Genomic DNA, 60,948 nt, shown 5'->3' with positions numbered 1-60,948 from the left:
ATTCAATAAAATTGTCGACGATTCGTCAATTTAACATTTGCTTTATCCGAAATGACTGAAAACTCAACCATTCACTTAAACTTTAAGACGTCATACTAAACTAGCAAGAATCGAAAACTTGTATTTCAACGCGAACTAAATCCTTGCATAGTTTCTCTGAATACCCATTGATCAGTTACCATTCAATCTATATCTTGGTTACTGTAAATATCTTGTTCCACGAAGTATGAAAGCTAACCCCAAATTCTTAAAATTTTGATGAAGCTGGCTAAGCAGAAGTTCTCAAACAGTTCTTCCACAATGTGCTTAAACTACATCTTGTTAATTCATGAAAAGATAACTGGAAAATGTTGAACAGCTGAGAAAAGATAGAATATTACAGATTCCAGCAGCTTAAGTGCATGTTACATAGCTAATGTGGGTAAAAAGTAAAATTTTCAGATGCAAACATTATATAATATTATATTTTTTAAACAGATGAAAGAAAAAATATTCAGGTAGACAGCTAAGAAGAAGAATATGAATATGTAGGCTTCAAGGCAGTTTACTTTAATTGGAAGTGGAACAGCTGAAATGGACAAAATATCTGTTTGCCAGATCAGCTCCTGTTTGGAGGAACTACAATATATACAACTTAGTCTTTCAGGCTTAAAATTTGCGCATAACATAAGGTGCTAAGTCGGCTTCTGCTTTAACCAGCAAGTCCATAAACATTGTAGTGTGTAGCCAAGCGCCAATTAAGGCCATACGTAGCGCCAACACTAAGTCTCATTGCGTAAGGTTATGCAAACTCGGTTAATATCATCTGATTACATGGTCATATGGGAAAAAGCGGATCTGAGCTGACCCCCACGGCGGCAGCTGGAGATACAATTCCTCTAAGCAGCCCCAGGACGGGTGTATTCAGGAACATTATCTATGCGATTGTTCAGCCTCCAGCTGGATAAGAAGGGGCATATTCCAAGGCTCCCAATACTCCAACTTATGATGAATTGGGCAGATGGAGTTGAAAATAATCAGATTTTTTACCAAATCCACGGAGTTGCTAGATGAAGCCTAAATTGGTTACCACCCGGGAGCACAATGAGCCTAATGATGGCCTAAGTGCGGCTGCCTACGGTCCGGTGGAAAAAGTGTTGAGTGCCGAGCATAATATCTCAACTATTACAGCTTTAAGAAAGAGTAGTTTGACGTACAAGCCTACTTCCTGAAAATATTTGATCTGTCTGCTTATGGTTTATAATAAATGGAGGTAAAGAAAATTGCTGTTGTTTTGCTCACTGGGCAAACTAGAGCCATATCCATTGTCTTTAGTAAACAGCAGCCAATAGTTGTACCCGTTGACACTCAATGATAGCCGAGGGCAAAGACTTGACCACAGGTCAATTTTCCAAAATTCATTGCAAAATATTTTTCTAACCAGCACAGCACCGTAAACACACAAAAAGCACAACAGAAGAGTTGAAAAACAAAAAGGACGAGAGAGCGGCACAGCAGGCGTGAAACTATACGAAATGAGCAGGCACAGTCGGGTACAAGTAAATACGAGTATGTGTGTTGGTTCGGCGTGGCTTTGTCTTCTGTTGACATTGTCTTTTGGCATTAAATGTTGCCAATGGTCACTTTTTGTTGTTGCAAGCAGTTCATAAGTATGTTTTTGAGTTGCCGGATTTCCTGTCGCGCAGCAGGAGTTAATTGTAAACAAAAATAAATCATTTATTACCATGCAAAAGCGCCAAACATACTTGGCAACTACACGTTGCCTTTATACAAATAGTAAATATTTGCTAGAAACTAGTGCTTCTTGCGATAGCTTTTAGTTTTCGAACGCACAAAGTGTTTGACCACTCCCGCTGATGTAAATTGACCCAGGGTCAATTGTTTGGTACGAGTGGGATGCATTTTTGTATGCTTTTTGTTGGTATTTCGGATTGCGTTTTGCGTTTGGCAGTTGCTAAGTGGACAATTAAAAATTCCATCTGATGAAGATATATTGAAATTAGTTTTGAGTTGATGGACTTTTGCCACGCCTCCTCTGAAGTTTAGGGGTAGTTTACATTTTAAGGTTTTTCTTCAATAGATGAAAAAAGTTTTGTTGTTAAGTTTACAAAAAGTATAAAGAAAAAGTTGTCTACTGATTAGAATTTTTCACTAAAGTCGGTAGGAAGTAACCAGAAAAGACTCATATTTATATACAGCTTCGATCTGCCACCCCGACGTAATGCTGTCAATAATATAATTTCGGAAACGTTTTACATTAGGTTAGAATATGTTAGGCAAATAGGCCGATTTCTCGTGAATTCACTTATAATTACACTTAGACTGCTAGACACGCTAATTAGTTGTGATGCCTAGAACTCATAGGTATGGATCTAAAAGACCCTCGTGTAATGAAAAAACGCCTAGAGATTGCCAAACTTTGATTGAGGCGACTAATAGCGAAGGCTAGCGAAGGCTCGACAGTGGTTGGGAAAGTGTCACAATGTTTCCACCTCGTCTTCTTCTGGACAATATCCAGTTAGGATTCGTATCATTCCGGCGATGTGAGCTTTGCTAAGAGATAGCAAAAGGCTTTCGCAACTACAGAAGTGCTAGTTGCGGACCAACGCTTGCTAAACTCGCGCGTAGCTCATAGGTCCAGCGCCCGAGTACACGAAGACGAGCTAGTTCCCATCCTGAGGGAATTTGGCTCTTCCGCTTTACAATTTCCGACGATTCTGCTGTGGCCAGGCGTTTAGATAGGTTTTATTTGGAGGTACCATGAGGCTACTGCTAGTTAGGTCAATCATTTCTTAACTAGCTTAGAGCTCACTGTCCAGGACAAGTATATATGGACTTTCAGCTATCATAACAAGACATTGGCCATTTGGAGAATAAGCGTTAAAAATGGGAATGTCCTGTAACAAAATTTGCCGCATTTTCAAGCTCAAAGGGAGTTAGGAAACGGTTCTGTACTTTTTCTGCGAGCGCCCAGCTCTATCACAATCCCGACGTTGAACTCCTCAAAATTAAGCCCAAAGAGGCTACTCTCTTACTAACCTACCTCTTACAATATGTCACATCCACAACGATTTTGTTAAAATTTTGTGGACTCCACCTCCATGCAGTACCTGAGTGCGTTTGGAATATCCATCATTAGTCAAACCAACTTAAGACTTATACTGCAAATCAGAGCAGTAGCTCTTTGAAATAAAATCATAAATCATTTTCCGTTCCTTTTGTGGTTATAGTTAGAGTTCTGAATTGCGTTGTGTTCGCAACCTTTTTTAATTTTAGGCCTACGTTTCAAGTCCTATCGAAACTAGAACTGCCTATTCTAATACAAGGCCTTACTATGTCTTATCATACAGAAAGACAACTCAGAGGGCTGCCGGAATTTGGGCGAATCTAAGTCGATTTCAACTGAGGTCTATCAGATACTACTGGAGACTTTAATTCACTTGCCTTCAGTTTTTTTACTTCTAAACCTTAAACAAATGGAGTTCCTTGGTGTAACTTAAGCCTACCAGGTACTACTGTAAACTTACATTCTTGCCTTCAGCTTCTTTATTAATGTACTTAAACTCAAGTATTTCGTGTACGAGTATCATAATATTAATTTTCTGTTAATTCTGTTGTCCGTTAGTCAGGCTTTCTCTAACTTGTTCCTAGTTATTGTTTGCTTGTAGAAAGTGCTCAATAATGTTAGTTTAGTAACTGCTACTGTTCATTTATAAGTGGATAGAAGAGCCGAACTCTATGATATCCGTAGTTCTTTCAGAGTTTTGCTATTCATTAACTCACTGTGTTATCTGTATTATATTATATTACAAGACATTTCAGTGTATTTTCATGAGATCACCGAGTTTTGATAACTAAGAAACTTTGAAGGCTTCTGAAGTTTCCACTAATGTTGCTTTTTTTCATTATATTTTCCGAGAATGAATACGATTATTAAGGCACAAAGCAACTCCCTGCGTTTTCTTGGTTCTTCAATGCTATCTAACAGTTAATGTGACCTCGATTATGTAGAATATACCTGGTTACATAAGTAATGTTAAGCCAATTTGATCTTCAATGTTATATTCAGACCAAAGATTTACGATAACATGAACAGAATCATGCTATTCCGAGACGTAAAAAACTTACAAACCTTTAGAAGCCCTCAATAGGTCTCTACTGCTTATAAACTCATCAACCGAAATCTGTGCGGTTTTGAAAATACTATGTTACGTCACTGAAATCGTCTGGGTCCTTATCTTACCGAATTGTGATGGATTTCTTATTTGTGATGGATGAAGTCAGATATGAGAGAGGCTTGCGCATTTAAAAAAAAAAATTATTGTTTTCTCATCCTATAGGAGAGGCTTTCGCCAGTGTAAAATCGTCAACTGAGATCTGAGATCTAAAAAGGTATTTCTTAAGTAAAGACGCTATCTGAATATGGTGGCACAACTCACAAAGTGAGTTTAAGTGAGTAGAGTAGTTTAATTTTTCTTTGATTTTGGAAACTTTAATGTAAATTTAGGATTACTAAAATTGTTTAGGATCGCACTTTTTAGTAGTCCAAAATGTATTAGCTGACATTGATGATATCACATGTTGCCTGTTGAAAGCATTTGCCGCACGAATCAATATTAAACTGACGATCGACTAATCAGCCAATCGTTTTGTACTGATCAGCATAAGACGATCGCAACAGCTTACACACTTTATTGCGAACATGTCTTTCGCTTCAACAAATGAATCTCACTTACTACACCATCGATTACACACATTTGGTCACACTGCCCACATTGCGCTGAACACTGAGCACTGATCGTTGATAGCTGCCTTTGCAGTCCAATGCCGAGCTTCGTCTGTCGCATGTCGTTCGCCTTTTGTGTCTTTGATGTTCAATAATTGCAAATTCCGTTTGAGTGCGCGTTCAGTCGCTTCCACACTTTCGCCCGCCGCTTATGGAAACACGACAGCGCACATTTTTGATTGCTGCACGATCGGATTTAAATCAGTGACGCATTGCAAGTAAATTGATCTTTTATCGCTAAAGTGAGCAGTGAGCAGTGGTGCAGTGTAGCAGCCGCAGCTGTTAGCTGTGAGTGGAAGCAAATTTGTAAAATCACGCGGATTCAAATCACCAGCGTCATTTGGGGCTTTCGCATGGCACTTCTTTGACTTGACTGCTGGCGGATTAGTTGGCGAGTTATGCGTTTGTCAGTTACGATTTCTGCGCTCATCTGCGTCCCACTGATATGATTTTGCTTTTGTTGTTTGCTTGTACGCCCTTTAGCAGCTCACAGCTTGCCACTGTTATTGCTACAGACGCCGTGGCTTGAATGAAAAGTTGTTCCAGCCGCTGTTCGGCTGATGTGTGTTGCACACCATTCTGATGATGTTGAATGGTGATGAAGTAAGAATGTTTAGCGTATCGAATGCGGATTAAAATCAACGCTCCGACAAATATACAAACTGAATAGGCAGGTCAGCCGACAGCCAGCAGTGCCATGAAATCAGCAGCGATCAGAAACGATCAGTGGATGCATTGGAAAAATTGAGAGGCGATAAAGCAGTCAAGTGGCAAAAGCATTAACAATGTAATCGCCCGTATGGAGAATTGTGTGAAAATAAAGAGTCGTTTAATACCAGTACAGTGGTGGTGATAAATTTGCACAGTGTGTATGTCAATTAAGGGGACACATGAAGGCGTGTACTATTTAGTTTAGATATTCTTAAGAAACTTATAGGGCTTTAACTGAAACTTGAGAAAATGTTCTTTACCATGTCCAAAATATTGTGGATATTTTCACAGAAGACGAAGGCTTTCAGCAGATCACAGGATCAGCAGTTGGTAGGCGTAATGAAATCAGGTTCATAAACTCATACTAAAAACGCGTAAAAATTTTTAGATAAAAAAGCATTGTTAAGCGTGTTTACTCAAAATAAAACTTGAAAGCGATTAAAATACTTGTGGCAACAAAGAATAACGCTCTCCATAAAAGCATCTAGGGATGTTTTCTGTCGCTACAACAACAACACAACAAAGCTTTGAGGTTGAGAAAATCTTCAATAGTATTAAGCAATACGAGTTAGCAAAGGACCAAGCTTTGAGGCTGACGAAATCGCCCTGATTACAGAGCCCAAAAAAAGTCGATCTCGTTATTGAAATTTAGCGAAGTTATTAAGCTAACTTTTTCATCTCAGACATTGACTAAAGCAGTGCCGAACTGATGGTGGCTCGATGTAACTCCGTAAGTATTTACCACCGATATCTTATCTGCATAACTGCGTTAAGTGTTATATTACACTTTGGGTCGATAAAAAGAAAAAAGATCGATTTATGCAGCATGAAAAAAGACAAACGCAACACGAAACAACATAAAGTTTTTCAAGCTCAAAGTAGTTAGGAAGTGGAATTCATTCTTGCGTCGCAGATCTTAATAGATTGCTGAGGCTAATGGATACCAGATGTTTGGAGGTGGTGTACCTCCAGTGAGAAAGGCAAGAAAAAGGTTTACGAACTAATGAGAAAACCTTCTACTTTGTGATGTCAACAGAAAGTATGGCCAAATATTATCTAATTTTTCGGTTGTGAAGTTGCCTATTTTAGGTTATGGCTGTAAACATGTACCAGGAAATCGGAACTAAATACGCCTGTATAGAGAATTTCAGTATGATGGTAGAAATTGTAGTGATTTATATATTGTTGGAGCACTACAACTTTCCAGTAGTTCTCTTGCGAAACCATCAAGTTGGTCAAACTCCGGAAGAAATCCGCCAAAATAATTCTAAAAAATTAAGGAAAAGAGAAGATGTCATAATAAATATATAGTTCAAAAATAGAGTTCCGTGGTCGCTCTCTCTTCCTCTGCGTTTCTTACTTTGTTGTAAGACTTCTGAGAATACATTGCATCGGTCCAACTGTATCCAATAAAATAGTTGTAAAAACCAAGGAAAAGAGAAGCAATTCAGTTTTTCTCTCTTCTTCTCTCTCTCTCTCCCCCCCTCTGCGTTTTTTACTTAGTTTGCAGACTTAGAATCGGAGCAGGCTCAATATGGGTCAGTTGTGACAAGCTAAGCAAATGCATTTCCTTAGAAGTCTTAAAAAATTTCACCTCTTATTTAATGCTACTTCAAAATTAAAATTAACGTATAATAGTATATGAGTTGCTGTGACAAAAGAAAACGTGCTGAAAATAATTTTGTGAAATCCGTCAGCTTACAGTCCATGACCGGATGTAAATCTGATACGTAAACCTCATGGAAACGGAACGCATATTTGACAATTCACTCATTTATGAGCCTAATTTTCCCACGATAAGTTGCTCAAAGAAAAATGTGAAGTCCTGTTTACTAAAAATATTCTAATTATGACAGCAAGAAGTTTGATTCCCACCGAAACATATGTTCCCATAACACTTTTCGACAGCAAAGCGCAAGCGCGTCGATAAATTCTTAAGGCATTACTTGGCTGCCTTTACGATTTTCACTGCTATACAAGTAATCTAAAAAAACAAACACCACCCTTTCATTCTCTCATGTGTTAGGCACCTTAACACATATTTATTGGTTTTCGCAAGCACTCACGCACGCCGACATCAAAGGCCGCCGCACATACGCAGGACTGACACCAAATCAATTGGCATTCCGCTTCGTCGCTCGCGCGCTTCATGCCATTCAATTTCAGTCACCAGTCACATTCGATCGCCACCGTTTTGTTCAATCGATCAGTTGCATTGGAATGCAATGCTGCTTACTAGCTGGGCTACTTCGGCTGTGCTCGTCGGCGGCATTGCTGCACGTTGCAGTTTTAAATTGATTGGAATTCAACAGTTAATCAGGTGGCCAACACAAATTGAGCCATGAACTTGCGCCCAAACGTTCGCTTTGTTGCTTTGCGATTGCGAAAATTTGTATTTGTCTATATGTATTTCAGTATTGGCGGGAGATTTTTGTGTGCATTTCAGTTGATTGGTTTAATTTGAAGTGATGTCAATTGGTTGCTGGGAAAATTGCAAAAATTATTTTATCGATGGAATGAGCAGAGCTCTTATTTAGAAAGCTATTGTGGCTATACATATACATATATAAAAAAAAATATTTGATGAAGGCGAAAACTTTGTTTCGTAACAAATTTTTCAGGACTTTGGCTTCTCTAACAAATATTAAAAATATAGAGTGCAAATAAAAAGGAAGATAGGCTTGCACTATGCGCCAGTGGCTAACAAAGTGTGACAAATCACATACGCACATTCAAAGGCGTCTGGAATACTGGACATGTACTTGTGATCTATTGCTGACTTTCAGCACTTATTCAGCTTAGCGGTATGATGGCTGAATAAAGCGCTGACTGCTGAAATCACAGAGTCTTGAAAAAGCTGGAAGCCTATTGGTTATGGTTTGCGTTCTTAATGCTGTATGGAATATGTGTTAGAAGAAACGACAGTTGTGAAAAGATTCTTCTGAAATCAAACCATTACACTTAAATAATTATTTAATGCCTGGAGCTAAACTGCGTCTCTATACGTCTTCTTATATGTGTCATAAATGTCAAAAATGATCACTCAGTCTCTTTCTAGTCTCAAAACATAGTAAAGCTTCTACAAGCGTATTGCATAAAGTAATCAAGACTAAGCGCAACCTTTTCTTTTGCTTAAAATGTTAATTTTGTAAAGCTAATTAGAATTATTTCGGTCTCTACGCCTTGCTTCACCGAAGTTTAGAGTTTATTAGGCTGTGTTATTGATAAACATTCACTCATTGCAAGCTTTCTCATCAAATCCTTTGTAAAATTGAATGAGTGACTAATGAGGATATCTAAGATTTATTTCTTTTTTGAAAGCGAAAAGCAAGAATATTAATAAAAATGAAAAAATTCCGCAGAAAAAAAATGTAAAAGAAACCAAAGAGGACAGTGGATTGCAAAGGTATCATTTGATTTTTAATTATGTTTATTTTTCGAACAGTTATACGAAATGAAAAAGGACACACTTAGCAGCAATCAACGCCACTCACTAAACTCATACTCTACACTTTCTTTAGCCCTGCGGCGTTATATGTTTGAAGGAAATGGGTCTTCTTCAGCGCAGTCATTACCGCTTTACTATCGCACTCACTCTCTTTAACACAGCATCTCTTCTAATACTAGTAGACTGGCTTGCCTACTTTAGCCACTTGAACGATCCCACCACTGTAGCTTTTCTTTGATTTTGTCGCATTTTTTGCACACTTGGAGTTATCCATGGCCACCACCTCCACAATTATCAACAATCTTTGGTGATTTTTAACGCGAAAAAGGGTTTCAACTTAATTAAACAAGTTTTTTTTTTTAATTTCGATGTTCCTTATTTCCTTTCTTCTACTCCATTTTGTTTACTTTCCGCAACTGATAGCCGCGCTTTATTGTTGCCAGGCGCACTGTCAACAATTTTGACCAGAAAGCGCAATAGCGAAAGGGTTGGGCTGGTGTGTGGATAAGAGTCGAAAAGAAATTGACAGCTAAAGTGGCTGGAATTCGCTTTAATTAAGTGTGACGAAATGCTGGAAAATGCGCTGCAGTTAAGGGAATATTTCTTACTCAGCTTGATCCGAAAGTGGGGGTTGTGTGGCACTCAAACGCACTCCTCTACATATTTGCGCGTGTGGATTTGGCCACTTTTTTGGCATCCAATTTGACATTTTTGATTAATTTGGGCGTAGAATCGTTAATGTTGGCAAATTAAAAGTTGCAATTGTAGCCATCAAGTGTTCAAGCTACTCAAGTGTGCAACCCTTTTAGACTTGCAAGGCAATTGAATATTTAGATGACTTAAAAGAGGCTTCTGGTAAAAAATTAACTGAAAGGTTGGGACTTTATTCAATTTCTGGCAAAATTATATTGAATTTTATTACGAAAGTTAAAATAAATTTTTATATTCAATAAGCTCTCTTTAGAACTTTAAAAGGCGCTTTCTTGAATAATATATTGACGGACAGACACGAAACATTGACTGGAAATTGAATGTAATGGGCCATCCTCTTAGCAAATAACAAGAAGAAGAAGCGTAACGGTATTTACAGTTATTCAGATCTCAAATATCATACAAGAAGATAATTCCCTCCAAGTTCCGTTACCCTTTGGTGCACATATTCTTAATGAAAATCTTAAGCACTAACCATTCAAGTTTAAACATTCATCAAAATCTCCATCCTATTTACTTACGCATTCACTATTCCAACCAGTGTAGAATTCATAGCTGCATCTGATAAACATTCGTGAGCAGGTCGTGCTTATTCCGAACTAATAAATAGTTCTAACAGTTTATTACGTTTACTACGAGCTAAGCTGAGAAGCTAGAAAGCGCTCTCCGCCACACATGGAAAGTGAATCGAACACTCGGTCTTACTAGCCACAAGCACAGTTTTGGCAACACTGTAGATCGGAAACTCGCGTATTTTCCCCTACAACCACTTTGAGATGATCTTTAGATAGACTGCACTAGAGGTCCATTAGCACTCAATCAAAGAGTTTTATGTGCGCCCTTAATCTACACGGTTATTATAGTCCGACAAGATATTATGGTACGAGATTTCTTTAGATTTCAGATGGGGTTTTGCAAAGCATATTTTTTTAAATATCAAAAACATATCTATGGAACTAAACCTTATAAGTACAGTTTTATTACTTAAAAGCGATAAAATATTATTTTCGTGAGTATAAACCTTTACAGGCTTGTGATTCATTAAGTAAATCGCCGTAGACTGATGTAGCGACTTCCGTGATCATAGACGTTGGCAAGATCCGATGAGACAGTTGTTGAAGCTTTTGTGATATGGATTTCAGAAGGACCCAAGGATTTAAGAACTTTTTGATGGACAAAGTCTTTAATACTTTACATAGTCTTTAAGCCATTCAGTTGCTAAAATTAAAAAAAAATATATAGGTATATGAGTTGATCCGAAATGGCTAGAAAGAGACCGAAGCTGATCTAGCAGAATGGAGCATTTCTCCAACTTAATCTTTATACTTAAGATTTGCTCTGAAGTCTTGTCAGCTCGAAAAATCATTTTATATTCCGTTTAAGAAAGATAAAGATTCCAGAAAAACTGAGAAGGACGGATATTTTGTTTAATAACCACCAGTTCTTGGATTAGAACTCCTGGGTTTTGAGAGTGATCATCTATAAGGGAAGGTATAGTGTTTATTCGCAGTCTGCTCAGACCTTTAAGGGTTTAAAATGACAGTAAAACACTGCTTAGATTATGTTAGGTTAGCCTTAGAAAAACAATCTTCAGCTAGAGATTCTCCCAAGCTAAGGTTCGTTCGAAATTAACGAAAATAAATATTTGTTAAATAATATCCAACAACAAAAGAGTATGTCAAAATCTCTAAACTACTACCACAAATAGTTGAGATACATTTTAAGACATTGAAATAGAACTTTAAGCTCCCGAGAAGGCTATCTATGGTATTTTAAGGTCTAACATCCACAAATTCAAATCATTTTTGATTTCTTGAATATAATTTAAGCGCCAAAATCAAATTCCATTACAACAAAACGAGCGTTTTCCAACTATATACTCAAAACTTCACCTCTTCAGCCACCAATTAACTCCAACAACAGCTCGCTCGTCGCACTTATTTCCCTCGTCAATTTTCAAAACAAACACTACACACATTATTGCAATATAAACAATCAACACGTAGACCGCAACTAACCGTACATTTGGTTTCACGCCTTTGCGTACAATGCATTTGCACACAGTCGCACGTGCGAACGCCTAAAGTTATGCTACAAAATGCACATATGCTTAAATGCTCGGCACTTATATTTGAGTATTATCGAAAAACTTTTCCAATAGCAACTATTGCGGAAATTTCATCGTTATTGTTGTTGTTGTTACACTTGATTTGAGTGCCACGAGGCAGCACGTACGCGTTTTAGTTTGTGGCCCATTCGACGGGCGTGCTGATGCCTTATATGGCAAAAATAGTAGATTTTAAATATTATTGCAGAGCTTAAAAATTATGCTCTTTAGAGCTTTTTGCTTAGTATATGCTATGCGATTGTTTATTATTTTCAACATTATAATAACCGTTGACGTTATAGCCTACAAACACTATAACTGAAACTAATAATATTAATTTCCATTGTACTATGCGCTTAGAGCTTTTAAGCTCTTCTTAAATATACATATGGACGTGAAACTTCTTAGTAGTCTTCCAATACCAGGTTAGATAACTCTTTAAGCTCACTGTTGCATATATGCTAGCCTCTCTACCACCTCTTTCAACATACGATTGAGTGATTTATTGCTTAGAATGCTGCTATTTCACGAAAGCTATAATAAAGCTTTCTACTCTACTTCTTCAGGCATGAACAGATGATAGTACTGTAAAGAAATCACTTTCTAAAGCTTTTGTCTATAAAAATTTTAGTCTAGTTATGACTTATGCAGTTTTGTGGTCGTTATATTCTTTCGCAAGCTTTGTTTGGCTTGTGAATATGTATATTTTAGATTTTTGGGAATATAATTTGTTTATTACTTGGTTTTCTATGCTCTACTTTTTCCTACTGCATCTGGGTTTTTTAAGATATGTACACAAAGCCGCCGCTAGAACTTCATATTAGAAAGCTTCTATTGAAAAAGCTTTTATTAAAGCATGTGTGCTTAATGTCGAAATTTTCTACGATCTTCACTGATACATACTTTCATGTAAGAGATTCTGCACTACAATATATTTATCAGAGATGTTGTCAAAGACCAACATCAATTGAAAGGCATACGATCTTCAATGTTTGTATGGTAAGCCAAAATATTTCGCTATAAGAGTTGTTTGATTATGTATTATGGGAGTTATATAATCATTATTTCATTGGTGACCATAAATTTTGACTCCGGAGCCACAAGACAACAATATCGATAAAAATTATAACAGCATCCGAATGACAAATAATACTTCGACTCCAAACTATATTTCTACTTTACTAACAACAAAGCAATGTTTGCCATATTTCATATTATGAACTTGCTCAATGATTTCTGGTGTGGTTGCGGTTTTTGGTCGTCCTTCGCGTGGATTGTCTTCAAGCCTGGTACGATCACGTTTAAATTCACCAGCCCAAAATTCAACGATGCGTTTTGAAGGCGAGGACTCCTGATACACTTCTAACAATTCTTCATGAATTTGCATTGCTTTTAAACTTTTCAAAACAAAAAATCTAAACACTGCGCGTTATTAAATTTTTTTCATATTAAAAAAATACTCTAAACGTCAACTTCAAGTGGCTTGTAAACAAAGAATTAATTGAAAGAATTACTTGTTTACTTTATTTCGATCGTAAAGTTAACATGGCTGCTATATGCTATAGTCATCCGATCTATACAATTTCTTCGGAGCTTACAATATTGCCTTAGGAAATAACTCATGCCAAATTTCGTAAAGATATTTCATCAGATAAAAAATTTTCCCATACAAGCGCTGACAAATGAGCAGCTTCTTAGTGAGGACAGAAAAGGAGCAAAACTTCAGATCGATAGCTTAATAACTGAGGGACCAGTTTATATATATACAGACAGACGGACGGATAGACCGACAGACAGACGGATATCGCTAAATCAACCCAACTTATCATACTGATCATATATACACTGTATATATTTTATAGGGTCTCCGACGCTTCCTTCTGGGTGTCCACTTCGTGGCAAACTTAATATACCCTGTTCAGGATATAAAAACTTGGAGCTAGTAGTGCTATTTCTTGGTGAGAGCTAGCAACTTTTCAAGCATTCTGTATTTTGGAAAGGCACTGTGGTATGGAAGGGAATGGAACAGTATTTGAGGTGCTTGATATTTAATGAACATATTCTTCTTTGTACCCTTTGAAATGATTTCTGAACATAAAGTTTTTTCACTGTAAACATATTTAGAGGATATCCAATATTTTGTGAGCTTCAAGTTAGTTTCTGAAAAGGAAAACATTTTGTATTTCCCTGATCATACGAGTTAAGTAATAGTTGAGTGAAGTCGCTTATATTGGCAAAATAGTAGGTAGTTGCGCCTAGTCTAAATTTTATTTTTAAGACGACTTTATCTTACAACTGGCATAAAATCAATCGACTACATTGAAAATTGTAACATTTGTGATTAAAATTGGAAAAAAATCAAATTGTAATTGAAAAGTTTGTCCGTTGATTTATGAAGCTGGAAAGCACTTCATCAAATATTTGTGCGCGTCAAAATGTAAAAATTATGTAAATAACAAATTTTTAACATAAAAAATGAGTAGCCGCAGGGGTTCTGTATATACCTATGTATATACCTATATTTTTATATTAATATATTTGCGTAAATTTGTAGGTTTGCTTGTTTGTGTCTGGATTTGACTAGCTGAAGGGCATATTTGCAATTAAAATGATAAGAGGGAAAGTGGACCAACTACTCTCCAGTGTACAGGTGCACGCTGACAAGCTGAGAGAGTTGTGGGGGAATGAATTTTGAATTGATTGCCAACATGGCAAGGCGTTTTATAATTAACCAAAAGTGCACTTAGCGCGAGTAATACTCGCAATTTTATCCAGCGGCGAAAAGTGGAGGAAATTAACAAGCAGCGAAAAGCAAAAACAAAAAACACAAAATGGTATACAAAAACTACAAAAAATTTAAGGGAAAATCAGTCCAAAAAAATTCATGTAAAAACGCTGAAAAATGCTCAAAATCTTCAAAATCAATAGGCAGCAAAATTTAATGGAAATTCTATTTGTATTTGCACAGCAAAAACAAAAACAAAAAAAAACTTTGTTAAGTGGTGTGAGCGTGGTTGTTAAGTAGAAAACATGCAATGGATGAGCAAGAAGTTGTAAAGCGTGAAACCACCGCGACCGCCAGCAACAACAATAAAAACAATGCCAACAAAAACAACAAAAGCTACAATAACAACAGCAGCAACAAGCGTACCGCCTCTACAATCGCGCTCACACCACTAAGAAACGCCCAACCGCCCACCAAAAAAAAATTGTAAAAAATAACAACAACAAAAATTTGAAAACTCCAACTCAAACCACACTGACAGCCGTGTGACCTAAAGCGGTTTTATAGAAATTAACAACAAAAAAGCGCAAAAGTGGCGCAAAAAAAAAATAATTTTAAAGAATTTCTCGCTGCTTAAAAATTCAAATGAAAAATTTTTGTGAAAAAAACCCCCAAAAAAATTCTCATTTAAAAAAGGTATATACTTGCGCCAGTGCTACCTTACTACCTTCGTATTGTTGCACACACAGAAACGCTGCATGAAAACGGAGCGCTTTAAGGGGGTTGGAAATCATTGTGTGCTTGTAGTGGTGCGTGTGTAGCTCAAGCAAGCTACTTTTGTCGTTAGCATACTATACTAAAGAAATATGAATAAATTTACTAAATATTTTTGAAGAAAATCTGCCAACAAAATTTTCATTTAAAAAAGTTCGAGGGGCGAGCACAAGTTTTGTAAAACAAAAAGTGGCAACTATGCTTTAAAAGCGGAGTTCGAGTTAATAAAAAATTAATATATAAATATGTATTTATCTAAAAGTATTTATATGTGTGCATAATCGATGAAAAAATTGTAAATATCAAAATTATTTTCTCGTTGACCCTCAATCGTGGCGCCGCTTTTAAGGAATTGAGACTGAAGAGGAAGTGAGGAAAGTTCTTAAAGCGAGAGAAAGCCACAAAGGTTTTATATATAAAAACTTTGACGGTTGAATGAAGTTTAAAAATTATGTTATTAACAATATTTGAGACATTTACAACAACAAAAAAAAATCGAAAAACGCGCAAACGGTAATTCAAATTGCGAATATACACAAATGATTGAGCTATAGAACATATTCTACTGACAGCGGATTAGGCGCTCGGATTCAAATTTTTTTATTGAAATGGTATCGGAATAACATATATTTTTTTAATTTTTTTTAGCCCCGAAAGAATAATCGGGACTATCTTCACTCAATCTATCACTTTATTCAAACATAAAATATTTGGAGAATGATATGATTTAATGAGAAACATCTCCCAGGTTAGGCTTAAAATTCTCGATTTTAAAATTCTTCAAACAAAATCTACAAATTCAAAGTCTCTAAATTAAAAATCCCCAAAAAATTAACCAAAAAAAAAAAAGCTCTAGCCTTTTTAACATCTTATGCTTAGAAGTCCTTTTGGAGGATGTAAGTTTGTTGATTTTAAGTTTAGGGTTTTTATATTTGAGATTTTATGTTTGGTGTGAATTTTTAATATCTATTTTATCTATATTATTATGATAAGTTTGCTCCAAAAATGCACAAAAAGCTCCACTAAATAGCTTAAAAACGATACAAAACTGCTGTTTTTTATTTTATCTACCTATTATTTCGTAGTAACGGTTGTGTGTTAGTTTTGGCGTTTTTTGAAAAATTTTACCCTACTAATGTATATATTTTTTATTATCGGCAAGTAGAGGTTTTAACAAACATAAAGTTCACAGATTTTTTAAAAAATTCTGATATTTTGACGTAAGAATTTTTTATTGAAAATTAGTGTTTGTTTTTTGATTATACTCGTAAGTCAAAGAAGGAGAAAAAATTAATATTACGAATTAAAAACAAAAAAAAAATTTAAAATTAAAAACCCCGAAAAAAATTGGCAATTAAAATTTTCCACATAAATTTTGGGGTTATGTGTAAAATTTGTTAATACAAAAGTTATAGATATTTTTATTAACTACAACTTTGCCAGATAATATTTTTCTATAGGACTCGTAGTTTTGCCGTAAATCGAGAAATTTAAGAAAAATATTTTTAATTTTTCTCTCATACCTTTTGTAATTTATATTGGCATTTTATTGAATTGTGTATTTTTTCTCATCTTTCTGCTATCGTCTTCATTCTTTACAAGTTTTTCCTTACACATATACTTCACAATTATTTACTTGTGTTTCTTCAAGCAAGCACAACTCATTTTTCACGCTTATCTTGCTGTCTTCAAAGCTTAAAATAGCTGTCTCCCCATGCACTCATCCTCACACATCCTTTGCTCCTTCCGAAGCCACAAATTCTATATACAGCACAACATTTATTCAAATCACCACCCTCTGACTACTTTATCAACTACCATTCGATTGTCTTAAGCAGCACAACCCTTGGTAGCAAATATGTCGCCGTATTATCAGAAAATACTGCCAATATGAGTATCATATAAAAACAATAAATTATGCCACACATACAGATATATTTACACAAACATATGTATATTTACAAACACATAGAAACATTACACGACGCACTCTTAAAAAATTACTTTAGCCTCACATGACTTCTGGGTGAAAGCCTGAGCTATGAAATATTCAAATGCCAAACTGTCGAAGCAATAAAGTGGAAGTCGAAGCATGCGTAAGGACAACAACAAGATTTGGCAGTTAAAATGACGTCATGCGTGGCGCAGAAGTGCTAGCAGCATACTTTAGAGTATTTGGTGGTATTTGCTTTCATTGATTGTGTATGTGAACAGCGAAAGAGTTTAGCGCCTAAAAACGCACTTATAGTATGACTATGGCTTAGAAAACTGGAAATATATATGCCATATACATGTATTTATTTGCCATATATATGTATTAGTTTGCATGAAAATATAAATATATAAAAAAGCAAATATGAATGCTTAAGCGTGTCGAATGCAGAAAACGTTTTGGCATTGACGCCTCATCAATAAAATTGCCTAGCGCAATGCACATCCATACGAACATATGTATAAAAAAGGCTGCCTGTGGCGTTGTGGCGCATCCTCACACTCACACCAACACAACATTTGCATATGTTACTAGGCGGCACACAATTTTCGACTGTCAAATTTTATGACAGTTAGAGATTTCCTCGATATTTACGCAATGCATTGTTGTTGCTATGTTTTTCTTTTCTGTTTTTTTGAAAATTTATTGCCTACTTTAGCGCAACCGGAAAGCCATAAAAATATACTTTATTGAAAGTCGAAGTTATGCTCCGTTACGAGCAGCTATCGCATACATATTTACAAATATACTGTTATGGTTTGCCTTCACTTGTTTTACGCCTAAACCCAGTCATTGACAGCTTTGTATTTTCACATCATAATTCATGCGGAAAAGGATTTACGCTGCCGCCAATGCGAGACTTCGCCAAGAAAAACTTTGAGGCGTTCTCTTTCCTCTCCTCAGACACTGTCATAACTACATATAACTGTATTTGTTGTGCAAATATTCCATATTCATATACTGTTTTCTCATGTTTTAAAATAGCTTCTTTTTTTGTAGAATATTGAAAATGTTTTGCGACGTTATGAGCCGCAAATGATAAACGACTTCCCCGCTTGAGGTTAAAGGAAGTGCTGTAGATGGGCACTTAAGTGTTTCCCACTGCATGAAAAAGAGTAAGTTTTTTGTTATTTTATTGTGTTTCATCTGATTTAGTTTGTGCAAAAAAAAACTTGTTTGAAAGACAAAAAAAAGCTTTGATTGCTTACACTCTTTGCTTTATTCAAACACTTGAGTGCTTATTTTCGCTGCCTACCTGTGGGCGTCGTAGTTTAAAGAGAAAGCAAAGTATACATTTGTGCTTATTTCTAATATTTCTCCAATATTTACGTGCTTAGTAAAATTTTTAGTATTACATAAGGTCACTACTTTTTAACTACACATTCATATGTTATTTGAGATTATATATATGAAACATAAGAGTCTCTCTGAACTACTTGCTCTTAGTAAAGTCAATCTTGCCACAATTGCAGATGTTCTGGCTGGACACTGTTCAATACTCCACATGCGGTGCGGCTAAATATTTTGTCGGACGTCTTTGCCAAAGCTGTATTGAGGAAGGCGAGGTGGCCATCTTGTCACTTTCTTCCCTGTTACCTGACTTTTTCCAGACTGAAAATAAAGTAGCAGTAAAAAGCAAACATTTTCTGATACCGAGTTTAAATCTTTAAACGTAGTTTTGGGCCAAACTAAATACCACAGCTCTCTTATAAAAGCACTCAAGGCATTTTTAATCGCTTGCTTGCTGCTTTTGAAGAATAAACAGCAAATCACAGGCCCATATGAAGGAATACTTACAGATGTATATGTCATCGCAGAGACGATGTAGATTCTTCCTTTAATCCTTAAGCTAAGTGGATACTTACATTCACTATTACTGAGGCCGAACTTATATGCAGTCTTGTGTGTCTTCTATATGCGAAAAACTGTTACTAAACCAGCTTTCTTCAAACGTTGTTGGAACATTTCCTAAAATATACAATACAACAAAAAAGTATCTGTGTATTTTCATTCATAATGAAAAACCAACAAAGTAGTATATATGTATGGTATATATTTCTAATACTATTAATGGAACACCGCGTGAGATATGTTCAATATACACCAGTTCTCTAGCATACTTTTAGGCGCTCTAACACAACTTTTACTTCAGCCATTTCTTTTACTTATCTAATTTCCCTTACGCTTTGAGTACTTTAGTAATGATTTCCGGAATTTGCATTCACACCAACAATAACAACAACTTTTCATATCTACAACATACATACATTATACCTGACCATTACGCTGCGTTGAGTGACAGGGCTTCGCGCATATATTCGCGTGCAACCAAATGAAGCCTGATGACGCATTGACAAACAGGCAGCGTTTCATTTCATTAAATTTCACTTTATTTGCGCATTTTTCACTTTTCAACTTTTACTTTTTTCGACGCCTTTTGACTTGCTATTACACCGCTGCAACACGACAGTAGGATAGTATGCGTTAATTAATTAAAAAAATAAACACTAAGTCGTGTTGAATTAAAAAAAGTGAAGAAATAAAAGTCGAGGGAGAATATAAAAACGTTAAAATGGAATTCCACACCTTAAAAAGTGTGACATTAGATAGAAAAATTGACAAAACCAGTCAAAGCTGCACACACACACACACACACAAATGCAACGGCGCGTTGTGAGACGCGTGGGAGGCGCTAAATGAATGAGCAGTATGCGCTTAGCTAATTAGCATAATTTATCAAATGTCAACACTCGTGTGCGTTGATGAAGTGAAATTAAACATTTTTTCATCCAAATTTCATTATTTTTATAAAAGTGCGTTTAAGTAAACAATGTCAATATACGCACACAGACAAATTTGTTGTTGAAGGTGTGTATTTGGTATATACTGACCACTTTGGTGTCGAAAAAAATTTTAAGCCCAAGGGATAAAGTTACAAAATTTATGCGTTGGGATTTAGTGGTTAACAATTTTACATAGATTTTTCGGAATATAAATTGCTCAAAACTATTTGAAGCAAAATAAAGTGCGCCTAAAAATAGATTTTTCAACTTTTTTGTGCATCTGCCTTAGAAATAATAGAAAATGTGTTCAAAGTCATAGCTTATTCCATACTGAATGGAACTCAGTCCACCTACTCTAACTTTTAATTTGCTCGAATAAAATGAAAAAGTATTTAAGATAACAAGTATGGAAGTGAAATTTCGAAACATGCTTTTTAGGAATTCATTTTTTTTCTTGTAAATAAAAGTAGTATACTTTTAGGTTCCAGAAATTGTTGAGTTATTTTAATTCTTCAAAATGCAATTTTCAAATACAGTAAACAGCAAATTGGAAAGTTCAAAGCAACATTTTCGATTATAATTGGTATTTTTTTAAGAAAATTGCATAATTTTTAAGTTTATAATTTCTGGAGACTTCCCCATAAACTAGCAAGCTGAGGTCTTCAAAGTTACATTGCAACAAAAATAAAATAATTTTTTTAAAAAATCGTGTTATACTTTAAGGGTTTATACTTAATTGTAATACCATTTTGTCTTCAAAACAAAACTTCCGAAAAATCTGCTATCAGCATTTTAAAGTTATATATACAAATTAAAACAATATACTTTAAAAATTTGAAAAAAATTTAATTTGGATAGTATACTTTTACGTTTCACACTTACTTATCACCTTGCCACATAAAAATTTAGTATACTTCTAGGCTCAATATTAAATTCCCTTTATTATTAATAATGAAAACTTCCGTAGAAATCAGCGATATGTACCCTTTAAATTTGTTTTTGAAAATATAAAAATTATATTTATATAAAAATTAATATATAAATTAGAAAGAAATTTTAATTAGAACAGTATGTAAAATTTACTTGAATTAGATTGTAATTTTAGGAACCAAACTTAGTTATCACCCCATTATTTGTTTAAAGTAAGAACTACAAACTGCAGAGCTACATTTGATGTGAAACTCAGTAATATTTTGAACAGATGTAGTATGATTTAATTGCATGGAAATATGGTAACTGGAGACTGCAAACTTACACTTACTCTAAAAAGCACATTTTTGAATAATGATAGCATACTTTTAGGAAAATTAAAAGTTCAATGGCAACAACTAAGCTAGAAACATCAGAGTTAAATTTGCTATTTAAATCAGACTAATTTTTAAATAAACAATGTAAATATATGGTTATGGTTGGTACTTAGGCAAGACATCACTACTCTGCCAAGATGTAAATTGACATAGGAATCCGCATGCCTGAGACTCAAAAGTTATATGTGATGTACAAATCAGTGATCTTTGAATAAAGAAATATACTTTTAGGGTTCGCACCTTATCCCTTCAAACTGAAAAATTGTAGAGAATCGTTGGCGTTTTACTACCTCCAAGAAGACTGTACTCCCAAAAAGAAACAAAATATTCGTATCTATCTACATTCTTTTCTTAAATGATATCAAATTTATAAAAATATTAATTCCCATAACTATTCCAGCAGTATTCTGTTGGACCACTCTATAAGAAGTCATATCGTAAAAATATATGAAAATTTGCGTTGAAATATTTTTTTTCGAAGAATAATATTGATTCAACCTAAAGACTATCTGAAACGCTATTTTGATCAAAAATTAACACTTCAAATACCGGTTGCATGATTTTTCGTCGAAAAGTTCAATTTGTGAACTAGGGGGACTTTTAGTTGCAGTATGGTATGGCAATATGTGCCACAACCTAATCTAGTATCGATTTTTAATAGCCCTTACTTTATGTTGATCGATTTTAAGAAGCCCTAATTCCATGTCGTTTTTTAATGTGAATGATCCGTAAGCAATTGAGGGCTCATTGCGAAACCAAGCATAAAGCGTAGAACCATTGGGAGACAAAATTATATTTAAGACAAGCAAAATTATTATGAAAGCCAAACACAATGAGTTAAGTTAGTATTGTGTAGAAAAACATCCGTTATAACGATGAGAGAATTATTTTGGGTTTTAAGTAAATATTTACAACTAGCTTTCAGGCTTAGTAAAACTGAATATTTCCGAGACTGAATGCTTAAATTCTGCAATATACTACGAAAAAATGCTTTTTCAGCCCAAATGTATGCTGCTAAAATTTATTTATTGCTACATATTTCGTACTATCTTATGAAAAAACGTAGGAAATCTTTTATATTCGCAAAGACAGCTTGCATTCATAATTAATACTTTTCATATTATTGATATTAAATCACATAATTTGATTACCTTTAATAGATATTGTGTCTTAAAAAGTCCAAATTTTCATATGCAATGACGTTAGCTACAAGCCGTAGCCTTTCAACGCATAGATATATTAAGTACTCACATGCACATGAATAAATGTGGAAATTTATGACAAAGTGTTTGTCAATTACAATATTCGGCTGATGCGCCTCAAAGTATGCCATAGCAAATGTCATGCATGCAAATTACTTCGTTGGGTTGTAAATGGCAAGGCGTAGCAACCAATGCCGCGGCAAACAGAAGCAAATGTCACTAGAAAAAATCATAAACAATGAAATTTCTTTTTTATCAGCATTGTCATTGCTTTGACTACGCGACTCGCGGCTATTGCCACGGTAGTGTGTCAGCTTGGCGCACGCAACGGCGCGCACAAATATTGATATTCGACAGCACTTTGCATGATTGAATTTTTCCGCTGCCACATTTACCCTATTTGCGCATAAGTATGACTACCATGACACATATTTAAATTTTTTACTTTCAACTTTTAGTTACTACATCGGCTCATATCAATTCGCTGGTCTATTTGTTGATGCCAGCAGCGTAGCGGTTGTAAACATTTTTGATGTTCAATTTATTCATACATTGCAATTTGTATGGATTTTCATAGAGTAACTGTTGTCACGTATGACAAATAAAAATATAGTTCGCTCTAACAGTAAGTGGGGCAGTAAGATTTAGCTAAGTATCTCCCCGACGTAGTTATAAGTTAGAAATTTATATGTTCGCTAAGTGCGATGTAATTTACGAACTTAGCGGTGGTATGAGATATAATTAAAGTAGTAATCGTCATTTACTTTTCTAAAATCCAATATAATGGTATAATTAAACTCGCAAGTTATTTAAAATATACTTTATTTACATGGTGTAGCATAGCATAGTTTTAGGCGGCAGACGACATCGTCAAAGTAACGGTGTAGCCTGAGTTCATCATAGTCACCATTATATATTTCATTTAGAGGTGTTATTAAGACTTACTTAATTTATTGATATATGATATATTTCTAAAAACATATTTTGTATGAATAATTTTTCCAATTAAATTATGTAAAAAGCACAGTTTTAGGCGACCTGCTGCATCACTGACTAAACCATTTTGTTCAAATTCACAATGGAGACAGTTTTGCATTTTTTAATTCGCAAAATATGCTCTCTTTAAAATCCATGTAAGGTTGGGTAGTTATCCTCTTGGTCTTTCCAACGCCTAATGAATCTCTTTCTTTCTCAGCAAAACCTCTTAAATGTGAGTACTTTGTCCTGTTATCTGTGTTCTTTTTATGTTTAGACAGCAAATGCTTCGAACTCAATTATATCGTAGAGATAAGTTTTTCCAGCGACCGCATAAAATAAATCGTTAGTTGTTTATATAATCACATTTTGATATAAGAAATCTTGTGAATTCGTATTAACCTGAAATTTTTTGAACCAAAACAGGTTAGCATTTTAAGTCGAGTCATCTAACATAGATGGGAATTTCCTCTTTACCAGCAATAATTTTTGAAAGTGAGTTCTACCGTCTTGTACGCTTTAATATAAAAATACTTTGGAAGCATCATTTACTTGAAGAATATATGAACAGAGTTAACATCACAAAGTTATCATTTCTAATAAAATCAATGCATATAATTAGGCGCTAACAACGCACCACATTCACGCGTCTGCATCATGATTTATGTCTGGCATTAGCAAAGTGTAAGCCAAGCACTTTTATGCGACATTCCATGGACTTCTCAGCACTTTGGCATCATATAAGAGCAATTCACTTCTGAATTGCTCAGTACTTGCCTCAAAGCGCTTTAATTACTTATTTATGCCAGAAATAAATATTATATACATATATGAGCAATTTATACAGCATATTTTTGCGCAGACAGTCTGTAATTAAGCTCACAATGCGCCAACAGCATATGCAATCGATAATCTTTTCTCAATAAATTATTACCATTTTTCTTTTTTCGTTTTACTTATTTTATCTTTGGCATACTGTTTTATACCGTGTGCCGCAGTTTCTGCTAAGCTAACTTTGATCAGCTCCCAGCTCCAAAGTCTGTCTAATGTTTTTATAGTTCTCTTAATTGCCTACTCTTTGATTGCTGTTAACTGGTGTTGTGCTACTGCTATTCGATTATTTATGGCGGCAATTAGCATTGGTGCGGAGTGTGAGTTACGTAATGCGTAAATATGACAACGTTGAAGTGGAGCTTTTAAAGAACATTAAATATGAATTAGGCAGAAGTTATGCAGTGGTGGTGGCAGGAATGTGGTCTTACTCTCCGGTATACATTCTTGTTGTATGACTGTATTCAGTACCGTCTCTTTACTTTGAAAGAAACACATGCAGGAGTTGCGGCAAGTGGAGCTTTAAGAAAAAGCTGAAAGAGACAGTGGAAATCCGTGCGAAAGTCTCTTATTGACCTTGACTCACAGAAAAATTACAGGTCTGGCTAAAAAAATATGTTTTATATAAATTAATACGAATGAGCGAGCTCGGATAACTATTTTAAGCCGAGTAATATAGTAAGATAACAGAAAGGAACTGCTTCGATGACAGTAACTCTAAAATATAAGGATCCATTTAAGAAAAATTGCTCGTACAATTCACGATGTAGGCTGATGGGAAAATCTACCAAAATGCTGCCTCGTAGTAGTCAGTGTTGGTCCACTTTCTGAGGACCAACTAATTTATAAGTAAACTAAAAGTCCTCTGGATTGATCATCTTGTATCGTCTTATCAGTAGCGTACCCAATTATATAGGAACACATTAAACAAAATCAACTGAGACTCAATTAAAGCCACTGACCCACTCCAATACCCCGTTCAAATATTCAACCAGCGAGCAAACATATAAAATAAACTGCGGTAAATTCGATCCAAATCACCAATCATAGCTTTTGCAAAAACCAACAGTACATTTGACACGAATAAGTCGGTTGTAGATTACAATTTTAATGACAGTCGTTAGTGCAAAACACAGAAATATTAGGAACCAAAATTGCGCATACGCCCCAGCGACTAGAACTAAATGCATATGTACCACAAGTATTTGAGTGGTATAAATATTGAACATAAATGCTTGGAAATACAATACAAGTGTCAATAAAACTTAAAGGTGCAATACAGTGTGCGTCAAAAAAAGGTTGCCGGCAAAAAAATTAAGAGAATAATTACACTAGTAAGCAAATAAATACCAGTTAGTTTGAAAGGCGAACGCCGCAAAGCAGATTATTTCGTATCTCTAAGCGCGTTTTTGACGTAAAAACCATCGCTGGGTCGAGGCTTCATACTTGTATAAAACGCCAATTGTCGGTTAGCATCAAGACGCACACAGTAGTTGAAGGAGGCAGGTGCAAAGTTAAACCTATGAATCAGTTTAGGTGCTGAATAAACCCTGAGAAAAGGTTCCTAGGTGGGATTTAAAATTTTCCGCTCCATTTAAAGATGAGTTCCTTATATAACTTAGAAAACAATGTTTTCACGATTCTACAAAACTCCTTTCCATTTTAATGAAGGAAGGAAAAGCAAGATGAATTCAAAAGAACTCTGGTACAGCCTAAACAGCCGAAAACTGATAACATGAGAGGGAAAGTCAATCGCAATCGGAAAATATTTTCCAAAATTTTAGGAAACTAGTGATAGTGCAGAGCTCATATTTCAGTAAGGTGAAAATTATAAATTATAGGAATTCCGGGCTAGCTGAGACTTGGTCTGGGTTTTAGTGCTTGGCCGAAAGCTTTCTTTAACCTTACCCTTCCTTAAATTTGGAATTAAGCTCAATCAATAAATACCAAATATTTTGGATAGTTGGTCAATCTCGCCGCAATTGTCGGTGTTCTGACTAGACACTGTCCAACAAGTTCACACTCGGGGCGGCTAAATATTTTGCCGAATGCACTTTAAGAGCAGAAAGAAGAGGTGCAATCATTATGTCACTTTCTCCTCTATTGCCCGGCTTTTGCCAGACTAAGATAGAAATATCCATCGTTTAAGATCAACCCTACGATCTCACCTAACCTAACCTAATCTGTAGTTGGCCGATGTCTCCCACATTGAGACCCCTACTCTGTTACATCTGCTGCGAACATAGGATTTGTAAGCCGCACTACAATCAGGTTTACAGCCATGAGATACACGACGAAGCTTTTGTTCTCCAGGTTACTTTTGATTTCAATCGAACATCATTGACGCAACAAGCACTATATGGTAATGATTAAAGATCTTTAAGCCCATAGACGCTGGCTTAATGCAGAGCCACACCTCAGGCATATGAAAGTGACTTCTTAAAATTATACAAAATCTTTACATGACAGGGGCTCCAGATTTCCCCTTGAGAATCTTGTTTATATTATGTTGCTTATACCAATTTCACCATAATAAGTCTATCTTTTTCATGGCAGACGCATTCACAAGACCATAATTACATATTTTTATGGTTCATAGTATCAACTCATTTTCATTCTACTTACTCTATTACCCGACCTTTTCGTTACAGTCTCTTCACTGAAGTAACTGTCTGATGACAGCCTTTAAATCCACTATAACAACAATAGCAACATAATTAATAGAACAGAAATCCAAACTGGTCGTTCCGGAAAGTTATCGGTATCTGATTGCTCGAGGTTAACGTGGGAGTCTGCTATCCTCTGTAATATCGAAGACAAGAAAGCGAACTGGACTCATCATTGCCACGCACAGTGTTTTATATAACATTTACTCGTACTTACCTGCGATCAAAATGCACAACTACTCGTGGTGGCACGCCACGTTGCAACCTGCTGTTGCATGCCACATTTGCGAGCACGGTTCTATTATTATTAGAATTTCCCCATTATTTGTTTGTGGATTTTTTGATTATCGAGTAATTTATGTGACAACAAATGCCATTGTGAAATATGCCTACGCCAGCAATGACATATCAAAGTGTTGTTTTTGTTAACTTGATTTCAAGGAACTTTTGTTTGATTTGCCAACAAACCCCTTTCCCTCTTGCCGCAACGATTTGTTGCTTTAGTTGTGGTTTTTGCGTGTCGATTGCTCATAATTTTCCGGCAACACATTGGCGCTACAGCAATTGTTGGCATGTTTAAAATAACGATGAAAATCATAATGCAACAACAACAACAGCAATAACAATGCCCTTTTGCACACAATCGAAAAACACGAACATTATCGATAAAATTACCATTAAAAACCGTTAGAGGCGAGCGTTGAGTGCGGCATGCAACAACAAAAATTGCCTATACAGTTACACTTATAAATACAATACTCGAATCTATGCACGTTGATTGAATGGCATTTCTGCGCTTCGCTCGCTCGCTCGTTGCTCGTTCGCTTGCGGTTTTACGGCAAATTTTTCAAAACATGCCATAATTCCATTTCGAGCTTATCGTCGCGTCTAAATCAAATGCGGCAATTGTTTATACGCGTCGCTTTCAATGTGCCACCTGCATTTTTGGGGTAGAGGGGGTGTGGTAAGGGTTAAAGCACGGCAAATGGGTTGCTGACGTCGCGTCTAAGTCGCCGGTCTTTTTCGTGTGCCGATAAAAATGGACAAACGGAACGGAAGTGTTGCCGATGATGAATGGCTTACAGTTGTGGAATTCGTGTACGCCTGTGTGTGTGTACTTGCACGATTGAATTTAGTGGTAGTTGCTTGTTAAAATTGAAGCAGTTATTGCATTTACTGCTTGCCTTCCAGCTAAAACATGTTTGTTGTACGAGTACGTGTCGTGTGTTAATGTTATGGCTCAATATTGATTCGGAAGGGTTTGTCGGTAATCGTTGGTTGTTATTATATGGAATTGACCTATAATTTTCCGTTAAAGTACACGATTTCAACAAATGAAATATTTGTTGCATGTGGGGTGGAATAATATATCGCAAGGGAACAAATATTCATATATACATTTTAGATGGTCTAATAAGAGTCTGAATATATATGAATAATATTATGTATTAGAAGGATAAGGATTAGGATTACAAAATTTGGCTGCACCGAAGCTATAACAACCTTCACATGTGCAATTTTTATAGCAAAGAAAAGTATTATATATCTTTATTTTAGTTTTAGTTTCTCAATTTGTGTGGCAGCTATATACTATAGTGGTTTGATCTGAACAATTTCTTCGCAGATTATATCGTTGCCTTGAACAATAATCCATGCTAAATTTCATGAAAATATATTCTCAAATAAATACATTTTCTATAAAAAAAAACTTAATTTCAATCGATCAGTTTGTATGGCTGCTATATGCTCTATTTTGACGGTTTCGACAAGTGAACGGCTTCTTGGAGAAAAAGAATGTGTGCAAAATTTTATATCGATATCTCAAAAAGTGAGGGACTTGTTCGCGTTTATATAGGACAGACAGACGGGCATGGCTAAATCAATTCGCATTGCTGATGAATTACAATATATAGACACTTTATGGGGTCACCGACGATTCCTACTAGGTATAATAATAGGTATTCAGAAATTCAGTAAATTCTTCTATCTGGCCAATGTTAATAACAAATAATCCACTGCACTTTCCATTGAAAGCCATGCCCTATTACCCAATATATATTATCATAGAGGTAAACTGGAGAAAAATCAGAGGAAGAAAAATCAGTATTTATCATTCATCACGGTTAGGGAAGCTATAGAGTGAAATATATCTATCCACGCCTAAGGCGGTCTGTTCTACGTAACCGGAACCAACTAAATAGATTTTTATACAACGTCCAACTCGACAGTCGTTAAAACATCATTCATTTGATAGAGTAAAGAAAAAAGTTTCTTTGCCTAATCTCTAATCCAATGTTATAGTATCGAAGCTTTTGGTTCGGTCAGCTATGCACGAAAAATTTAAAAGCTTTTTTGTTCTTTTCCTCTCTTTTTGGAAAAGTTGTAAGATCCACCTGCTTAAAAAGAAAGAATGTGAAACTCAAAACTAGGGTACTTTATATATAGACTGAGAACCCGGTTTTTTATACTCTGAACTGGGCATATTAAGTTTGCCGCGAAGTTTGTAACACCCAGAAGAATACGTCAGAGCCGCTATAAAATATATATTGTACATAAAGGATTAACATGATGATCTGAGTTGATATAGCCATGTCCGTCTCAATTTTTAAGCTATCGATCTGAAATTTTGCACCTTTCCTTTATTTACGTTCGATATCGGACCACTATAGCATAAAGCTGACATATAAACTGTGTAATCGGAATCAAGTACTTGTATGGGAAACTCTTCTGAATTAAGTTCTTGTAAGGAACCTTTGTGTTTTTGTAGGATAGTATAGCTTCGCTACAACCGAAGTTAAGTTTTTCTTTTTTTCTGTCTCATATAACACGAGCTGATTTTGAATCATCAGCGGCCACACCGGACCTCTTGGAAAAAGCGACTTCGAAGCTTGGGCCACCATTTTGTATAAAAATGTCAATATAAATCTTACAAGAAAGAAATTTGATTCATTTTTCGTTTTAAGCTCAGAACAAATTGTCGAGTTTAAGCCTTTTTTAAGTGTTATAGACTGATGGACTAATTCTTTAATTCATATTTAAAAAGAAAGTACGTGTGGCACTCGGGGACTGCCGCTGTAAGGCTATTGCATAGCATTTTTTATCCACTTATGCAATTAAAATTATTTATTTATTTTTTATGCAGTATTGTTTTTTTTTTTTTGATATTATTTCAAGTTACACTTTTTAACCATGGTGATCGATAAGAAAACAAATTGTTTCGTTTTATTGAATAAATGAAGAGTAATATTGTTTAAAATATTATTATTATCTTACAATGCATGTAGGTTATTCAGAGATTTTTATCCTTGAAACTATCAGTTTAACGTAACTGAAATAAGAAACATAAGTTTGAGACTTGATATTCTCTAAATATCTAGAAAATACCGCGTCAGTGGTGATCCCATATTTTTTTGTGGATCATTATTCATTTTCAAATTCAATTTTTCCTAAAGAAAAGTTGTCAACCGCTCTTATATTTTATCAACGAAGTTTATGTTGAAATCGACAGCCAAGATACGTGGAAATTTATTACCAGTGATACTCCGATTGAAATACCTAATTTCAATTGTATTGTTCAAGTCAAACGAGATACTGTGCCAAAAGGCTATTTACCAAAATAATAATAATGTTACTAATATTATGACTCCAAATATTGTATAATTTATTTTTATTTAATCAAATTTTATGAAATTCTATGTTTTTATTCGCCATTAAAAAAATTGTTTCTCAAATATTACTATTTTTGAATCACCCTACTCTGTCTCTTCAATTGATTGGTTCAGTTTGAGGTATGCGAAAGTACGCCTAAAAGTGTGCAAACATTTTGCGCATACTTTATGATCGTGTTAGATTTATTTCCGTTACGGAATTTGTTGATTCAGTCCCCACGCTCAATAGCTTACAAATTTAAGTAAACTTAAAATTTTCTCACTTTAAGTTAAGTTATTAAAAATTAGTAATCTTTAAAGCGGAATGGAATGAGAAAATACTTCGGATAAAAGGCAGTTCATCCGAAGGTTTTCTGTGCTATGAGTATTTGTATTAATTCTATAGCATTGTTAATTAGCTTAGTCTAATATCTAAGTTCATAATCTATCCTTTCGCTGAGATAAAAGATAATACTTATTGTAGAGGAAAATGTTTACTAATAGCGCTGCCATACAATTAGGCTCTTCAAATATCTCTCTTCCAAGCTTGCTGAATAAATAGATATTACACTATCACATCGTTACTTAAATGTTCAATGAGTTATAGGGCACAAAATCTCAAAAATTTAACTCAAAATTACAAGAACTGCATTTTGCCTAAATAAATTTCTCACTATTAAATATGTATGTCCCTAAAATTTATTTGTTCGATAATGAAAACAAAAACTTTGGCGTAAATAAGCATTTTTATAAAGGACCTCAAAGTGCCGGAGAGATTATCGAGTGAAAAATAAAATGATGAAATTTTTAATTTAAACAAAGACAGCAATCAGTAACACTGAAAAAAGCAACTCTACCATACATGGATGGTCATTCAAAGTAATGTGGGCCAATTAACAGAGACAAAGCGTTAACATGACTCATACTAACCGAAGGGTGATGACTGACTGGCATGTCCTGTAGACACCTATGAGGCTGAGGTTAAGCGCTACACATCTCTACACCTGTGAAAATGAAAAAAAATCTAAAAATAAATATGTACTCGTATATGTTGCAACAAAGAAGCGACCAGAAAAAATTGCATTAAGCGCAATCGCTTTAAATTCAATTAACCATGAAATCACTTGCAATTTGGCTGGCTACTTCCGTTGCCCTCCTTACGACCAGTTTGACGTGCGGCCGCGCGACGACACCATCAAAACGCAATTGGCATTAAAATACCATTGCAAAAAAAAAAAAATAATAATAACACCAAATTGAACGCAGCGCCCAAAACGTTGACGAAGCTGCAACTGGTTGCGCAACTGTGAACACAGCGTGTGGGCAAGCGAGAGGTTGCAATGTGTCTGATAAGCGCTAATAACCCTTTCGGTTAGTAGTATAACGGCACAAACGTTGGAGTCTGCTGTAGAGTGTAGAAAAATGCTGAAAGCCTCTCCACTCGTATGTGGCACGCAACGCATATGCATTTGACCAAGCTACACATGGCAGTTGGAGTGGGTGCCGCAGCTATAACTGAACCAAGAGCTGCACACCGCACGCGCCAACTGTTCGTCAGTCCAGCCGTTCATTGATGATTGCACACGGCATTAACCTTTGTGTTGTTATGTGGATATTAAACAACACCGCATATCCGTTGTGCTATTAAAAATGTGCTAACGGTATGGCTGGAGGCAGGCTGCAAATGCAAATGATAGCACAAAGGCGCTGCTGCGTTGGAAAAAAATGCTTTGGACATCGATTAATGGGCACAAAGCAGAATGAATAGCAAAGTGTTAATTTTTTTTAAACATGAATCGCAAGGCTGCTGGTGGAAATTTGCCTTTGGTGCCGATAGACATTAAAAAAGAAATTAGTGTACCTTGTTTTAAACACAATGCATTAACTGAAGTGGTACGCTGGGGCAAAAGGTTAAAAGTTTAAAGGTTTAATAGGTACAAAAAGTTAAAAGGATAAATATGAAAGCTTAATATTGACAACCTCAGATATTTTGACATAATTTTAACAATGCGTCCAACAAGAATTTATGTTTATACAAGGTTGCCCGGTCTTTCCATTCTATACTTGAGAAAAAAATACCCTTTCCTTTCTTTACTTCACTTCACTTTAATTTAAATAAATTTATTTTAGTTTAATCTAATTGAATATAAAACAATTTATTTGAATTTATTTTAAAATAATTTAATTTAATTTATGTTATTTTAATTAAATTAAATTTATTTTATTTTATTTTAATTTAATTTAATTTAATTTAATTTGTGTTATTTTAATTTAATTTAATTTAATTTAATTTAATTTAACTTAATTTAATTTATTTTAATTTAGTTTAATTTAATTTAATTTAACTTAATTTAATCAATTAAGTTTTATTTTTTTTCCCCTCTTTTTACTTACTCCTCTTTTCTCTTCTCTTCTATTTTTATACTCTCGCAACCTGTTGCTGCAGAGTATAATAGTTTTGTTCACCTAACGGTTGTTTGTATCACCTAAAACTAATCAAGTTAGATATAGGGTTATATATATATAAATGATCAGGATGAAGAGACGAGTTGAAATCCGGGTGACTGTCTGTCCGGCCGTCCGTCCGTCCGTGCAAGCTCTAACTTGAGTAAAAATTGAGATATCTTTATGAAACTTGGTAGACATGTTTCTTGGTACCGTGAGACGGTTGGTATTGCAGATGGGCGTAATCGGACCACTGCCACGCCCACAAAACGCCATTAATCAAAAACAAATAACTTGCCATAACTAAGCTCCGCAATAAGATACAAGACTGTTATTTGGTACACAGGATCACATTAGGGAGGGGCATCTGCAGTTAAAACTTTTTTTTAAAAAGTGGGCGTGGTCCCGCCTCTAATAGGTTTAATCTGCATATCTCCTAAACCGCTAATGCTATACACAAAATTCACTGGAAGCAAATGTTTTTAGCACTTCTATTGACGGTGTGAAAATAGTTGAAATCGGGTGGCAACTCCGCCCACTCCCCATATAACGGTACTGTTAAAAACTACTAAAAGCGCGATAAATCAAGCACTAAACACGCCAGAGACATTAAATTTTATCTCATATCGTGCGTAACGTTCTTTGCATGTTTCTATGTCATAGTGCGAAAATGGGCGAAATCGGATTACAACCACTCCTATTTTCCATATGACACCATATTAAATACCAATTGATTCTTTCACTTTCCACAAGCAACAATGATTATATCGGCGTAAAACTTTGCGTGAATAATACGTTTAAAGTATGCCACCTTGTGACCAAAAATTCTCTAAATCGAACCAAAACTGTTCAAGCCCCTAGGTACTGAATATGTGGACCCCAGTACCTATAGTTGACCTTCTACCGAAAATATCAGTCAATCCACAAAGAAATCTCAAACGAGTATACCATTTGACTTTGCGAGAGTATAAAATGTTCGGTTACATCCGAACTTAGCCCTTCCTTACTTGTTTTCTTTTCTTTTCTTCTCTTTTATTTTCTTTTCTTTTCTATTTCCATACTTACCTTTTTGTTGCCTCTCCTTTGTTTTCCTCCTCCCGATTATAAATCATTATCGGCGGTATATTTTCAATACCAGTTTAATTTGCTCTTAATCGGTGCATGTCTTTAATCGATTGATCGTCTGCTTCAAACAGTTTTGTGACCTCCTCATATAAATTAGGAGTAGTACTGGTAAATCAATACTCACTCTGAGAACTCACCGACGTGAAAACATATCATGTTTTGAGACACTAAAAGTAGTGCCTTTATAAAGGTATTAGATGTACAGAATACTGTCGTCTAAACAGAATTCCTCAATTTGGAATTAGATGGAGAGAGTGCGGTCTGCCAAACACCATACCCCATTATAATATGATGCCGGAGGTGCCTTTGAAACAGTATCCTTATTGAAGGAGGAATATAATCGTAATAATTTATCTACAGCGTTCACCAATAAAAATGCTGTAACTTTGACAGCTCGTGGCGGCCATGTTTGTTTACGGATTTGTATCAAATATGTCAGTATTTTCAGTGAGGTTTGTCATTTCATCATGTCACGTTTCACTTTGGTACAATGCTTGGAAATTATCCAAAATTATTACGACGGTGAATTTGTTCTTGAAAAAAACGTTCATCGAAAAATCATATTCTCCCATTAGACCCATTTCTGGCTTAATGGCTTCATCAACAAACTATTGCTATTAGGGTGACTCAAATCCCCATGTGGTTTAAGTACAGGTTCGCAATTGCATACTTAAAACTTGACCGTTTGGCCGCCAGGCCGTAAATGCCATCAATAGCAAGCGTTATAACACGATGTTGACCAACTTTTTTGGAATTTGATGAAATCGCGTCGTTAACGATCTCTATTTAAAACAAAACGGTGCGTCGCTTAATGTTTCACATCTAAACATTGACACGCTTGAGGAGCTCGAGGACAACATTCAGCGCACTACACCCGAAATTCCAGCCGAACCAGCTCCGGGTCATCGAATATTAGCGTAAACGGGTCGAGTATTTCCAGTAGAGTTACCTGCCATTTGCATAAAGTATACCAAAGTATCATATTTATTTCATAATTCAATGCAGAAAACAGGAAAATAAGTTTAAAAACGAATTAGTAACAGCTTTTTGAACTTGTGCAAGCTATTAATGGGAAATTCGCTGTTATTTAAGAAACAAATTTTTAAAAGTTGTATAGAGTACCATGAGTTTAAGGGCAGCAATTCGATTTTTAAAGCATAAAAACCAGAAATATCTAGTTATATGCACAGAAAACTGAATTTATATGCCTAGAACAGTTTAATTAAAGCTGGAAGAACCATAGTGTTACCTTAGTTACGTAGTTCAATATCACCACTCAAACACTAACCTCAAATATTTCGCCTTTAAACGGGAATTTTACAGATGTCCAAACATTAACGATGCCCAACTAATTACAAGGAGCACACACAAGTGTGTGCATAAATTCTCACATGCTGGTTAATACCGCTGTGTACTTGTCTCCCAAAGAAGATTCTTTGCACTACCCGACAGCGGGGCATGCCTCATATTAACGACTTCGTATATGTATGTATACATCTAACAAAACAACAATAATGCACTGTTGATGTGGCTTTTAATTTTTGTTGCTTACTTTAGTGTGTAACACATTTTTATGATCACAGCGCAGCACACATACAGACATACCGAAAGGACATTTCTTGTTATTGTATTGTATATGTGTGTGCATGTGTGAGTGTGTGATTTTCGTGCCAAAATCAACCACCTTGGTTGTAGACTTCTGCTGCGCCAACCTTCATTATGAGCTGACGCAAAACGATACGAAAATGTTTCATCATAAACTTCAATAATCGTAAATATAGATTTCGGTTTTTACTACCTCGGGGGCTAAGTGCGGTGGCTGTGAGGTTGAAAGCGCGCAAAATGACCAAATCGACTGATGGCCAGCCTGACGGTCATTCAAAGTGGCAATTAGATGTACGCATACGCATGCAATAACAACAACAGCAACAGCAGCAGCCATATTAATGAGATAAGATGTGAGTCTGCCCATGGTGTGGGATAAAGGTGGATGGGTTGTGCAAGAAATTAATAGCGTGCGTTGATGATGCTACTTAACAACAACAACAATAGTAGGCACAAGAATTGACAACTAATACCTTTATATTAAAAATATACATAATTATGCGCATACAGACGCTAGGTGGAGCAAACCCGAAATAATTTTTGAAGACCCGATATAACGGTGTGGACCAATTTATTTTCGGGAGCTCTTTAACATTGTTATGTGTGCATAATGTGTCATGGAACCTACTTGCAAATTTATGAATTCCCCAATTTCGGGACTGTCAAATAATTTCGGGATTCAATTATTTATAGTATTGCTTTTCTTTTTTTTACCACACAACACTTCCCAACAACTAAAAATGTGCTAAAACTTTATTTTTTATACTCCCGATAAAACGTTATTGCCACATTAATTTTCGGGATTACTTTAATAAGTGTAGGTGTGTATGAATTGCTTCAAAATTTATAAAACTTTTATTTGCGAAAGCGATATACACATATTGCAATATTCGGGATCCCGAAGTATAAACTTTAATATAAAATTTTCGCCAACAACAATACTTCGGACCCGCCTGTTGACATAAGATCGTAGCAGCGACGTTAGACATTCTTTGTTGGCAACGTCAGTGTTTACAATTTTCCTCATTCTTCACCAAAGTGCCGTATTGTGTTACTAACGTAGCACTGTCCGCATTTCGCTTTTGTTGCTGCTGTTGTTGCATCATATTAATGTTTGCCTGGTCAGTTGTTATTACATTCAATTTGATTTTGTTAACTGTCTCAGCCTCTCTCTATAAATGCCTTCCGCCGCTATAATGCACATTTTTGCTTTGTGTATCACTCACAAACTCCTGCATTCTTTCCGTAAATCTATTGAGTAGTAATTGCTTTGTGTGTCAATAACTTTGTGCAGACTTTTGTTGCTTTTTTGGGACCAAAGCGAATTGTTATTTTTGATATAAATTTTGTTTAACACGAAAATTGGTTGGTGAATGAAGGACGAGTTTATTTGTACTCCAAGAGGGCATTAAAGTACGTTCGCTATTGTGGAGTATTTTTGAAGTCAGAGATTCTCATTTCTAAAACAAATATTATTCGAGAGCTGTAGATTATTTCATAAGCAACACTAAGGTTTTTGCTTTTTTTTAATTTTTTGCCAAGACGTAAAAACTCTGACAGTTGTAACACCATATAGTATGTTAAGATCAAAAATGAATCTGTCAGGACTAACCTTGAGCTCTCATAAGTTCGCACCAAGTTCTCCAAAGTGTCCATATTTATATGCCTAACTTAACCGAGCGACACAATAAAGTTCCTTAACTATGTTGTCTATTTGACCGGTTTGAGGCGCTGGTGGAAATATATCAACAACAACAGATAACAAAAATGAACTTGTGGTTCTAGCAGGTATGAGAAGAAGTAAACTATTGAGAGCAGAACTAGAACTACATAAGGAAGACAAAAATAATAGACAATACTATTTTCTTCCTTTTATTAACACACTCAGTACAAATGTAGAATTTTATTTGTCTTTAAAATACCAGCTTATATTGCCAAGAGACGATTTTGCGAAGCTTTTTTATTTTCAAATTTTCTATAGTTTACTGAAAGGTAAAACTTAGGAGAAGAACTTAAAAAGAGTCCCTAGCCAAATCCAAGTGAATGGATAGATATCAAAGTATACTTGAACGGATTACTACCACATGATAACTCCCGCAAGAGCTCGTATAGTTCCTTATTTTTAGATATGTTTTCTCAATCTGCTGTGGTCAGTACCCAACGTTACGGTAATCTCAAAATATCTATATACAAGTTTATAACCTATCTAAACTCTTTGCACTTGTATCATATTGTAGAAATTACTTCGCTTGAGACACATAGCTACATTACTCGGTAATAATATATTTATGACTCGATATTTGGTTAATAAGAGAATATTTTCTCTGAAACACCCTCAATACAGTCAAGTTATTCTGCACGGGTCGCTGGCATAACCAGGCTAATACATGAACATGGTTTAGGATGTAATGAGCATACTATTATTTAATGTGATTAGGTAGTGCCTCTTAGTTCCAATACAGAAATTGACAGTTCAAAAAGTAAGAACTTATAAAAAGTTAAGATTATATATTGAAACCTCAAGAGAGTAATTTCCAACAGCTGAAGGATCCTAAAATTCATATGAAATCTTAAGAGCTAAAGGAAAACGGGTCATTCAAGCACTACTTCCCAGTTCGGAATACCCTCAGTGCTCTCAAATTGCCTTCCAAATACCGATCCTAGTTAGAAAAAATATTATTTTTTATTATGTGATACAGCTTAGTAGTCCAGAGGTCACCTTTATGTAGCATTTACTAACAAATTAGGAAAAAATTTTAAGCCTCCTCCCCCCATTATACTCAGAAATATTAGCACACGATGACCAGTAAATGGCGGCAATTATTTAACTGTCAATGGTGATTTGGCTTTCATTTGTTTACGTCAAAATTTGCTACCAAAAAAAAAAACCAACAAAAAATGTACCACTGCACATGCGAAAAGACAACAAAAAATAGGTGAGTCAGTGAGCACGCACACGGCTAATAGTAAGAGATCAATGGTTCACATATGCCATTACCTTGGAGTATTAGGTTGTTTGTCGATGATATTAAGACTACATATGTATAAGTATATATATGTGTAAAGGTATGCATGCATTTATACATACATATATATATATTTATATTGGTTGTATATTGCTTCCGAGTCCCCCTCGTATCATTATCACTGCACTCACCAAACAAAGTTCATCTTCAATTCAATTCAAGCGCAATTTTCTGTCATCTTCGTGGTTCTGCGCCTGCTGTTAGGCTGTGCGTGCAATTTTTCATCATTTACTTGATTTACGAGCGGCAATCAATAGTTCCTCTTCGTTAAACCTACTTTTATTTCGTTCTAAGTTTTTTTTTTTTTTTTTTTTTTGTTGTAGTGACTGGTATAATAGCAAAAGAACATTTAGCTGTCAATATTGATGTATTAGTGGCATAATGTGTGTAGATATATTTATTGTATTGCATTGTATATATGCTACGTGACCACACGCTGTGTTGCACAGGTCACTTAGGGTTATCTCTTGCAGGCAGTAGCAGTTAGAGTGTAATGACCTATTGTCAAATAAGTGGACATAATTTGAGTGGTGTTTGTTAAAAGTAGATACTGATAATAAAGAAGGCATGAGGTGCTGGCTGATATTTGTAGTGATAATTGTGGAATCAATTTTATCGTAATACAGTTATATAATCAAAGTCTATTTGAGACTGTAACCAATGCTTTGTCAGCCATGTGGACTCTCTGTGATTAAAATGCAAGTCGAAAAGCGCGTCTCTCCTCTAGCTGTCCTTAAAGTCATTATTGTCCAGTCGATTTTTTTTTTTTGAAGATCATAAATCTCCATGACATAACATGCCGCAACTTGCGAAAACCTCATAGCTATTCCCCAGTTTTGACTATTTGACACCTGTCTTCGTAAGCTAGATCACGTGAAACATAAACAAAAAAGACAAGATTTCTAACAACCCTCAGAAAAGATTTGACAGTATAAACTAATGTTAAAAAGGATTTTGAGTTAGTGACTATAAATTAGACTGAGCACAAATGAGTTTTCCAAAAGTACCAAGAGGGAATAAATTGCAAGAATTTAACCCAAAACTTGATGCCCGTAACTTTAAGGTAGAGGTTTAGATTCAGCACAGTTTGAGAAGTGGTCATATTCGTGGCCTATAAATAATCTCACCAAAACCAAATAGCGTGTGATAAATTCGAAAATGTATCTCCTTTGATTTATTCCTACGAATGAGGCGAAAGAAGTACTCACATTTGGAAATAGATACTTTCATCAGCTCATTTATGTTATAGATATGGCATTTTCATTAGTAAGTTGGGTTTATTAGCACTAAAAGACGAGCTGCTTAGAGTGTACGATTAATTGGTCGAAACAGCAACATGTCCCTTGAAGATAAATCAAGCCAATTAGGTGGTTTAGCAAAATAATACTTTTGATAGCCAAATCGCTTGTGACTTAATACCCTAACACTTTTCGGTATTCTCGATAACACACATGTAGATTCTATCACCTCGCTAGATCCGTTGTTGAACTATACTGCTTTTTAAAAAAAAAGACTCTCAAAATTTATATTATCTCATTACTCAGTTTGCACAGTTGGAAAAAAGAAATTTCAAGCAAAATCTGTACGCCATGGTATTAAAAGCATAAGCATATCTACCTCTTCAACGTGAACAAATAGCGGTCAAAAGTATATGAGAGCAAATTAACTTAACAAATATATTTAACTCCACGGTTTATGTGCCAACTTTAACTAACCATTCGTTAACCGACTTGCCTGTACTCGTATTTAACATTTGTTAAGAAATAATTTATTTAAATATGTCTATATAAGTAAAAAATGTTGCCTACATTCAGGAGCAATCCCGTAAAATCTTGAATAAAGCTTAAAAAATTTATTTTCACACATGATACAGCTGCGAAAGGCAGAATTTAGAAGTTTTGTACCAAACAAAAATAAAACAACTTTAAATTTTTAAAATTAAACTTTATAAATTTTTTTCGGTATAATCATGACTGTCATAATATTGAAAATGAACAGCTTGTGTCTGTTAGATAATTTTTTTTTAAGGCAAAACTAAAGCTTCATAGGGCCTAGGCAAAAAAAATAATAAATAACTTGGGATATTAAATACATAGCTTTACATATATTACGCTATAACCCTTATGTTAGTAACCGGGTACTCGGGTACCCAACGCGGTGTATTTGTGTGAATAGCTTAAAAAAATTTCAATATTTCATTTTAAGCTCTCAAATCGTCGTTTTTTTAACTTAAAAGAAAACTATTTGTGAGTTAATTTTTTTTAATTTTTTTTTTATTCTACGTTGTTATTTTTTTTTCTTTAAATTGTCACTGACTATTAATATTTGAAGAGAAAAATTTTTTCTAAAAATATTAGTACAAAACTTCTAAATCTTTTTTAATAAAATAAACAAAATAATAATAATACTCAGATCGTTACTAACATAAGGGATAATATTAACAAGCATGAAATTTCAGTCAGAATCTATTATTATTAAATGATGTCTACATTCAGGCGCAAAGTTTAAAATTATTAAACAATGCTTTAAAAGTTGATTTTCTGGCATTATAGAGCTTAGTACAGAAAAAATGTGAGAATTGCCTGCACTGAGTGAGTAATGAGGGTTTAAAAACGAATAACTCAAAATTTTTAATAGTACATATAATGAAATTTTTTCTGTAGAGTCAAGATATATTTAAGAATTTGGCTAGCACAAGCTTTTTCAATGTTGAATAAATATTTTGCAATCTCAACAAGCAAACAATTACAATTCTGAATTAAGCACACCTTAAGTCAGTAAAAATATTGCCTGTTTTTATTTTTAAAATTCAAATTTTTAAAGATATTACGTTAATGAAAGCACTGTTAAAAATGCAACTGAATTAAAAAAAAAAATTTATTTACTTGCCACAGCCAATAAATGTCAAAACATATACATATGTACATACCTACAACAAACAAATATTGAAATAACTTTTTCTGACAGGCGACATATTTGAAAAATGATTTTTTCCAGATTTGATAACCTAGCAAATGTTTGGCACACTAATAGACCCCCCACCCATCACTGCTCAACTGTCACATATGAATGCAGCAAGCATGTCGTTGTCAAATGTGAGGTGCGCTTATTGGAATTTATTGGTTGTCAACATACGAAGGCAGCGCGACTAGCTAGCTGTTCGACGGCGACAGCACGCCAAGGTGACTGTCAGACATTGTAAATGTCAAATCGGCAACAAGATGATGTTGGAAGTGGAACGGCGGGCTGACGAGAGTGAGCGTGTGTATCTGTGTGTGTAAAGGGAGGAAAGCACCATATCGTTCGGGAATTTCGCCTGTGTGTCTTTTACGCATATGTATGTGAACCACCCACCCCCGCCCGGTAATGCGTATCAATAGCTCAAACGCACCAACAACACACCAGTTGTCAGCTAATATTTGCGCTTCGCTGCTTATGTATATACACATACCTATGTGCCAGATTTTTGCTGCCTGCCACACCTCCTGTGCCACTGAGTGCCGGCACACCGTCTGTCTGTCATTAATATTTATTATTTTGTCACATCCAAACATCCCTCATACGCCTCCACACATCACTCTCCAGCACTGATGTATGCATAAAAATTCCGTAAAAGTATAAAATCTACCTCAATTGTATATATGTATGTGTGTGTGCTTCACTTCTTATGCGCTTTGATATTGTAATCAAGTGCGCGGTGCAGTCACACCGACAGGTTTTCGATATTTTAATATTCTGTATGAATATGAATGAAGCATATATTGCTGTTGTTGTTGTTTTATTCTATTATTGCCATTAGTTGGCATTCGATGCGGTGCGAAATTTATGAGCTTAAGGCACACTGGCGTCTATTTCTAGCTGCTTCCATATAAATGCTTCGTATTTTGGCCAAATTTTTGCCGATATTTCTTCTGTGGCATGCCACATGTCTTTTCCAAGTCATACGCATATGTATATCTAAGTATATTTGCACACACCCCAGTGCCAAGCACTCACGTCACATTAGCTTTTTATCTGCTTAGCTCTCATTGCTGTCTATAACAAGTATAAACATAATATATTTATATATGTATGTGTATTACACATATGTATCTTTATATTTGTGTGTATTTTCTTCATACATTGCACTTCGCTTTGGCGTCGAATGTTTGATAGATTATGTCAAAATATGAAAAATGACATCAACTGTCATTTGACAAGGTTGCATGTGATTGGGCGTGTTCGCCTACACACATATTTATATATATATGTATGTATGTGTGTGTGACAGTTACTCATCGACTTCTGTCGCATTATGGCACACATATGATATCTGCTATGGTAATAGGCTTTGCCAAAAGAAAGTAAACGTGTTTAGAATGATCAAAAAATGACATTAATCGTGCGCTGAGCTCATCGATGTCTGTATATATTAGGAAAGATATGTCAAACGGAGGTGGAAAGCAATCGAGAACTCGCTGTGATTGACGGTATTCGCGAATATATAAAAATACTAGCCGTTTTGAGTTCAAATAATTTGTAAATAGCCGTGCTCTCAGTCCTAGAGTGAGAAAGGTATGATTAGTGGTTGTTGAACATCATTAATGATATATGACTACAGTTTTAGTTAAAAATCCCAATATCTATTTATTGATAGAGTTTAGATAAAACATTCCAGTTTGAAAAAATCTTGTATACAAGAAGCTGTTATACATACCTTATAGCACTGCTAAACAGCAGTGTTCTTCCCTAGTTAAGTTTATAAAGGGATAGAGCAGAGCAGAGAATCTCTTCGATGACCATCCATATGGCCAGAGACAGACAGCATGTATATTGCCCACATGAAACTCAAATTGAAGAATACGAGCAATATGGTAAATGCCAGTAGACCAGTTAAGCAATAGGTGGTGGTCAATTCTCTTATCATATTAAAGAACATATTTTTCAACTTGAAATTTTTACTAAGAATATCGGAAAGTGTAAAGAGACAAATAGACTTTCTTAGTACTTGATATGTAGACTTGAATTTTCGCCTAAAAATGCAGATGTTGCATGAGTACGTTTATTCGAAGTACCAAGTTCTCGCCGCTTTCAACTTTTTCGAACTTTTAACTCTGTACTGATATTAGAGCCTGAAACAGGACCTCAAGTTTTAAAGTTGTCAAAACAGGTTTTGTCAACCAACAGTTCTTAACTTAGGGCAAAAAATTACTCCATACCATAGTACCGTATGTCAAAAAATGAAGCTGAAATTATGTATTTCTATCGATCTTTAGTGGGACAGAATTTTTTTGTTGACTTTGTTGTTCATCTGGTAAAAATAAGCTTTAATGGTTATTTAGATTAACGGAAATGGCATAGAAGATCTAAAAAACTGAGACAAAACAATCGCTTAGTATTTACCGCAAAGATTATATAAGCCTCAGTCGTTTTGTTCGATAACTTGCTGGCATTTTGAAGGTAATTTCATAATGCCACTCTAACAGAAACTCTTAACCCTATTGGCGAAAAATGAGTCATACGATTTGCAGCCGCTTCTTTTGAGGCAAAGTTTTTAACAGCACAATCATTCGCAATACTCGGTTGAATAAGAACCTCTCAACCAAGCTCCTGAAGTTTCTGCCGGGTCACAATCATTATGTGTGATTTGACGTTGTCCTGATGGAGCATAGTTCTTCTTCTATTGGTAAAATCTGAGTGATTGCTTGCTTGATTGTTGATAGTATGTATAGTCCGAATAAAGAGATTGGCGATAGAGGAACAACTCGAAGTTGATGATTCCTTGCTAACCTAACCAAACACAAAGCAAAATCTTTGCGACTGTCAACATAGGCTTGGCCACCCTTTGTGCCGACTATCCGCGATTCGACCACGACCGTTTTCCTTTCTCGTTGTCGTAAACCAATCACTTTTCATCAACTGTAACATTCTGCCTTAGAAATGGATCAATTTTGTTGGAATTCAACAGCGTTTCATGGATGGAAATTCGATCCATGAGGTTTTTCTGCAAAACAGTGCTTCAATGACCGTCGTTGGATTTCTTTTTATTATGACTAATATAAAATACAGAGTTTGCTAGAAATAACATCGGAAACACGAGCTTCTCTTAACTATATATTAAGGACTATAATGTTTTTTTAATAATTTCAAAGTAAAACTGATGAGATCTAAACTGTTTTCAGTGCCCTTACTTAATTGGCCTCTTTCTATTCCGCCAAGTATTGAGGGGCGGCATAAGTAGGCCTCTTTATCCGCACAAACAATCAGAATTAAATTAACGCATAAACACAAATCACAGGAAAATCCGATCTTACCGCAAATTGTTGTAGCGTCAACCTCTCCGACACCGCCCACCCACGAACAAAAAACAACGAAAACAGCAAAAATTGAGTTCATTGTAGGGATACGCCGTGGCAGGGGGACACAATATGCCCTGAATTGAAATTACATAAAAAAGAAAATCGCTATCAATACAAACAAAAACAACAACGCTACCCTCAAATAACAGCTATAACAATCGGCGCACAACAATAGCTCCTTCGTACATATGTATATACAGACAAATAATACAACAGATGAAAATGCCACAATTGCGTTCGAAGAGCGGTTGCGAAAATCCAAAACTGGGGCAAATCGAAAAAAATCGAAAGAAAACCGACGAGGAATCAAAATTACAATGGCATTTGAAAAAATCAAGATTTTAGATTTCTGATACGCGTCCACGCGCAACACTCAGCTGGCAAAACAACAACATAACAAGAAATTATACGTATACCTCCTACCCTCCCCCTGACAGACTGACGACCTGACGAAGCGTGGGCTGTGCGGCGAGCTGGCAAACGCATGCTCGGCAACAAAAGCCAGCACACAGGAAGCGGTGAGGGGTGGGTCTTGGTGGCTCTACAATGAGGTTAACAAGTCTGATTGTTCGCAAAGTGGAGCGCGGGGCGTGTTGTGGAGGGTGCGCCCTTGTGTAATTTTTTATTTACGTACATGTGTAATGAATATGTCTGTTGTTGTTATTAGCCGAGTTCAGTGATATAGCGATTTCTATCAATCTGTTTGCTCGTCGAGCGGTTGGAGAGCTCAAGGAGAGCTGCTACCAGTCAAGTGTGGGCCAAAGGACATCAAATTGTTTATTGAAATGAAGCAATTTTTGGATTTTCAAGAGATTGGGTGAGAAGACTACTGTGAAGGACAGAACTAGGAACAAGGAAACTAATGAGCAAGCAATTAAATATTATTTTCTCATCTTAAAAATTACTTGGGTTTTTTCTGAATCTCCTAAATGAGCTAACCCATATAATTGGCTACCCAACGACCGCTAATATATGAACTGATTTTCTCTCACGACAAATTTTTTTCGGAACAGCAGTAACCGGCAATGATCCAAGTTATAACTTTTAATGTACCGAACAGTTCCCTGATGTCTGAGAAATTTTAATCATTCGTTATTTCCTTAATTTCTCAAACTCTTCTTATTTATACCATCATTGGGACACATAGCAACAATACCAGATGTTTCTGAATTAATATCTACAAAAACTCACCCAAACTTATCTCTTCCAACTGCTTTATCATCCCTCTTCCTTTCTCTTTATGTAACTTTTTACTTCATAAACTAGTTGAGAATTGATATCAGTAAAAATTTGCGAATGAAATATTATATTACAGCATGTGCCGCCTAAAAGTATGCTTGGTTAAAAATTTAAAATAAGATTTCATATAAATCAAAACAACAGCTTTTGCGTTTTATAGAGCTCAAATCTTTGAATGAGATGACAAACCTTCCACAGAACGCGCTTTAGAGCTAGTACTTCATAACCTTACTTTTGAGTGTATTGCTTTTTCTCATATTTATACCCTGAATAGGGGGAATTGTAACGCCCAGAAGGAAACGTCGGAGACCCTATAAAGTATATTTATAAATAATCAGCGTGGCGAGCTGCGCCGATTTAGCTATGTCCGTTTTTCTGTCCGTATATACGCGAACTAGCACCCCGTTTTTGAGATATCGATCTGGAATTTTGCAAGCATTCTTTTTTCCACGAAGCGGCTCATTTGTGAATCACCGATATCGGATCACTATAGCATATAGCTGTAATACAAACTGATCGGTGATCGCCGATGACGGCCTTGTGTGCACAAATTTTTATTTTATGATATATATTCACAAAGTTTGGCATAGAGTATTCTTTAAAGCAGCGCTATAGCCGCCTAACATATTATTCAGAAGGAGCCAATGTAACATATAACTGTGGTAGGAAAATATCGCCGGATTGGGGAAAACTCGAATCTGTTCGGTAAATATAGACTAGGAAATCTTGTTAACAAACATTTTTAAATATGTCACAGCTAATAAATTGCAGATCCTTCACACCATTTCATTACACTCTGACATTTCAGGGAACACATATAGCTTTAGAGTGTATTTTTATGGTTGGAGTGCCCGATAGAAATTTGACTTATTCACAGAGAGTCTTAGAACTGCTCTTATAATAAATGCAATTTTGAAACATGTCTAAAATTTAATGAGAAGCTCCAAATACAACCTGGCGTGTTGACTATAGAAACCAGTAAGACATTTAGACATTTTAAGACTGCTTTTAATGCCTCATCTGCTTATATATATGTGTTTTGTAGCAAGTATATCGAAGCTTTTATATCATATGCATATGTCTGTATATGTCTAAATCACAAATGAAATCAATATTTCATGCCTCAAACTTCCTACTTCGCTCAAAAAGAGCAACTTCCATTACTCAGAGTTAAGGTTTATGTCTATAATCCAATAAAATCCATAGCTACGTTTTTATTACCAAATATCATTAATAAAAGTAAATGCTAGCAAAAAAATCATTTTACCCATACACATACAAATTATATTAGAACCATCACTGCAACGAAGTGTTGTAAGCCACAAAAGGTGGGAGCGCTCTACAAAGGATGTATATATACGAATATGCTCATATATGCTGTTGATTACTAAATTAGGCAATAGATCAAAGGCGAGTGCGGGGTTGAAGACAATAATGTATTTGTATGGATTTATGCATTATTTAGCTAAGTGAACTCGGTCATTACCGGGTGTGGAGTACTTAAAGTGATGATATCTGTCTGTCGGTGGCAAGTCGTCAAAAGAAGAGCGATGTTGAAGTCATCATTTATCTTCGAATAGTGCATTAATGGCTAATATCAATGCCATCAATACCTACATTTATATATACCGTAAGTAAGCTGATGATATATATGCATTGAATTATTGCACAATATTTGAGGTTTATATTCATATAAGTTTGCCTACATATTCAAAGACATATCGATTTCGCTATTGTGCCTTAAAAACCTTTGTTCTTGCTTTTTCGCCGGGAAGTCTACAGCAGTAGGAACTGTTACCACACTAAACTGCTTTAGATGAAAATTTTAAAGAAAATAGACCGAAATTGGAAGAGTTGTTCAATCAAACTTATAGCAAAGAGTAAGGCATAGCCTCATAGCCTCATAGAAATGGTGTTTTGTGAAGTCAAAAACAAGTTTTTGAATAAAACCCTGAATGAATTGCCTAAATTTTGATGTGCTAGTGAAAAACAAAATTTGGCATTTAGTGGTTTTGTGTTTTTGTATATCGTCTGAATTTTTCGGTTTTGTCCCCACAAAAACGAGCCGAATACTGGTTCCTAAATAATCAGTTATAGCTAAAATATCAGCAAAGACTACTTCGACTTGACGAACCCTCGCAAAATTAATCCTCACACATATATTAAACTAAATTTAGTGCAAATAAAATTAAAAATAGGTGACAACCCCAACCGAAAATATTTAATTTTTTAGTTTTTTTATTGGTTTGTCATATCTCATACATTTATTAAATTCAAGTTAATATAAATTAAAAGCAGTTGGCAACACTATTCTAAAATTTTCTAAGTATAAATGTTTTCTACGCTCTTCTCTTTGTTGCGCCATGTTTCATAAACTTTTGGCTTAAACATGTGGCAACCTCACATGACCTTGGTGATCAGTTAGCAAGCTCATTTCTTAATACGAATTTGTGACCAACTTTTTGTGGCACTAAAGTGGGTCTGACTCGTTATAAAGCTTGTTGTGCCAGGAACAATATGTCCAACACGTTCTTTTGATATTATCGGAGTGTCTTTTTCTCGATTAACTCTATTCAACTCTCAGGGTCGTGGAGAGAAAATCCGGCCGGGGGAAGAATATAGGATGCGACCTCTTTGGACCACGAATGGTTGTTTTGTTTGGCTCTGAATGCTTGGCTAGCGCTTATCAAGAAACTTTTTACACACTTTTTCCCTCAACGCGTTTTTAGGCGTTTTAGGCGTTATTTTTTTGCATCAGTAAGTAGTCCTTTATTTACCACGATTTTCCTTTTCTTGTCAATATTTATTAAATTCTAGTGCTTTCCTTTCACAAATTTGCTATGAGACTGTCAGCCTGCCTGGTAATATGTCCGACAAAATATTACATTCAACATATGTTATATGTTTGTGCCACAGTAGTACATGAAGATTGATGAAACACTTTATAAATTCGGCAGAGCACACTTCTTACCATTGTAAAAGCACAAAACAATATTCGGCCCCCTCCCAATTTCTATTGCCTGCTTTTGCTCTGCATAGTGAGGAATTTCAAATCAAAGATTCTTTAATTTTAAATGCAGCCGTTCAAGTAGTATGTATAATCTGCGAGTACGTGTAGAAGTGTTGCACAAATATCTTCACTGCTGATTGCAATTCGTTTAGTAAACTAATTCTAATTTCCAAATACCACACTAGCTACAATGTTTGCGCTTATTTATAAGCATATATTTATATATATTGTATTTGCAGGCACATTTTCGTTCCTACTGCACTCACTACATGTGGTTTGTGTAAAACCAACCAGCTATTTCATAGCACCAGAGAGACATACTAATAAATATATTTCGCATTCCAAACTAAGTAAAGCTGGTATATTTATTACTTTATAACCAATTCTTGGTATTACTATTACCCACAATTGCTGAATATTTTACAGAATATAAAATATTTGGTTGTGTATATATGTACCCATTTATATATGGCATAGCAGCGTTACTTGTGTGTGTGTCACATGTTTGTGTTTATTTGTCAAGCATAACTTTTGCGTCTTCTACTAGACACTGCTCTTGTAAAACCTTTAGCCTTGCTGGTGGCAGTATATTGTCAGCGCACTTCATAGTCAAACTATTGAGTGCAGATTCCTAGATTCCTCTACAGTATTGTTAAGATGCTGCTCTACCTAAAACATTCATATAGAATGCCCAAAAATTAATAAAATACCCAAAAATCAAACAAACTTCATATGCACATAAAATTAGGCTGTACTAAGCTGGATCAGAGATCTTCTCTAGTCCAAACAGAACATGTCACATGAAAAGGTTTTCCATGCAAGCACTTGATCCGATAATCCGATCTAAACAATTACTTCGGAGATTCCATTATTGTCTTTGATAATGATCCGTTCCAAATTTCGTAAAGATATTTCATCAAAAGAAAAAGTTTTCCATACAAGAACTTGGTTCCGATTGTTCAGTTTGTATGGCAGCTATATGCTATAGTGGTCCGATATCGGCCATTCCGACAAATGAGCAGCTTCTTAGTGAGAAACGGTCATGTGCTAAATTTAAGATCGATATCTCAAAAACTGAGGACTAGATCGTATATATACAAACAGACGGACATGGCTAAATCGACTCAGCTCACCATGCTGATCATTTATTTATATATTTTGTAGGGTCTCCAACATTTCCTGGTGGGTGTTGAACGAAAACATATTATTACTAGATTACTTATATTATCATTTTTATAAAAAGCAAATATTTTGGGGCCAAAAATGAAAAACGCCTATAGGTGAAAGCTCCGCACCAACGTTCAACGTCCAGAAAAAAAAAACTTGTTATATATACTATTATGTTTATAACTATAACTATTATGATTATTATCGGTATTCACATTTTCTAGTGTTATTAAATATCAAACATTTTAAAATATATAAAAACTCATTAACTAGCGAAAAACTTGTGTCTATGCACTTTAGGTAACCCTGTGTTGAGGTAACCCTGTGTTGAGTTACGCTGTGCAACCCAAAACAAAGTTTTTCCGTGGCACCTGTGTAGATTCGCTGCCATAGGTCTAAGTTTTGATATATTTTCAATGAAGCTGTAAGGAACTGCTTTAAAGATTTCACTCTGTCATGCATTATTTATTAAATTAGCATTAACCGCATGTTCTAAAAATAATAGTAAAAAAACTATTTTTTTTTAAATAAAATTTTAATTTAATTTTTTTTATTGAAATTTAGTTTTTACTTATTTTTTTTGTTAGAATTATTTTCAATAAAATATTATATTAAAATATTTTCGATATTTCAATGGCAAGCATTTTACAAAAAAAAAAACTTACTTTTGCTAAGTTAAAAAAATCACTCGCTGCCAAACTCGAGAAATAAAAATTGCGGCCGCCCCAGCCTTAGCCATCCATAACTTTATTTTTCTTTAAGCCAAACTGTGCACCAGGCGCACAGCCTCAACAGGTAGCTGTTGCATTTTTGCAAACACACATAGAAACGCGCACACATGACGCAAGCCCAAAACACAGCATCTGCACTTAATGCAGCTCGCCAGCGAATTTTACGCAGATAAAATAATTTTGCAAAGTGTTACTTGTTATATAATCTGCGTTCTAAGCAAATAAAATTAAAATAAAATAAAAATCATATTTTGATGTGTAAAAGAGATCGAAAAACTTTGTGAATTTTCGCGTTATTTTTTTGCTTTGAAGACTTCTTGTGTATATCAGTGGTTAGTTCTTATTGTTGTGCACCAACCGAAATCAAATATATAATTTTAGGTTTTACACAAATCATTGAAGTGTGTTAATTGCTGGATGTGAGATGATGTGCGATCATGACATCCGGCGCCAATGATCAACTAAGTCAAGTCGGGTGAATACAAACTTCGATACATTTTTTCTTCGTTTATTCCGAGTGAAATTTTTTATGAATAATTTTAATAATCAGTAATAAGTTTATTAGGTGTATTTTTTACCAGCACGAAAGCGCCTACAACAATACAACTCTCCGAGGTTTCATAAACATGAAAAAAGTGAAATAAAAATTTTGTATTTATTAAGTATTAGATAAAGTGTTGTGAAAACAAATTACACAACTCAAGGTGAATAAAAAACATGTATTTGAAAGCACCTTAATATTGCTGGGAATCGGGTGTAAAGAAATTTATAAAGTCAAAAACTCTCCACGAACAAAATTTTATTTGCCCTACCTATGTCAGTTTATTATAAAGAGAATGTTTTTGATACATAAAAAGTCTCCAAAAAAGTATTTTTGGAAAGTTTCCAAAGTCTCCAAACTTTTCGTTATTTGCATTAACACATTTTCAAAATATTTAAGTATACATTTCTCCTTGAAAGAATTATGTTTCTAAAATCTCCACATTCTCCAAAGCTTCACATTAATTTCTCCAAAGTTAAACAAGTTTGCAAACACCATAATTATATGAAGATTATGATTTTAAATTTGCCAGATAGTAATTCGAAGAGGGCCTTGGAAACCACATAATAAATCAAAGAGTCACAATATCTCGCATGACATTTCACTTAACACAAAAAAATATTTTGCATGTACATCTAAGCGAACAGAGTGGTACATTTATTATCCTGAAAATAAAATATTTATGTATAATATTTCCTTAACGAACACCCTTAATTTCATATATGTACCATACACATAGATACCAACCCTTTTTTACACACTTGTTATTTCAACCACGAAATTGCTGTTAAAATTTTAAGATACAATATCTACTTACCAAATATATTGATACACCTACACAGATGTTTAATTTGTACTTTTTTACATATACACCACCTACAAATACATCTCTACTCAATAGCCGCCGCCTACAAATCGATAGCAAAATCAATCGCCTCCTATGCGATTGGTTATTGAGCGGTCGTCAATACTTTGTGTTGCTCCCATACATACAAATATATATTACGGAGCAAGCGCAATAAAACTTTTCAATATTTCCACATCTAAGAGGGTAGACTAACGGACATTTATAGATTTATAGTATAGTATAGAATATTGTTCTATGTACCATATGTAAAATAAAAACAAAATAAAAGAAAAAACAGCAGTAATATCTCAGCAAAGATATTGATGCCGTGGCGTATACGCAATCTGCACAGAAAATGCGAAAAGAAGTATTTAGAATCACTTTCAGCTGGATGAAAAATAAAATATAGAAGGAAATCAGCGGGAGTATTTTCTTAATTCCTACACAAATACGCTATGGAAGGCCGCACTCTTCAAGTAAAATATTTTTAAAAACAAAAAAAAAAAACAGTAACACCCCTCGTAGAGAAATTTTGTACTACAGAGGTGTAAGACCAGTTTGTTTTTTTTTTTTGCGATATCGATATGAAATTTTTTCATTTGTTTTTTCTCCTCAAGAAGCTACTCACTTGTCAGAATCGCCGATATCCGAACACTATAGCATATAGTTGCCATAAAAACTGAATAATCGGAATCAATGCTTCTATGGAAAACTTTTTCATTTGACGAGATATCTTCAAGAAATTTGGCATGGCTCATTACCTAAAGCAACGGTGCAATCCCAGAAGGAATTGTTCATATCGGATTACTATAGCATATAGCTGCCATAGAAACTAAACTGTCGGGATCAAGTGCTTGTAAGCAAAACTTTTTCATTTGACGAAATATATTCACCAAACTTGGCATGGATTATTGCTCAATACCACAGTGCAAATTCCGATACAATTTTTCAGATCGAGTCTTTATAGCATAAAGCTTGTGTGATAGCTTTGACTGACCGATCAAAATTTAGTTCTTGTACGGAATCTTTTATGAAGTGTAACATAGGTTTTTTAACGTTTTTTTCTGGTCTGATTTATTTTTTTTATTGCTAAACAAAAATTTCTCGTAATTTCAACATATTATATTTTTTAACATTATGTGCATTTAAATATTTTTAAATTCTTTTACTCTTTACTTTCCCAACCTAAAATATTCGCAAAACTCTGAATGTCGCTAACGAATCAAATAAATTTGTTGGTCAATTATAAAATATGAAATTACACCATATACATACATGCATATTGTCTACACATGTTATACATGTACAACTACACGGTACGGTAAAAAAAACTGCTAAATGTGCATATTTTGCACACATGACGGCAATGTCACTACCAAAAACACAAACAACCACATCAAGAAGGACATCGTTAACTAACGACAGGATGCACAAGATAAAATGGTAGAGGAAAAGCGAAAGGTCTCATGGCGTGACAGTGAGCGAGAAATTTAGCATTGAAGCTTGAAATGAGTAACCAGAGGATACGAACACATACGCGTCAGCAAATATGCAGCGTGTGTGGGTTACCAATGGTGATAATAAGTGAGGCGTTTACTACTTTTTTACATTTTTATTTTATTTATTTTTGACTTTTTTTACACTATTTTAAATATTTTTTAATGTTTTTTTTTAAATTTTTTAAAAGTATTTTTTAATGGTTTTTTTTAATTTTTATACTTCTTATTTATCTTTATTTTACTTTTTTTATTTTTTTTCTCAAACTTACCAAGTGTGCGCATAACCACTGCTCACAAGTGTAGCGTAAATGTAGGAAATCACCCATTTGCTGCTGCCCATATGAATGTAAGTGCTTACAAGCATATTTCCTTACATACATATATGCATTTTTTATGTAAATTTTTTTCGTACGACTGTTAAAAAAACGCTAGCAGTGGCAGCGAAAAATTCATTTAAATTTGTGCTAACAATTGCACTATTCGTGCAACTTACATATGAGCAGACATATGCAAGTAAAAATATATATGCATATGTACATACATATGTAATCATGTGTGTATGTGTTTAACAATACCTAGAAGCGCACAGCATTTTTATATTTTTCCACCGCTTCCGCAGACAACTGACGCGTTTTTGGCGCGTATAAAAAATTAAGATCCACTGTAAAATAGAGCAGGTGAAAACAAATCATGAAATCGTAAAAATTTGCATCGTTAACAAAAACGCTAAAGCATAGAATGAAAAAAATACATATAAATAAAAGACAATAAGCAAAATACAATCACTGAAGTTAATGCGACGGTGTGTAGGTGTGGCCGACGTTGTAACCTTTTTGCAGCGAAAAATCGCAAACGTAGAGTCTCAAGCATGTTTTTATGCTTGTAAGCTTCAATTTTACAAAACAAAAGTAAATTTTAGAATTTAAGAATAAGTTATTGACAAGTTATTTCAAGTTTTAGTTTAAATTCGTAGCTTTAAGGATAAGAAAGCTTTGTTCTTAAGTTGTGGCAGCTTTTTTCTTTATTGTAATCATATAAAAATGCCTCTCCATTTTATTCGCCCTTCTTGATGCTTTATATATTGGATTATCACACTTATACTAGAAAAGAAACCCGTCTGAAAAAGTTTTCAAATTCGTCCTTAAACTATAATTATCTAAAGAAATTGGTCTGGTTACTGAGAAGCCGCAAATATTCTCTTCCAAGGCGTCAATCGTCTTGGACATATCTGCGTAGACAAGTGACTTCATATTACCCCACAAAAATAGTCCAGCGCTGTTAAATCTTAGAGCTTGGAAGCCACGCCACAGGCCCACGATGCAAGATAATGCGCTCAGCAAAAGTTTCCTACAATAAATTGTTTATTTCGTTGGATGTATGGCATGTAGCGCCGTCTTGTTGGAACCAAAAATCATCCACATCAACATTCTCCAATTCAGGCATAAAAAAGTCATTAATCATAGCTCCATAGCGTTTCCCATTGACTGTTACATTATGAAAGCCTTATTTTTGAAGAAATATGGACCAATAATTCCATCTGCCTATAGAGCACACCAAACAGTGACTGATTGAGGATGTGATAATGTAAAATTTTCTTGTAAAAATCGGGGTCGGTGGCCATCTTGTTTCACGTCCATTTACCAAACTTGCGACGCGGTTGATAATCGTTCAGCTTCAATTCTGGCACGAGTTGGATTTTGTAAGTCTTCGGTAAAATGGATAGGCACAGCTTTAAATGTTGTGGGCGATATTTTGTTTGACAGGAGCAAAAGCGTCTTCGGTGCGCATTATTCACTAAAGTAAATGTCTTGCCGATTATGAGTACCGAATATTGAAAGCAGTGTGCGATGCTAATTAAAAAATATACGATGATGACCATAAGCTCGTGTAATGAATTAGAAAAATCAAGGTCGAAAAAGCATTCTAACTCTAAATGGTTAACCTTATTAAGTCGTTAGTCTAGTCTAGAGCTCAGAAAAAAAGTATAACTTGAACAACCTATTCTGGAAATAAGATAAAGCTATAGACTTTCTCTCTTCCAGCAGACTTTATTAAATATATATTTGGTTATTTTTCAGGAGCACAGTTATGTACGACAGTAATGCCAGTCGAATTTCATGGAATTTTTTCGCAGTATTCTACAAATTGAGTAATGTCTCTAGGATCCTAAAACGTAAAAGGTGTGGTCTTAATGTGTTAAAAAAAACCACAGCAAATTTGATTTTTTGAACAGAGGAGGGAATGAGATTTGATTCCCTCTGTAAATGTAGTTATATACCTGAATATTACTCATGTTGCTAGCTTTGTAGTAGCGAAACTTCTTCATGACTTGCTGTAAACTAATTTTAAGAAAAAAAACCGAGACAACACTTTAACTTCGGTTGCACCGAAGCTACAATACCATTCACAAAGTGAAAAAGTTCTCATACAAGATCTTGTTTTTGATAGTTCAGTTTCTGTGACAGCTATATGATTTAGTGTTTCGATATAAAAAATTGCTGGAGATATTTTAGCGTTGCCTTAGACAATAACCCATGCCAAATTTCTTGAAGATATCTCGTCAAATAAAAAAGTTTTCCATATAAGCACTTTAATACGTTTGTTTAGATTGTTTAGCAGCCATATGCTTTTGTGCTCCGATATCGACGGTTCCATTAAACAAGTAACATCTTTGGGAGAAAAGAACGTTCGCAAAATTTCAGAGCGATATCTCAATAACTGATGGACTAGTACGCGTATATACAAACAGGCGAACAGATGGACACGACTAAATCAACCCAGCTCGTATCGTTGATCAATTATAGATATATATTTCATAAGCTATCCGACCTTACTTTCGGAAGTTGGTTTTAATATTTCCCTTACTGCATCGTCTAGCGGTTTAGTCGCCCCTACTCGTATATACAGTTTCTGCGAGAGAGGTCGAAATACCGACTGCTCTCCATTTCATAAGGCAACATTACGCATATAACAAAGGATTATTCTCATTTATAACTACAGAATTTTTAAACTCTAAACTCTCTATATCGATAATGAGTAAACACACACAAATAAGCACTCAAAGCATAGTTATGGGGCCCAAGCTAATACGCGGAACGCAATTAAAAAAGAATAATTGCTAACAACTCGGCTTTCAAGCACAAAATCTAACACAAACACTTAGAAAGATAAATTTGGTATGTGTGTGTGTGTATGTGAAAATATATGATACATTTATGCTGCTGTGTATAATATGTGTATTTATATGTATATGTATATTTATGTGTTCGCCAAACCGCTATGAATCAACGAACATTTAAAAGTTCTCGTATTTTAATTATCGTATTTTTCGGCACATTTGAATTTTATTGCCAAAATAGGAGCAGACATACACATATAAAGAGTAGCATAGGTTCGATACATATATATGTGTGTGTTCTTGCTATAAATATTTGCTCGCTAGCGTGTTTATTGAGTACGAAAAGGGTTTGGCCCACAAAAAGAGATTTATATGCGCCACATAAAGCCCATTAATAGCAAGCACCAAACACCAAATACTAATGCCGAAATGCTTACGAGTGCAAAGCTTATATTCTATGTAGTAGTAAGTGTATATGTATGTGTGTGTAAACCGTTTACATTTCGTTTCACACAGCCCATTATCAAAAATCAATTAATGACAATAATTTTAAAATTTAACTTTTGTTGCTTTAACGCTTGACTATTGTTGTTTTTGGTGCTGTAGTTGTTGCTACCATTGTTGGTGTTGTTATTGTTGGTAGCATGTGTGAAACTTAATGACTTTGAAGAAATTTATGTTAATTTTTGGTCGGTGGATTTATGTTATCAACACACATACACACTTACATACAGCCTTATATATACTATGGCATATAAAATAAATACACATACAATAACACATACAAATGAATACCCATATATTCCGATATATATAATTATTAGATTATAAACAGTTAGTTGATGGGGTGAGCAAATGTTTTTAATGGCTTTTAGGTGAGCACACCACTCACATACCTACTATAATTATATATGAGTATGAAGGTGGTCCCAAACCGTATTGGAGAATATTACAATTACTAACTAATTACATAGTTATAACTAATAATACAACAGGGTTAAGTTAAGTTAGGTTAAGAGGTCGATTCTTACAGGGATCTCAATTGGACAACTTAGAACGCCGGTGCGTTTTGTTACCAAAACCTACTATACAATAGATCTTAGACCCTTAAAAATCGACAAAGCGCTTTGAGCCTATCATAAATTAGTTGAACGTCAGTTTCGGCTATGTCTTCTGGTTTGGCGAAGGTAAGACTGCCGAGATGTTTCAACCTCAGTCTTACACAATTGTGGAGAAAGTGGATGGAAGTTTTCAACTCACCCTCCTGCATAGAACTTTGTAATCTAGCATCTGACAAGATTTTTAGCCTTACCGCATGTAGGCCTAATGGACTTTGGTATGGGCAAAAAGTTCAATAAATATATTTCTACTTTAGAAAAAAAGGATCTCATATTCGCACAGGAGCTCTTCGACGACTAGCTCGCACCAGGCGCACGCGAGGTCGATTGGTCTAGTGATCCCTCCGGCACGCTCATCAGCTTCGCATTTGATAGCGATTCAGAATTTCACTGTGTCCTGATTTGGACGCCTTCATATACCCAGCTTACCAGAGCCTTTGAGCGCACTTCGCAACAATACACCTGCCGATAATGTTCACGACTGCCATGTTTAAAATGGTATTAAGTGTTAGCGGTAGACCGTAGTGTATCGGAGCTTCCGATGAGAGCCGCTGTTTGGGCACGCTCAAGCTTCTTAGCAAGTGTAGCCTCTTTGAGCGGGCTCCACCATATGAATACACCAAAGAACATTATTGGCTTAACTACGATTTCGATACCGAACACAATATAAGGCAACCGATGACTTTCGTAGTCTCTCCTCAATATTTGGCCTTCATGAAACACGGTTAGATCGTTGAAATAACAGCCTTTGGCCGGTTAAAATTCGGATTAATTCAGTTAATGTAGAACCGGCTATTGTGGGAATCGCGAACAGTCCGTGATGACAACCAACTTATGCCTTGCCAGTGACTAGATAACCGCTTCAACAACAACCACAACGATTATTAGTACTTGACTATTCGCAAGAACCTTCAAGTCAGAGGTAAATCGTAATGGAACTACTGAACTCTTCGCTCTTAGAAAGGGTTTTCGAATCACGATTGGACAACTAGGGTAAGGCGACCCTATCTGTCCAATCGTGGTTCGAAACTCGACTGAAATGAGGTCTATATGTCATAAAGATTGTTTTTTTAAGGATAAGAAAATAGTTTAGTTAATGGAAAAGCTCATCAATCTATACGCAGAGGATAATGACCATCTCATATGAAGCTTCGATATAGTAGAGCCATTGATGCAAACGAGATGATGCATGATATGTGCAATATAGATGTAAGAAAGGAATCTGTCATGCATAAAAGGGATATAAGGTCGACAAAAAACTGTTTTTCTAACCTTTCCGATCATTCTTGGACCATTGTATCCAAAAAAAAAAAAATTAACACTCTTGCCCAAACACTTTTTGGGAATGCGTCTCTTCTGTTTTGACGAAACGTGTCTTCTGCTTTGAACTCTAATATGTATAACGAGGCAAGACGGTATTTGAAGAGAAGAGAGAGTTTAAAAAGGTTTGAACTCTAAAGTGTGTGAGTATTTATAGTGTGGAATTCTGCTGATTAAAATTTGATGACAATTCTTGCAAAATAGTATTGTCCTAGAGATCAGATAATATTCGCGTGATTTGTTGTTTACTGAGGCAGGCTTTAAAGACAGTCAATTAAGTATTTCAAGGAAAAAACTCAAAGCTAGTTTTAAGACGACTTTAAAGAGAAGCCGAGAGCATAAAAATAGAAATATATGCTGAGTAATTCGTAGAGGATAAGCAAAGACGCAGAAAAACAATAAAGAAGTACGAGGTTAAGAAAATTTAAATGCATAAACTCGTTACGAGTAGAAAAAGTGAAAGCAAAAAGTGCGAACAGGGCCACTAGAAGAAGCGCACCACTAAACGCCGTGTGCAAATTTCCGTGCAAAATTCGAGTGCATTTCGATGCGTAGCCGAGGTGCTCCATTCATGCCACTAGCGATTGGTGCAGAAAAAGCATAAAAACTGCGCACGCCAACAGCGAAAGAAAAGTAGTGCAAGTGATGTGGTAAATTCGGCGGAAATGACAGCGAATGACTACTAATGGAGCGGAGCCGAGCATAAGATTGTGGAGAGAGCGCGTTGCACGGTCGGCGAATGGCAGTGTCGGCATCAATGTTCTAGCAAATGGATGCTGGTGATAAATTTTATTTTATCACCGGCGGCAATAAATCTGCATGAATTAAGTAGTTTTCAAAGTGCTGTGGAAAGAGCATAAAAACAAAAAAATAAAATAGAAGAAAATGAAGAAAAGATGAAAGACAAAACTATTGTAAAATAAAAGTGTATTTTTCTCGAAGAAAATATCATCAAATTGAGCACTTCCCGTAGTAGTAGGGTGAATGTGTGTATATGCTGTCCTTACTGGGCAAAGCACGTGTACAAGGTATTAAAAGTAACGGCACTTAAATTGAAAATTTTACTAAAAATTAAATAGTGCGCCTAATTGTATGCTAAACTGGTAAACTTGTGTTTGATTTAAAAGATTTATAAATATAAAGTTTGCGTTTG

At 35.1% G+C, this 60,948-nt stretch overlaps 1 long non-coding RNA gene across 4 annotated transcripts; it reads right to left on the bottom strand.

Annotated features, from left to right (window-relative positions):
* Positions 1 to 17,427: 17,427 nt before the first annotated feature.
* On the bottom strand, positions 17,428 to 27,403 carry LOC118682425 (uncharacterized). 4 transcript variants are annotated; one of them, XR_004978235.2, is made up of 4 exons: positions 27,237 to 27,403; positions 26,979 to 27,155; positions 19,121 to 19,223; positions 17,428 to 17,530 (listed from the first exon to the last, which is right to left on the bottom strand). It is a non-coding gene; the product is annotated as an uncharacterized lncRNA (long non-coding RNA). The 4 variants fall into 4 exon arrangements; XR_004978234.2 differs by lacking the exon at positions 17,428 to 17,530 and having other exon boundaries at positions 18,651 to 19,223; positions 26,979 to 27,182; XR_004978232.2 differs by lacking the exon at positions 17,428 to 17,530 and having other exon boundaries at positions 18,653 to 19,223; positions 27,237 to 27,401.
* Positions 27,404 to 60,948: the final 33,545 nt, after the last annotated feature.

Source organism: Bactrocera oleae, chromosome 5 (genome assembly GCF_042242935.1).
Source record: "Bactrocera oleae isolate idBacOlea1 chromosome 5, idBacOlea1, whole genome shotgun sequence".
Taxonomy (NCBI): Eukaryota; Metazoa; Arthropoda; class Insecta; order Diptera; family Tephritidae; genus Bactrocera; species Bactrocera oleae.
The sequence above is the reverse complement of the archived record's forward strand: the minus strand, read 5'-3'. Positions and strand labels throughout refer to the sequence as shown.